General features: G+C 35.7%; 1 protein-coding gene across 2 annotated transcripts; it reads left to right on the top strand.

Moving 5' to 3' along the window:
- The first annotated feature begins 28,846 nt into the window (after positions 1–28,846).
- LOC141393951 (cytochrome P450 CYP12A2-like) lies at positions 28,847–71,514 on the top strand. Of its 2 annotated transcripts, none has more exons than XM_073967601.1 (6): positions 28,847–28,931; positions 68,326–68,530; positions 68,613–69,007; positions 69,071–69,187; positions 70,361–70,811; positions 70,869–71,514. In XM_073967601.1, exons 2-6 carry the CDS (start codon positions 68,477–68,479, stop codon positions 71,451–71,453), a joined length of 1,602 nt encoding a protein of 533 aa, XP_073823702.1. In that variant the 5' UTR covers positions 28,847–28,931; positions 68,326–68,476; the 3' UTR covers positions 71,454–71,514. The 2 variants fall into 2 exon arrangements, with proteins under 2 accessions (XP_073823702.1, XP_073823703.1); XM_073967602.1 differs by lacking the exon at positions 28,847–28,931 and adding an exon at positions 55,170–55,255 and having other exon boundaries at positions 68,466–68,530.
- The last annotated feature ends 575 nt before the right edge of the window (positions 71,515–72,089 follow it).

Raw genomic sequence — 72,089 nt, 5'->3', positions numbered from 1 at the left:
GCACTTTGCTAGTATATATATATATATATATATATATATATATATATAATAGTTTTCACGTAGCCAAGGTTTCCACTATAAAAATACGCGAACTATTGTGGCTTGCCAGTAACTGTGACTATTACTGGATCAAATTAAGTGTTTTTCTGTGTTTCCTAATTTCCGCGAAAATTTACAACTTTTTCACTAAAGTTATGGGACCTCAATAAACATATAGTATGTAGGAAGCCATAAATTAACAATGTTTCTCGATATAATCAATAGCGTTTTTATAAAATTTTTTCTAATAATACCTAACTTTTGCGCGCCATAAATTAGTATCTCGAACAGATTTAAAAATGAGAATTTTTTCTCAATCCATGTACCAAAAAAATTGTTCATGTAACGTCAAAAAAATCTTAATTTTTTTCAAATGGTATATTAAAAAAATCTTACTTTTCCTCATATACATTGTATAATACACTACATTGTTTAACTATACTGCAATTATTATAGTATAATACAATGTATACACAATGTATGTATATTACTCACAATAAGTTTATTTTATCTCGATCTACACTTTCTGAAAACTTTTTTTTTTTTTCAATAGTATGTTGTGAATATAAATTGACGAAGATTCAAAAGCATTTTCATCGACATGATTCATAAATGCAATATGGAAATTACGGATAAAAAGGGAAATTCCCTATTCAATTCCCATTTCAGCAATACGAGCATATGTAGATGACATTAAAGATCATTCTATATGAGAGGGAATAGAACAAAAAAGATAGAGACACTCAAACAATTGTTGTTGTTCAAGCAAAAGCCAAGCAAACTAAAACAAAATAAGAGGTATGAATCAGTAATGGGTATCTCACATTTAGCCATGAGACTATAGCTGAGTACACATTGCCAGTTTTGAATGACAGCTTTGCTGTTGCTTGCTAGTGTGGCCGTTAAGTACAGTACACATTGTCAGTTTTGAATGACGATTTTTTGCAATTATCGATAACCGTCCAGCAACCACAAAATATTTTGTGGTTGCATGATGAATGACAAAAATGAACGGCCACACTAGCAAGCAACAACAAAGCTGTCATTCAAAACTGACAATGTGTACCCAGCTTTAATTTTTGTCATTCATCATGCAACCGCAAAATGTTTTGTGGTTGCTGGACGGTTGGACAGTTATCGATAACAGCGAAATATCGACATTCAAAACTGACAATGTGTACTGCTTGTTAGATGCATCGGTATAAGCGGTTGGTGGAAAAATATTTGCCAAGAGAAGTGAATCATCGAAACCTTGAGTAATTTTGTGTGAAGAGGATGACGATAAGTAGTTAATTGTTGCAAAAAAAAAAATATAAAAAAAACCCAAAAACTTCAGAAGTGATCTTAATTTTGATACGATGTTGGGTGAAAGTTAATTTAATGGTTAGCTACATTCAAATAACTCTTGCTGGCGTAAAATTGTTTGGGAAACCAATCAAATTAGTCACTCAACCTTTCCCGTTGTTTCGAACAAAAATACTTCAAATCTGAAAATATCTGAGCTGAGCCAAAGAAGGATAGAAATTCAAAAAATCTCAATGGTTGTCAAAAAACAATAAGGCAGAGGTGTGCAAAACTCTTCGATAATCTTTAATTTTAGTTTGTAAAAAAACAGAGGTAACGGAGATGTGATGCAGTGCTGCTGGTAAAAATCATTCTCGGTTCAATTTAAAAGGAATGCACTACAACGGCACTGGTTCTGGCGATTATTAGCATTTTTGATGCAAACATTCTACCTCGCCTTAAAATGAATGATAATTTTATTGCATTTCTTCCACAACCATCATCAGCACAAAAAGCTTACTTATGTTTGTTGTGTGTGTGTACTGTGCAAAATCAATCAGTAATTAGTAACCAATTACTTTGGCGACTAATAAGCGTGCAGCAACAAAGTTGCAGTGGTGATGTCCGTAGCTGATTGAAATGAGTTGTTAGGTTATTAAATTTTCTCTATGAAACCGGTTCACAGCGGGAAAAAAATTTTAGATCTAGCATGCAGAAAATAAAGGTAGATGTTTTATTGTATGTTTATCCATGGTTATGATAAGAATAGCTTTAGGTTGAAAATTTTACTTCAAAAATCTGGTGGTACCTTCCTATGAGGGCTATATCAAAAAGTGGACATACATCGACAATTCTCTGTCGGAATATTTTATACAACAAAGACTAAATACAAATTTCAGCCATTTCAGTTGTAATATCAAAAAAAAAAAAAAAAATATATATATATATATATATATATATATATATATATATATATATATATATATATATATATATATATATATATATATATATATACCACCAAGGTACCACCCGATTGCTAATTTTGAGGATTTTAGCCGCATTATTTAACTGAAATGGCTGACATTTGACATTTAGTCTTTGTCTGTATTCCGACAGAGAATTGTCGGTACAGGTCCACTTTTTGATATAGCCCCCATAGAACAGTACCACCCGATTTTCGGTATTTTTGAAATTCCACCCACATCATCCAAACGAAATGGCTGAAATCTGAATTGAATATACATAATTTATGTTGGACGTTGTAACAAGAGTTCAAGACCACACCATTCTGCACATTTTGATAATAAAAACTTGTATTTAACAGTTTGTTTGGAGACGCATCACTGCATTAATTGAGCTACTTCCACCCGTATCGTTGGGACCGTAGGACGGACTTTTCCATTTTCTAATATCTTATCTGCTATGCCGTGATCAATTCCAAGTGATATTTGATCTTATTTATCAAAATGTTTCCCATAATCGTAGTTTTATTTGAACCAAACTTAAAAAAATCTTAGTTCCCGATTTGGCATATTTCCTAAAAATTGTTATAAAACCCAAAAGTCGCAGGAAGTCGCAGGAAAAATTTAAGATATTCTAGACAAGATACATAAAAAATTAAAAAATAATTAAAGCTAAACTCTACTAATTTCCATACTAAACCCCTATTTTCATTGAAGAATTTAGAAATAATGAGCCTTACATTTATTTACCCCGAAACATCTTAATTAAAAGAACTTATGTGTTACAAAACTATTTAATTTATTTAAATACTATTACGGTATATCAAAAATACAAAAGATTCCGCAATAATATATTCACAGAATTCTCACGTCTATCGCAATTTTAGAGCTAAACAAGTAAAAAGTCGTTAAGTTCGGCCGGGCCGAACTTTTTATACCCTCAACCATAAAATAGTCTTAATTAAAATGGAATAATTAGGGTCCTTTCACAATTTTAGGTGTAACAACTTTTCGACAATGGATAGAATCCTACTGCCTCCAACTATTGCTTAAATTACACTGTGAACACAAATATTGGGGCAGAGATAATTCCTTTTGGAGATGAAAGCCCTTGGTGTGTGTATAATAAAAACCCTGAAGGTCAGATGCGCCGTGAGTCGAACTTCCGCGTTATAGCGTGATGAAGTTTTTGCAAGAGACCCTGTAAGCCATCATGAATTAGCATTATATCTTTGTTTGTTGTTTTTGTAGAGCACTTAAGCCACAGTGAAGTTCGACTCACGGCGGATCTGTCCTTCGGGGTTCATAATATACTCACCAAGGCCTTTCATCCCCAAGAGGAATTTTCCGTGCCCCAGACTTTTACCTCCATTTTGTTGCACAGTGTTATCTAATCTAATCTAAAACAATGTGTTCAGCTAGGTGAAAGTTACCACCTACGGGACTATATCAAAGAGTCAACCTATCTTTAAATTTTTGGCGGAAAAGTTTTATAGCTGCAGGGAACTTCAAGAATCGAATTGAGGGTAGTTTCATCAAAACAATGTAGACCCTCAAAATGGACCCATGTTGACGAATTTTAGTGAAGAAATTTCGTGACCACTGAAAATTCCCGAAAATCGGGAGGTACAGTTATATGGGTGGATATACCAAAACATGGGCATATGTATATTGACGATTATTTTTGAATAGACAAAATTGTAGCTAAAATTCTCAAAATACCGATCATGACAGCTAGTTCGGTTCAAAATTGCAGAGATACCGTTATATGGGGGCTATACCAAAACATGGACCTATGTTGACGATGTTTGGTGGAGATGTTTCGTGACCACTGAGAACCTCAAATTACAAATTACAGCTCGTTCGGTTAAAAATTGTGGCTAAAATTCTCAAAATACCGAAAATCGGGAGGTACCGATATATGGGGGCTATACCAAAACATGGACCTATGTTAACGATGTTTCGTGGAGATGTTTCGTGACCACTGAGAACCTCAAATTGCAAATTACAGCTAGTTCGGTTAAAAATTGTAGCTAAAATTCTTAAAATACCGAAAATCGGGAGGTACCGTTATATGGGGGCTATTCCAAAACATGAACCTATGTTGACGATGTTTGGTGGAGATATTTCATGACCACTGAGAATCTCAAATGTCAAATTGCAGCTAGTTCGGTTAAAAATTGTGGCTAAAATTCTCAAAATACCGAAAATCGGGAGGTACCGTTATATGGGGACTATACCAAAACATTGACCTATGCCCATATCCTTTGGGATATAAGTTTGTTGATCACTAGGAACCCTAAGTGCCAAATTATAGCTAATTCGGTCTGCAAATGTGGCGAAGAACGTCAAAATACCTTAAATCCGGAGGTACCGTTATATGGGGGCTATACCAAAAAGTGGACCGATATAGCCCATCTTCGAACTTGACCTGCCTATGGAAAAAAGACCATCGGGTGCAAAATTTCAGCATCTCAATTCTTGCGGACGCTAGAGTGATTACAACAGACGGACAGACGGACATCTTTTATCCTGATCAAGAATATATATACTTATAGGGTCGCAAATGATTAGTTCGATGTGTTACAAACGGAATGACAAACTTAATATACCCTCCATACTATGGTGGAGGGTATAAAAATTGACCTCAATCTCAATACTCTTGATTTTATTAACATTCGAAAGGTCGAACTTCTTCTTTATTTGCGCATCCGCGATTCGGATATATACGATCATATAAAAATTACAGATTATTTATTGATTTACAATTTTTCTTATGTTTAACAAAAATGAATTTTTATAAATATAGATATCTGTTTTTGGTGGTATTCAATAAACTTCTTTCATTTTGATGTCCAGTCCATGTCAGAATATTTTTCAGCTAAGAAACTTCTTTCCTTCCTCTGCATGGTCTTCCATCAACTGATCCTTTGATAATTTTTTGCAGAAGAATATATTTACCATTTCTCATGATATGTCCCAGGTATGACACTTTTCTGGTTTTAACTGTTTTAAGGAGTTGGCGATCTTGATTCTTTTTTCTTAGTACCTCGTCATTTCTTATGCGATCTGTCCACGGTATTTTAAGTATTTTTCGGCATCAAATTTCAAATGATTCCAGTTTTCTTTCATCTATCGCCTTTATTGTCCATGTTTCTGATACATATAATAAAACAGACCAGATGTAGCATTTGTTGAATCTGCTTTTAGTTTGTATACCGATGTCATGACTTGTCAGTATGTATCTTGTTGTATCTGTAAAATGCATCCCTTGCCATTTCTATACGACAAGTTATTTCTTTCGAAACATCCCATTGTTCATTTATGGTAACTCCTAAATATTTATAGTTTTTTACTTTTTCTATTACGGTGTTTTCTATTTTTAACGTAATGTTGTTATACTTGTTTTTTCGGCTGATGGTCATGTATTTTGTTTTCTTTTTGTTGATTTTCAATCCATACGATTCACTTACATATGTTAGTTTGTCAATAAGTTTTTGTAGACCGGATATGGTGCTAGCGAATATTGTTGTATCGTCCGCGTATCTGATATTGTTGATAATCATCCCATGCATTTGTACTCCTATTCTTTGGTGCTCTATAGCCTCCATAAATAATCGTTGGGAGTATATATTAAATAACAACGGCGAAAGGATACATCCTTGTCGTACCCCCTTTGAAATCGTTACTTCTTCCGTCATTTCTCCGTTTATATCGATGTATGCCGCCTGTTTCCAATATAAATTTCGTATACATCGTATTTCCTTGTCGCTTATGTTAATCGTTTTCAAAATTTCTATTAGTTTATCGTGACGAACTGTGTCGGCATTTCTGAACTAGTACCTGTAAGCTAAGCAGTGCTTCTCGAGTCCCCATTCCTTGTTTAAATCCGAACTGTGATGTGCCCATATACTTTTCACATTGGGGATATATTCGGCTATGTATTACTCTTAGAAAAAGTTTTAATGCATGACTCATAATACTAATCAGTCTATATTCTTCTTATTTTTTTGCGTTGTTCTTCTTTGGTATCGGTATGAATTTTGAAATGAGCCAGTCTGGTGGATATTTCCCCGTGTCATATACGTGGTTAAAGTGTATTACAAGTAGTTCCACATTTTCATCCTCTATAAGTTTTAATACTTCAGCTGGAATATCGTCAGGTCCTGTTGCTTTCTACTTCGCTCTTTGTTATTGGGTTTCCAGTCAGATTGTCTTCTGTTTCTTCGTAAGGGGTTCTTTCGCCATCAGTGAATAATTTTGCTACATATTCTTTCCATATTCGTTTTTTCTCCGCTAATTCAAATATAGCTGTGTTATTTTCATCTAACAAAGTGGCTGGCGCTGTTTTTTTATATACTCCTGCTGCTTCCTTTAACTTCTTATGAAGATTGAAGTCATCGTGTAAGTAAATAATTTTTTGCTGCTCTTGTCAAGGTTCTGATTTCTTTATTTATCTCCCAGTATCTTTCGAAATTTCTATTTTTCTGTTGGCTTCTTAGGATTCGTAATTGTTTTATTTCTTCTTCTCTCGATGCAGGAGAGTTTTGTAGGCACATATTCGTGGTGGAGTTTATCTTTGTTTTGAGATTATGCCATATATTTTCCACATCCTCCTTGTTTACTCCTTCAAGTTTGGAGTTAATCTCTGATTTAATTTCGGATTTAACAGTTGGATCTTTCATCATGCGCAGATTTAGTCTGGGTGTCCTCTTCTTTTTTCGGGTAATTGCTAATTTGATCCTGATTTTAGAAAGTAGCAGGTTGCGGTCAGAACTAGAGATGGGCGCGTGCATAAAAAATTAGGCAAGGACATGCACGAACACGGACCAAAATTTTTATGCACATTCACGCACAAACACGGCGTTTTTCGAGAAGGCACGAACACGCACACTCACCCACGAAATTAAAAAAGGAGAAATCGATATACACTCCACGTCAGTAGAATAGAACCAATTTTTGTTAATGTTAGCTTATTTATCCCAAAACGAATGTATATATGGTAATATTCAAAAAAGTTTTACAATCGTTGAAGTTGAGGTTCACCATTTAATAAGTCGCGAACTGTTAATATATTTTATAAAATATGAATATATTTATATTAATTGAAGTGTTTTAGCCACGATCTCATAATATGGATCATAACAAATAACTTTCGTGGAAGCTGCGTTGGTGGTAATATAAAAAAATGGGAAAAATGTGTTGTAGTAAACAAGTTTTTTTGTGTTCTTTCTTGATTTCTGGCAAAAACACGCAAAATTCAAACTTGTGCTCAAAAAAAGAACTAAAGAATACCCCTTGGGCAACATGGTTCTAGTGTATGACTTTTCGATATATACACTGCATCCCCCTAAAATCGATGCTGACAATTTGAAGTTTTGAATTCAGTGTTTTTCGATTTTTTCTTATAATTAGAGGGTGCAACTAGATAATAATCCAAACTAGTTATAGGATGATAGAACTCGCGATTCCACGTCGTTCGATGTATATCTCATGAGTGTGCCCCGTACAGCTTCCTAGTAATAGGAGTCCAAAGGCGAAAATTTGGTGCGTAAATTTTCTGAAAAACCCTTTTTTCTTTACATTGTCGTACAGGTACCCCTGAACCCCGCGTGATTTTAGTTTTTTTACGTTTCGGATCTAATAAGCCCTTCCGCGTTCGAATCCATCCACTAAAACGCCGGATATAGATACTTTGAAAGTAGAAAAATCTGCAAAAATATATTTTGAAAATTCCGCGAATTGAACCGCGATTTCCTTTGATTATTTTTACATAAATGTAATCCTTTATACGCGATTATAATATTTGCCAAAAAGGTGTGTCACAAATTACAAGGATTCGGGAGTAATATCCCCATTTATCCCAAAATAGAATGTGGTGGCACATCCGCAGTTCTTGACGAATCTGTCTAAAATAATGTATATTGACGTATTTTTAATAGGCGGCCATTGAAATCGGATGCACCTTATAATCATATGCACATTGCGTAATTTTTGCCCACTTGGAGGTTTTTTGAATAGTAAGATGCAACCGATGGCACACTTTGCCCGCTGAATGAAACATGGGAAAATTCATGCATATTGATAGACATGGACTCCCTGTGTCCGAAAAGCACGTGCACCTCAACTGATTTAAACGGATTCGCGAATTATACGGTTTTTAACTTCTATGTTTTTCTTTGATTGCAATTTCAATATTACTATCTACTTCTTATTTCTATTGCCTATCACAGAGAGCAAATATATTTTCACGATGACTAATTACTTTTCTTGTAGAAGTTTAAGCAAAATACTTCAGGATTTGTATGGAAATGTAGCGAAATAATAGAAAAATTCCCAACATTTTTTTTTTCCAATTTTTCGTATTTAACCAAAAAATATATTTTTGAAATAATTTGCAACAATACGTTTCCGTTCTTTGTTGATGCTGTAATATGCAAGTTATAAACGCGATCTTTATAACTTTGGTCTCAATTTTTTCTACGCGTTGTCTAGAATCCGCACGTATTTTTAAATTATTTTTTCAGAGATTTTTATGGACTCTGAGTTAGAATAAATAAAAAAACTTCAATATTGTTTGATTTTCCGCGAAAATAAAAATAAATTTAGCAACTATTTTAGCATCTACGGATAGATACCAAATGCTGTTAACGATTCATATATACATGTTCGTATTACAACACAATAGGAATTTTTAAATATTTTTCCTTTATTAGAGAATTAAACCCCCATAACTTTTAGGTGCAGCATCCACTTTTGTGAACGCGAACAGATTTGAAACCACGATTTTTTTCGTAACCCATGTACCAAAAATGGCGGATGTGCACGCCAAAAAAATTTTTAATATTTTTTTCTATGGAATTGTAAAGGAAATTTGAAATTTACCATATGCTTTTAATCTTGAAGGTATTTAAAGTCTATGATGTTCCGTATTAAAGACAGAAAAAATTAAAGTCTATAATATAAACATGACCTAATCATTTTTCACCAAAGAAAACCTATAAATAATTCCTCGAACACCGAAATAACAGCGTAAAAGGGTTTCAAATGACAGATAATTGAAACATCTCGGAATATCAATAGGAGTCACGCAGTACGAGTAATGTCATATTTCTTCATAGTAAGATAGAATATGACATAGACAACCTCGACGGATACAATTGAGAGGTTCGGATGCCGATAACATTTTCATTATTATCAAAATAATTATGAAGAACGTCAAAATTTCTTATAAAAACCTAGATGTTTTGTTCAATAAAATGACTTTTCCGCGAACAAGTTAGCCGTTTAAAGGTTTGGAAATGTACTCCACATTTAGATAATCTGACATGAAAAAACCGCTGTTTAAATGCGCTGAGGGCAATTTTAGCACATTTTTCAAATTGAACACAACTTTTGGACTTTGTATTTTATTTGTGTTCTTATTTCGGTGTCCGCGACTGTTCTCAACAGTGTTATGTTATAATGTAAATGGACAAGGTTATGCTCTTCATACCGGATTTTACGATTACGTAGTTTTATTAACTGAGCTCGCATATGTAAAAGCACTGTATTCGCCGGAAAACACAGTCATGGAAATTGAGGTTTTAGGTTTCGTATGCTGCTTTTAAATAGTACTAAAATTTCCCTCAGTGTATTAAAATAGCGGCTGCTTTCAAATCAGATTATCTTCCTCTAAATGTGGAGTATATTTCCAAACCTTTAAACGGCAGACTTCATATTCATATGTACTTCTAATTTGTCTATTCTTATTTAAAAAACATTATTTTATCCAAGTTAGAACTCAAAAGTGTGGTACGTCTTTCTTTAAGAGTATTTCCAGATGTGGAAAAAAATCTTTCACTCGTTGCTGAGCAGACTGGTATAGCCAAACATTTCGAGGCTAACACTAAGTTTACATTTACGAAGTCCACTCGATTTCAACTGTCAATTGTTTTAATTGTTTTCAATATTTTAGATTAGACTGTTTCCAAAAGTTTAAAACATCAGTCTGGCTAGATGCGGCACTCGATAATATGTATCAATTTCTGTATCAATTGGAGACAATTGGAGAAATGAAAACATTTTTCGTCTTTTTGCCATCTTGAGCCAAAAACTCTGAAAAAGTTTTTTAGATAAAAAGGCAAAAATCTGCATAGTAGGTTACTTTTCCGAGTTTAATGTTTTGGAACACTCTTTGAATATTTTATGAATCCCAATAGAAGTTCTAGCAATAAAAAACTTTAAGTCAGATTTACGATCCAACTTATTCTAGCAAATGCTAGCAAAATACTCTTAATCTCATTCTGAACTTGGTATATCCTCTCAAGCATAATATATTGAATTCCAACGTGTTCTTATATCTTGTTTTAACATTTTGGAAAATTTTTTGTTTAGCTCCGAGTGTTTAAAATATCCTACAACGTTATTATATCAATCAGTTTTCCTAATTCGGTAAGAGGATGATTTTCAAAAACCTCATCCATAACAGATAATACAGTCAGATAAACATCTGATTTGCAAAGAGTGTATATTGCGTTAACCCTCTGAGTAGTTTTTGTATTTGCTTCTCTCATGAACAAAACAAATGGCAAACAAACATCATTTTTTTCACTCATACTCTGGCCTCTCCATAACAAACAGGCAATAAGTACAAGACTACAAAAACGAAGCAAATAATTTTTTTCGAGAAGGCACGAACACGCACTACTCACGGCACGACACGCGCCCACCTCTAGTCAGAACGGACGTCCGCACCGGGGCAAGTTTAGCTCTTCATCACACATGAAGAGTATCTTTTTTGATAATTATGTAATGAATTTGATTTCTTATGATGTTATCTGGGTTATCATGAGGAGATCTCCACGTATAAAGTCTTCTGTAATTGAAACATTGTATTTGTAACTTTCATTTTATGTTCTTGGCAGAATTGTACCAGTCTATACCCTCTATCATTGCATTGTCCTAGTCCAAATTTTCCAGTGACTCCATTTACTTCATCTCTTCCCACCTTTGCGTTAAAATCTCCTTGTATAATAGTAATTTCATGAGATTTGTTGTTTTTTTAGTAACTCTTCGATTTCTGCATAGAATTCCACGACTTCGTCATTACTTGAGTCCGATGTGGGAGCGTAAACTTGGATAATGTTCATATTAATAGGTTTTGTATTAATTTTTATCATCATTATTCTGTCAGAATGTGGGATGAAACCTGTTACATATTCTGCAATATAACTCTTTACTGTTATTGTCACACTCTTTCTGTACTTTCCTTCTTGATTTCCGGAGTGAAATACTCAAGTATTTTCCGATCTAAAATCTCCGCTTTCAGTCCACCATATTTCACTTATTCCGAGAATGTCTATATTTAGTCTGATCATTTCACTTATAGTATTGTTGAGCTTTCCCGCTTCGTATAAACTTCTAACATTCCACGTTCCTATTTTTAATACCTTTTTTGTTTTACCTCCGGGGATTCTTAGCACCCTCTTATTGCCGGAGACTGAGGGCCATGTTTCTTCTAGTGTTTCCATATTAATTATTATATGATTTGCAAGGGATTTTACTTCAGTGGTTTCCCGTTTCCTTCTGAAGGGTTTGTAGTTTTCCATCTATGATTGCAGCCGCTCCACGGGAGTTTAGACGCTGTTCACAGCCCCCCAATATGGGAACAGACGCTGTGGTAGTATTCATTCGCTGTTCGGAAGCCGTTTTAAACTTTGGTTACGCATACCGATTTCCAGTGGTGGCCATTCTAGCTGGTTCAGCTTCCGCCCACCAAAGGTACTAAGGGACCAGCTGCCGCACCTTAGGCTAGTTTTTGGTCACCCCCGAGTATTTTATTTCCTCGGTACCCCACTTGTCATAAAGACAAGTTGGACTTCCCCAATTCGCCAATGGGAGGGTCCCGATAGAGCATCTAGCATACCCCCATGGGAAAAAAGGTCGAACAAAACATAAAAATACGACAGTAAAATAGTTTTTGTACAATAGACATTTCCTAATTTGTAGGAAGAGACCAGTTCAAATAATATCAACGGACGACACTGCGGTGGAACAGAAATTATATTATAACAAGTAAAAAGTCGTTAAGTTCGGCCGGGTCGAACTTTTTATACCCTCCACCATAAAATAGTCTTAATTAAAATGGAATAATTAGGGTCCTTTTACAATTTTAGGCGGAACAACTTTTCGACAATGGTTAGACTCCTACTGCCTCCCACTATTGCTTAAATTACTTTGTGAACATAAATGTTGAGACAGAGATAATTTCTTTTGGAGATGAAAGCCCTTGGTGTGTGTATATTAAAAACCCCGAAGGACAGATGCGCCGTGAATCGAACTTCCGCGTTATGGCGTGAGGAAATTTTTGCAAGAGACCCTGTAAGCCATCATGAATTAGCATTATATCTTTGTTTGTTGTTTTTGTAGAGCACTTAAGCAACAGTGAACAAAGATATAACGCTAATTCCTGATGGCCCACAGGGTCTCTAACAAAAATTTCATCACGTCATAACGCGGAAGTTCGACTCACGGCGGATCTGTCCTTCGGGGTTCATAATATACTCACCAAGGCCTTTCTTCCCCAAGAGGAATTTTCCGTGCCCCAGACTTTCACCTCCATTTTGTTGCACAGTGTTATCTGATCTAATCTAAAAAAATGTGTTCAGCTAGGTGAAAGGTACCACCTACGGGGCTATATCAAAGAGTCAACCTATCTTTAAATTTTTTGGCGGAAAAGTTTTATAGCTGCAGGGAACTTCAAGAGTCAAATTGATGGTAGTTTCATCAAAACAATGTAGACCCTCAAAAATGGACCCATGTTGACGAATTTTAGTGAAGAAATTTCGTGACCACTGAAAATTCCCGAAAATCGGGAGGTACAGTTATATGGGGGGATATACCAAAACATGGACCTATATTGACGATTATTTTTGAATAGACAAAATTGTAGCTAAAATTCTCAAAATACCGATCATTACAGCTAGTTCGGCTAAAAATTGCAGCTAAAATTCTCAAAATACCGAAAATTGGGAGATACCGTTATATGGGGGCTATACCAAAACATGGACCTATGTTGACGATGTTTCTTTGGAGATGTTTTATTACCACTGAGAACTTCAAATGTCAAATTACAGCTATTTCGGTTAAAAACTGTAGCTAAAATTCTCAAAATACGGAAATTGGGAGGTACCGTTATATGGGGGCTATACCAAAACATGGACCTATGTTGACGATGTTTGGTGGAGATGTTTCATGACCACTGAGAACCTCAAATGTCAAATTGCAGATATTTCGGTTACAAATTGTGGCTAAAATTCTCAAAATACCGAAAATCGGGAGGTACCGTTATATGGGGGCTATACCAAAACATGGACCTATGTTGACGATGTTTTGTGGAGATATTTCATGACCACTGAGAACCTCAAATGTCAAATTGCAGATAGTTTGGTTAAAAATTGTGGCTAAAATTCTCAAAATACCGAAAATCGGGAGGTACCGTTATATGGGGACTATACCAAAACATTGACCTATGCCCATATCCTTTGGGATATAAGTTTGTTGATCACTAGGAACCCTAAGTGCCAAATTATAGCTAATTCGGTCTGCAAATGTGGCGAAGAACGTCAAAATACCTTAAATCCGGAGGTACCGTTATATGGGGGCTATACCAAAAAGTGGACCGATATAGCCCATCTTCGAACTTGACCTGCCTATGGAAAAAAGACCATCGGGTGCAAAATTTCAGCACTCTATCTCAATTATTGCGGACGCTAGAGTGATTACAACAGACGGACAGACGGACAGACAGACGGACATGGCTAGATCGTCTTAGAATTTTATCCTGATCAAGAATATATATACTTTATAGGGTCGCAAATGATTAGTTCGATGTGTTACAAACAGAATGACAAACTTAATATACCCTCCATACTATGGTGGAGGGTATAAAAATGGTTGATGTAGTTCTTTTGCAAATTTCAAACATAATAAAGAATTTGTAATTGTTATGATGTTCAAAATAGTTCATTACAAAAACGTGTTAGAGACTATATACGAAAATTTTAAACCACAAAGATTAAGCAACAATTTTATCTTTTATTGTTGAATTGCTCTAATAAACAATTTCAAAAACAAAAGATCGCAAGAATTTATTTTCTAGATGTTGTTTATAAGGCAAATTATTGGACGTAATATGCTACTAACGTTCAATACATACAAATAAACGTCTTGTTCTGAAGTCAGTAACGCTTACAGTCAGCCTAAAATTACGATTAAACGCTTAAACAACACCCTAAAACTTAACAACAACTACGCAGAAAATTGCTCAAAATGTCTAACGTGTTCATTACCAATGCATTTAAATAATTCTCTGTAATACTTACTCCAAATACTTTACTCAAAAATCAAACAAATGTGTAAGATAAGCTAATTTCCTATGGAAACGAAAATAATTTCGGGGCCTGCGTCGGTGCCTCATATCAACCCCACTTATCACCTGTGACCCAGTTCTATCCCTTCATCTAATACCAAAATTATTCCTAATGTTGTACCATTTAGCATTTTTCTTACACTTATAGTATGCATTTACACAATTTCAGGAAGATTCCAGGAAGACCCAATACCAAATTGTGTACAATGTATTAATTTCGTCCCTTTATGGTACAAATTTTCATAACCACCTCCATATCTCAACCCCAACGTTGTATTGGGTGTACTATTTAGTACATTTCGTAATAATATAGTACATATTTTAAAAACTTTCTCTGCAACCAATACAAAATATAGTACCATTTAGTACCTTTCATACACATACAGCTGTGTTCAAAATAATAGGAGTGCTCATTCACACCAAGGGAATGGTCGAATAAACATGGTTAAACTTACCCATTTTGGTTTATTTTGAATTTGTTTAACATTGTTGACATCCCAACAGTTAATTCATCAGCAGAAATGTGGCAATCTGTTTTAAATTATTTACTGTTTACACCAACATTATAAATCGCCTTAAAATTTTTTGTTCAAAAAAATAGGAGTGCTGAAGAAAAAGGACAATAAAAATATTTTTAGTTGAGTTTAAGATCAAAGTTGTCTATATTTTAGTTGACAGTAGTGAATCCAATAGATTTTATGAGATTTGATGGCTGTTTGAAAACAAAAGTTCTTTTGGAGTAGCCTGAAAACAGGTGATTGTCCTTGCAGCGATTTTTTCCATAAATTGAGCACTTATTGGGTAACTCAATGGATTTTGTAGACAGAACTTTAGTGATTATAGTTTTTTGATGTTCTGGCTGTTATCTCGAACAATATATAATGATCGGTGTTCCAGAAATTTGTGTATTTTGATCCTTGATCCAAGTTAAAGCCGGTTTCCATTACCTCGTTACGTAAGGATCGGTTAAAAAAGCTTATCTATAAGGCATTAATTTCTCGATCAAGTGATGTTTTGAGGTCCTTAGCATCTTAACTGCACGCAGAATTCGTTATATGGTTCATTTTTGAATAATTGGATGATTGGCACATATGAGACATTTTTCAAAACGCTTTGTTGAGAAGGAAACTTTGAAGACAAACTTTTGAAGTTGGCCTAAGATTATTTTTATTAGGTTTTGCATCGTATAATAAACAGTTTTCTAATGAAACTAACCTAAATGAAGTATTTTTGAGTGAAAAACGTAAGTTTATATTGAAAAATATATTACGGCGTATACCAACCATAGTGCAATCCCAGCCTGCCTATCACTAAATGGGTCAAAGTACATTTCAACCGTTCACGTTTTAAACATTTTTTGAATAGAAGCGAAACTAATTGCATACACAAGGTTAGCATCCTAAGAACTTTTAAATATTATTTGGTTTGGGGAATAAATTCCTTATAGATACGCTTTTTTGGCCGATCCCTCCCTTAAGGGCTAATGTAAACTGTCTTAAGCTTGGCTCAAGGATCAAAATACACAAATTTATGGGATACCAATCATTATATATTGTTAGAGATAACATCCATAGCATCAAACAAATCTAATCGTTAAAGTTTTTGTCTACAAAATCCATTGAGTTGCCCAATAAGGGCTCAATTTATGGGAAAAATGTCTGCAAGGACAATTGCCTGTTTTTTGGCTACCTCCAAAGGACTTTTGTTTTCAACAGCAATCAAATCTCATAAAATCTATTGGATTTACTACTGTTAACTAAAATATTGACAATTTTGATCCTAAACTCAACTAAAACTATTTTTATCGTCCTTTTTCTTCCACACTCCTATTTTTTTGAACAAAAACTCTAAACACGATTTATAATGTTGGTGTAAACAGTAAATAATTTAAAACAGATTGCCACATTTCTGCTGATGAATTAACTGTTGGGATATCAACAATGTTAAACAAATTCAAAATAAACCAAAATGGGTAAGTTTAACCATATTTTTTGACAATTTTCTTTTTTTGTATGGGCGCTCCTATTATTTTGAACGCAACTGTAAGTACGAATTTCCAAATGACCAGCTCTATTCATTCACCCAAATTAGAATTGTTCCAAATTTAGTACCATTTTTTTCCAAAACTTCCTCCATATCCCAATCCTACACTCCAACAGTAATCTTAAATCCAAATTTCAGGATTCCAGCTTTATTCGTTCCTCCAACTCCAATTGTACCAAATTTAGTACCCATAAGTACGAATTTCCGTAACTACCCCTATATCTCGAACCTACACTCCAACAGAAATTCTAATTCCAAACTTCAGGATTAAAGTTCTATCCGTTAACGCAAATCTAATTTGTATAAAATTTAGTACCATTCAGTACTTGCCAATTTAGTACACCTAAGTACGAGTTTCGAAACCTACCTCCATATGTAAATTCTGTAGAGTAATCATAATGCCAAATTTTAGGATTCCAGCTTTATCCGTTGACCCAAATCCAATTTGTACCAAATTTAGTACCATTTAGTACTTTTCGTATACATAAGAACGGATTTCTAAAACTACATGCATACATCTATCCTACACTCCATCAGCAATCATAGTTCCAAATTTTAGGTTTCCAGCTCTATCCGTTCAACCAAATCCAATTTGTACCAAATTTAGTACCATTTAGTACTTTTCATACACATAAGTACGAATTTCAAAAACTACCTCCATGCATCTATCCTACACTACAAAAGCAATCTTAATTCCAAATTTCAAGTTTCCAGCTCTAGCCGTTAATCCAAATGTAAATTGTATCAAATTTAGTACCACTTAGTACATAAGTAAAAAATTTCCGAAGCCATTTCCTTATATCATCGCCACTCCCCAACCTTGATTCTCATACCAAATTCCAAGATTCTAGCTATATACGTTCAATATATACAATTAGTACTAAATTTAGTAACTTTTAGTACTTTTCGTACACTCATAGGTCGAACTTTCAAAAACCCTTTGGTAAATCTTTCTAACTCTTCATCAGTGATCCTCATTCCAAATATCACAATTTTAGCTCTTCCCGTTTACCTAATACAAAGGGTACCATATTTAGTACCTTTTAGTACTATTGGTATACATAAGAATGAATTTCGAAAACTACCTCATTCCTAGACTCCATCAATAATCTTAGTTCGAAATTCCAGGATCCCATCTTTATCCGTTCAATTAGTACTTTTCGTACACATAAGTAGTACGAAAATTACTAATTGGCACTAAATTTGGTACAATTTGGATTTAAATTTCCAAAACAACCTGGATTCCACAATCCAACAATAACTTTGATTCGAAATTTCTGGATTCCATCTTTATCCTTCACCCAAATCCAAATTGTACTAAATTAAGTACCATTTTGTAGTTTTCGTACACCTAAGTACTAATTTCCAACCTACTTCCACAACCCAATCCTATACTCCAACAGTAATCTTTTTTCCAAATTTCAGGATTCCAGCTTTATCCGTTCACCAAAATCCAAATTGTACCAAATTTAGTACCATTTAGTACTTTTCGTATCCATATGTATGACTTTCCAAACATACCTCCATATCTCAAACCTACACTCCAACAGTAATCTTAATTCCAAAGTTTAGGATTCCAGCACTATCCGTTCATCCAAATCGAATTTGTACCAAATTTAGTACTTTTCGTACATGTTTTCAAAACCAGCCCTACTTCCCTTTCTTCCCTACTTTCTATCCGTTCTTCTTTTTCTTTATTTGCCGATCCGTATTCGGATTTGAATATTTTAGATGTATATTTAATATCTATTGTGTAAATTTATTCTGCAATGGAGAGTTCTCTATTCCTCGCAGCATTTATAATGTTGTTCTCATCTGGCGTATTTGTCCAATCTAGAATATTTTTTATCCATGACATTTCTCTTCTTCCTCTTGGCCTTTTTCCCTCAATTTGGCATTTTATTATGTTCTGGATGATTGAGTATTTTTCGTTTCTCATTATGTGTCCGAATTAAGATGTTTTCCTGTTTTATGGTGGCAAGCAGCTGTCGTTCTGTGTGCATTCTTCGTAGCACTTCTTCATTTGGTACACGCTCTGTCCATGGAATTTTTAGAGTTCTGCGATAAATCCATATTTCAAACGCGTTCAATTTATTTTCGTCCGTTGATTTTAATGTCCATGTTTCGGCAGCATAAAGTAAAGTGGACCATATGTAGCATTTAATAAATCGCATCTTCGTTGCAATGTTGATGTCATGACTTGTTAATGTTTTATAATATTTGAAAAAAGATTGTCTGGCTACTTCAATTCGGCACATTATTTCCTTTGACGCATCCCATTGGTCATTTATGAGGACCCCGAGGTACTTAAAGTTCCTTACCCGTTCTATTTCATCATTTTTATACCCCACACCACTATGTGGTAAGGGGTATTATGTGTTAGTGCATCTGTATGTAACATACAAAAGGAAGCGAGATAGACCCATAGTTCCTTCTAGGGATATACATAGAATCACTTTCTGAGTCGATTTATGCATGTCCGTCCGACCGTTCGCAACATACAGGTCGCATTTGTTGACCGATTTAGCTGAAAATTGGGGAATACCATTTTTTTTAGCCGTCGGAAGATCAAGTTCGAAGATGGGATATATCGGTCCACGTTTTGGTATAGCCCCCATATAACGGTACCCCCCGATTTACGGTATTTTGACGTTTTCAGCTACATTTTCAAACCGATTAGGCTATAATTTGACATTTAGGGTTCTCAAGTGTCAATAAACATATATAACAAAACTTGTGGACATAGGTCCACGTTTTGGTATAGCCCCCATATAACGGTACCCCCCGATTTGCGGTATTTTGACGTTTTTAGCTACATTTTCAGACCGATTTAGCTATAACTTGACATTTAGGGTTCTTAAGTATCAATAAACCTATATAACTAAAGTTGTGCACATAGGTCCACGTTTTGGTATAGCCCCCATATAACGGTACACCCCAATTTACGGTATTTTGACGTTTTTAGCTACATTTTCAGACCGATGTAGCTATAATTTAACATTTAGGGTTCTTAAGTGTCAATAAACTTATATAACAAAAGTTGTGGACATAGGTCGCCGTTTTGGTATAGCCCCCATATAACGGTGCCCCCCGATTTACGGTGTTTTGATGTTTTTAGCAACATTTTCAGACCGATATAGCTATAATTTGACATTTAGGGTTCTTAAGTGTCAATAAACTTATATAACAAAAGTTGTGGACATAGGTCCACGTTTCGGTATAGCCCCAATATAACGGTACCCCCGATTTACGGTATTTTGACAGTTTTAGCTACATTTTCAGACCGATGTAGCTATAATTTGACATTTAAAGTTCTTAAATGTCAATAAACTTATATGACAAAACTTGTGGACATAGGTCCACGTTTTGGTATAGCCCCCATATAACGGTTCATTTAAGTTCATATTTTGAAGTTCCCACGTTATGTACCGATTTTCGATATTTTGAAGATTCTAGCTAAATTTTTTAACCGAATTAGGAGTTATTTGACATTAAAGGCTCCCATCAAAAACTGTCAACATAGGCCCATGTTTTATTATAACCCCTATATAACAGTACCTCCCAACTTCTAGCCCACCAAAAATTGTCAACATACATAGTTAGATATAGGCACCATAAAAAAGGGTCTCCCGAATGAAGCATAAATGTACATAAACATTATCTGACATTTTAACGTACCCACTTAAAGTTGGGGACAGGAATGAAAAGTAAATATTCCATTTTAGTTCAGAATATTTTATGGTGGAGGGTATGAAAAGTTCGGCCCGGCCGAACTTAATGTTTTTTTACTTGTTTATTATGAGCGATGTGCTGTTTTGGTTATTTCTCCTACATATTACCATATATTTCGTCTTCTTAATATTTATTTTTAGACCGTAAAATTCGCTTTTTTCATTGAGTAAGGTAACTAGTCTCTGTAGGCCATGTAGACTACTGGCAATTAATGTTGTGTCGTCAGCGTATCGTATATTATTTATTACTTCAGAGTAGTTTAGCCTTACACCAATTTGTTCGTTTTCTACTGCTTCTTGAAATATTTTATTGGAATATATGTTGAATAATAATGGTGAAAGGATGCATCCTTGTCTAACGCCTTTGGATATTAATACAGTGTCACTAAGTTCTCCATCGACTTGAATATTTGCAGTTTGTGCCAATAAAGGTTTTTTATGCATCTTATTTCCTTTTCTGCTATACCGGTATCAATCAAAATTTCCATCAATTTTTCATGCCTGACCGTCGTAGTCGACGAAACATAAGAAAATATCTTTTTGGACATCTCTGCATTTTTGGATAAGGACTTGAATACTTAACAGTGCTTCTCGCGTTCCCATGCCTTCTTTAAAGCCGAATTGTGTCTTCCCCATATATGCCTCACACTTGGGGTATATCCTTTTGTGTAGTATTTTAATGAATATTTTTAGGACATGGCACATTAGACTAATGAGTCTGTAATCACCGCATGTTCGGGCATTTACTTTTTTTGGTATAGCTATAAACGTGGACTTTAGCCAGTCATTTGGGTATTGTCCTGTGTCATAAATATGATTGCAGAGTTTCAACAGTAGCTGAATGTTGTTATCTTCTATTAATTTCAGAATTTCAGCGGGTACTTCATCAGGGCCTGCGGCTTTTTTATCTTTCATTGATTGGATTGCCGATTTAATTTCGTCTTCGGTGATCGGGTTTCCTGTCATGTCCGATTCGGTGATACTGTTATTTTCTGGTCTTTCATCATCAGTAAATGTCGTTTTAATATATTTGTACCAAACACACTTTCTTTCTTCTGTCTCGAAAATAGCTTTTTTGTTTTCATCTATGAGTAGAGCGGGATGAGTTTTCTGGTATATTCCGGATGCTTCTTTTAATTTTTTGTGTAAGTTGAAGTCGTCATGTAATCTCTGTAACTTTTCAATTTCTTCGCATTGTTTGTTTAACTGGGCGTTCTTTGCAGCTCGTGTGGCGTTTTTAATTTCTTGGTTTATTTCCCAATAAGTTTCGTAGTTGCTGTTTTTGTATATTTTTCGTTTTTCGCGAAGTTCTAGAATCTCTGCTGTGATCCAGGATTCTTCCTTATGGTTTGCTTTTGTTCCTAGGATATTTGTGGTTGTTTTAAAAATTGTTTTCATTTTGTCCCACAAATTTTCAGTGTATTCTCTGTTGACACTATTAAGTTCGGTGTTCATATATTCTTTTACCCTTTGTTTTATTGATGGATCCTTCAGTTTTTCTACATCAGGTTTGCTTTTTTGGTTCTTTTTTCTCGGCATTCCCAACTTTATGCGAATTTTACATAATAGGAGGTTACGGTCGGAGGGGACGTCAGCTCCGGGATATGTGGAACATTTCAAAACACAAGAACAGTATCGTCGATTTATTATTATATAGTCGATTTGATTTCTAACAGGATTTTCTCTACTGTCTTGTGGCGATCTCCATGTATACAGTCGTCTTTGGTGATGGCAAAATAGAGTATTGGCTATTTTCATTTTGTGCTCTTGGCAAAATTGTATAAGCCTGTCCCCTCTTTCATTTCTGGTGCCTATTCCGAATTTTCCCGTAACATCGGTTGTTTCTATTTGTCCCACTTTGGCGTTGAAATCTCCTTGGATAATCGTGATCTCATGTGGCATTGTCATTTTCATAAGTTGTTCAACATCGTTGTAAAATGTTTCTATTTCATCGTTATTTGCATCACACGTAGGTGCATAGACCTGGATAATATTTATATTAAGTGGTTTGGCACATATTTTTATCATCATCACTCTTTCCGATAATGGGATGTATCCATTTACACAATCGGCTATTTTATTCTCTACAATGATTGCAACACCTCTCCTGTGAACACCCTCGTTGTTTCCCGAATGATATACTTTCGTATTCTGTGATCTAAATTCGCCACTTTCGGTCCACCATGTTTCACTGATTCCTAGTATATCTATCTTCATTCTTTTCATTTCGTGTATGGTATTGTTTAGTTTTCCTGGTTCGTAAAGACTTCTTACATTCCAAGTTCCGATATTTATGTTTGTTTTATTTTTACCTCCGGGGATTCTTAGCACCCTCGATTGGCCGGAGACTGAGGGCCGTGTGTTATTTCTTATATCCATTGCATTTGTATGATTTTCTAGGGATGTTACTTTAGTGGTTTCCCGTTGCCTTCTAAAGGGTTTGTAGTTTTCCTTCTTCAATTCAGCCGCTCCTCCTGGAATTCAGACGCTGTTTGCTGCCACCAACTGTTGATCAGACGCTGCCTTTGTTTTCCTTTTTTTTTTTTTGGTTCGCCCCGCATATTTTATTTTTGCGGTACCCGCCATATCTGATGAGCGTTCCCCTATCCACCACCTGGGGAGGCGTCCGATGGGAGAAAAAAATTAACAAAAAATAACTCCACACGGATCTATCCGTTCACATAATAGAAAATAGTACCAAGTTTAGTACATTTTAGTACTTTTCGTACACTTCTATTTCGAATTTCTAAAAACCCTGTGATACATTTATTCTACACTCTATTAGTGACTCTCGTTTCAAATTTCAGAATTCTAGCTCTTCCCGTTTGCCTAATACAAAGGGTACCATATTTAGTACCTTTTAGTACTTTTCGTACCGTTCTAGTTCGAATTTCCAAAAACCCAGCCTTATCTGACACCTTCGACCAAGACTGACCCTCACACAAAATTTCAAGATTCTTGCTTCAGCCGTTTGGTCTGGGCGTTGATGAATCATTAAGTCAGTCAGTCAGTCAATCCCTTTACTCTTTTATTACGAGTAATATTAGATAACGTGAATATAAATTTTACTGTTTATAAAAGGGGACACCTTGGGATATGCACCTAACAACAACATTAGTGGAATCAGCAACAATCTTGATTGTTTTTGTAGTGGCAAACAAATTGTTCACGGTGGTGCTGTTATTGTTTTCGCAACTGTATATATAGCAAAATCCATTTAAAGGAACTTTCGTCTATAGAAGACTCTTTTTAAGGGGCTTTTATCTATATAAGACCTCTTTAAATGGGCTTCTTATATAGAAGATTCCTTTGAAAGGACTCTTATCTACAGAATATCCTTTTGAAGGGGGCTTATATCTAAAGAAGACACCCTATAAGAGCCCATTTATCTATAAAAGACCTATTGAGGGTTGTTTTGTCTAAAGAAACTTCCATTGAACTTCTATCTTAGAATACAATTTTCGGAGGGCTTCTTCGCTATGGTTAGATACAACAAAATTATTATTTTATATTTAATTGAAACACAACCGATTTCATAGAGAACATTTTATAACCTAACAACTAGACAGCGGAATCCTATGCATTTGCATAGGTTAGGATGGTCGTATATAAAATCAGATTAGACAGAAATTCGTTTTATTACAAAATAAAACGAATGAGGCTCAGAAATTTTTGCATATTTTGCATATTCTGCATATCGTGCATATTTTGACATATTTTTACATATCTGCCTAAAATGAGCGTATGCAAAACCATATGCAAAATAATATTGAAGGATTTGTGGTCTAAATATCCCACCGAAATGGCTGAAATTTGGTATTATGTCTTCGTTAGGGGTACGAACTTTACAACTGAAATCTGTCCGCATAAGTCCACGTCTTCATATAGCCCCCATAGAATGCGACCTCCCGATTTTCGGTATTTTGAAGGTTGTGGCCTCAATATCCCACCGAAATGACTGAAATTTGGAATTTAGTCTTCGTTACGGGTACAAAACATTCCACCTGAAATTTGTTGGCATAGGTACACGTCTTCATATAGCCCCCATAGAATGCGACCTCCCGATTTTCGGTATTTTGAAGGTTGTGGCCTCAATATCCCACCGAAATGACTGAAATTTGGAATTTAGTCTTCGTTACGGGTACAAAACATTCCACCTGAAATTTGTCGGCATAGGTACAACTGTCCACCTGAAATTTATCGGTATAGGCCCACGTCTTCATATAGTCCCCATAGAAAGATACTACCCGATTTTCGGTATTTTTAAGGTTGTGGCCTCAATATCCCACCGAAATGACTGTAATTTGGCATTTTGTCTTCAATGTGGATATAAAAATTTCCACCTGAAATTTGTCGGTTAGGTCCAGGTCTTCATATAGCCCCCATAGAACGGTACCTCCCGATTTTCGGTATTTTGAAGGTTGTGGCCTCAAATCCCTCCGAAATGGCTGAAATTTGGTATTAAGTCTTCCTAGGGGGTAAGAAACTTTCCACCTAAAATTTGTCGGTTGAGGTTCAGGCCTTCATATAGCCCCCATAGAGCGATATCTGCCGATTTTCGGTATTTTGAATGTTGTGGCTGTGGTTATACATTTCTCTATTTTATTGACTTGTCTGAAGAGAGTTTTAAACAGAACAATTATACACACAAACATTTTTGTACCTATTTTTGAAATATTTGTTGCATAATTTAGCATATGTCATATGTTTCGATTGCAATGTAATCAGAAGCCAAAAATATGCCCAGTCTCAAAATTTGACATGAATCGGACCCAAAATAGGGGTTGCATAAAATTCCGCTGTCTACTAACAACTCATTTCATTCAGCTTTGATTTTGCACAATACACACACACAACTAAGAAGAAACTTAATAAAATTAGAATTCACATGTAACAGGTTGCATCAAAAATGCTGACAATCGCCAGAGCCAGCGTCGTTATTCTGCATTCCTTTTAAAATGAACCGAGAATAATTGTTACAACTAGTACAACATTAAATCTTCGTTATATAAAAACATTTTTTTAAATTTTACTAAATTTAGAAAAAAATTCTCAGGAAATATTTACATTTATAAAGAAAATTTCGCAAAACTTGTAGGTTATTTGGTTTAAGTGGTGGCTACATACCTCTTTATAGCCTCAGTTAGTATGATCAACCGTTAGGACCTATGAGCTTTTATATCCAGTGGGCTGAATTGAGAAGGTTCGGTGAAAATATGGACGTTTACCAGATTTTGCAGGTCTTCCTGATGGATCTATACCTCCTAGAATCAAAAACCCTTGCACAGAGCAGGGAAAACATATCAGTTGTTTTTTTTTTATTTAAAAAAAGTATCCATCTATTCAAAACTTATAAAGAAAATATAATGCAATGTTATATTTGAAACATTGTTTTTATATGGTATACCATTAATAAATTAATATTTATAAGTTTATAAATAAATATGGTTTCCTTATTGCAAAATTCTATTAATCCTTAGATGTTTGTATCGAAAATGGACTATATCGTGTGGCCCCCCTAGAACATAATCAGCTTTACGATGTATTAGAAACATTGGAATTCGGTCTAGGAGTGGCAGAGGAATTCAAGGTCAATATTAAAATAAAATATTTAAGTTTTCTGACTATTTAGAAAAGGTCAAGCACCAATAAACAAACCATAAAAATAAAAAAAATTGGTGCTTTTGAAGCAAATTTAAATGGAAGGTGCTTGCACCTGGGAAGTTTTTGCGGATTCTGAAACTACAGTGTTCATAGATGAGAAAAAAAAACAAAAAAATTGGAGGAGCGCTTTTTAAATAAATCGCGATTTAAGCTGGCAGTTTTAAGGGTTTTTTAGGTTTTCAAGATTTTGCTTAGAAATCACAAGTACTATCAAAATGGGACTAAAGAAAATGTTTTAGCTATGCAAATTCTCTACAAGATTGACCTTTATGGTGTTCTCGTCGGTTTTTCCGTTTTTGAGATATAGAAGTTCAAATTGTGACAATTCAAATTCAATTCAATTCTGTATCGTCTCTTTATAAAACAATGTCATTACTGCAATTTCCCAACTTAAAATTATACATCTAAAAAATGGTACAACCTAGGATAAGTTACTTAAGCCAGTATTGTAGGGAATTTTCACAGCTTTAAGATTTTCTCAGGTCCCATATCGATAAGACTTGTCCTATTCAAGCAAAATTGCGAAACCATAACAAAAAAACATAAAAATCTAAACTGAGCTGCTTTATCTCAAAAATAGAACAGCCTCGGAATAAATCATAAACGTCAATCCTCTAGAGAATTTTTACAGCTACAACATTTTCTTTAGCTCAATTTCGATTGGACTAGCACCTAAAAATGTGAATATTGACCGCGATTAATTTAAAAATCCCTACAGCGATTTTTTTCTTGTTTTTTTTGGATTTTCCTCATCTATGAACATTGCTGTTTCAGAATTCACAAAAACTTCCCCTGTGTAACCGGTTTTCATTAAAAGTTAGTTAAGGCACACCCTTCATTACATGGTTTTATAAGGGGGCGATACAGTCAGTGCATTGTCCCAATTTGAACTTCAATATCTCAAAAATGGAAAACCCTATGAAAATACCGTAAAGGTCAATCTTGTAGTGAATTTTCATAGCTACAAACTTTTTCCTCAGTCTCAGTTTGATAGTACTTGCGGTTTCTAAGCAAAATCGCAAAAACCTAAACAACCCCTAAAAATGTCAACTTGAATCGCGATTTATTTAAAACGCGCTCGGGCGATTTTATTTTTTGATTTTTCTCCTCTATGAACATTGTAGTTTCAGAATCCGCAAAACTTCTCTGGTGCAAGCACCTTCCATTTAAATTTGCTTCAAGAGAACCGTGAACAATTGGAAAAATATAAAAAAAAGTTCAAAAATTTTAATTTTTTGTCAACAATAAAAAGGCTATAATTTATATAGAAGACGATAAATAATCTAGTTCATTAAAATTTAGTACCTGTGCAAAAATAAAATAATCTCTGTTGGTTTATCTCTGTTAGTTTAGTTTGGCTTTTAGGTCAGAAAATAAAACAAATTTTTGGTTTTATTTTATTTTTATTCTTCCAATATTTCGAACATCGTCGGTGTTCATCATCAGGGATTTTCTTTCGAAAAAACAAATAACATTTTGTTATAAAAATATATAAACGACATATGTGAAAAATAATTACATTTTTGGTTTTTCTTTATCGACTATCGGTACATCTCTTCTTGCTCACAACTAATTTCCCACTAACTAAAGTTTTTTTGTGTTTTTTCTACAATATTTCTATAGATTCTGGCACAGTGTTCTGTGTCTACCTTATAATTCATACGCTTTTCCGCTGGTACATTAATTATGTGCAGCATTTCTAGCATGTATCTGCGTCTACTATTGCTCTCTTGCGTTAAAACATCCACATCCTTGAAGTTTGGTGTGTGTCCAGATTGTGTACAATGTGCTGCAAGAGCAGTTTTTTGCTCCAATGGCTTGTTTTTTATTCTCTGATCCGATTTATGTCCACGCAATCTTGTCTTCAACTTATTCTTTGTTGTGCCAACATATACTTTGTCGCACGAGTTTGACGAGTCACCATTGCATTTTATTCTGTAGACAACATTGGATTTTTCTTCTGTGGGGGTTTTTGATTTTGTCTGACTGAAGAAGTTTTTGTTTGTGTTGTTATTCTTTAGTGCCAATTGGTATCGTTTTTTGTCATATAAATTTGAATGGGAAAATCTTAAATATCTTAAATCAAATAATAAAATAATGTTATAGTTTCCGAGAAATAACTGTTTCATTCTCCAGAAATTTGCGAAAATGGCGTATTTCTCAAATTTGCGAAAAAAATTGTAGTATTTAGGAGCACGCTATCATGCCCTCACCTTCCAATAAGGAAAGAAAAGCTCCAGATCTTCCATTCTGCAAGACCCCTCTGGGTCTTCCGTAAGAAGCTTTCAATGTTCTATAAGAAGACTTCCTGCTCTTCCTTCCTATAAAAATACCCCCTGCTCTTCTATGAGAACCTCTCCTGGTTTTCTATAAAAAGATACCCTGTTTTTCTATAAGAAGACCTCCTGCTGAATAAGTCGAACATATTTAGTTTTGAAAGAACATTGAGATAACCGAATATTCTCATATCAAAGACATTTCTACAAATCCCTATTCTTCTTTGGATCAATTTATTTTAGCGGACTGATATTCTCTAATTTGAAGAATCTTTGTTCGAAACAGCGAAATAGATTTAGTGTCTAAATTTATTGGTTTATTCGAATGTTGTCTACAAAAAACGAACTTTCACACAACATCGTATCAAAATTAATATCACTTCTGAAGTTGTTGCATCAATTAACAATTTATTACATCGTCTTCATACAAAATTACTTGAGGTTTCGATGATTCACTTCTCTTGGCAAATACATTTCCGTCAACCGCTTATGCCTAAGCATAGTCTCATGGCTCAAAGTGAGATATCCATTACTGATTGATAGCTATTATTTTGATTTTAGTTCGCTTTGCTTTTGCTTCAACAACAACAAAATTGTTTAAGTGCCTCTCATGGTTGTTGTATTCCAGGAGGAGGCATTGTGACTCACAAGAGAGCCCATGTGCTCTAAGTGAGCGTAAATTTGTTATCGCTCACAGCCTGTGTAGATGCTAACACGTTGTGAACAACAACAAATTTACGCTCATTGAGAGCACAAGAGAGACCCAAAAATGTTCTCTGCCTCACTCTGGTTTAATTGAACGAAATTGCCCAACTCTACAATATACCGATGTTCAGTAAAAAGTTTTCAGAGAGAAAGAGAGAGAGCGAGATGAATGAAGCAAACTTATTGTGTGTAATATGCATACATTGTCTACTTACATATATCATTGATGAACAAAACAGTAATCTAGCGTCGTACTCGTCGCAGCCATAATTGACACAAGTACAATCAAAAATACACACATTGTTTTATAAATATTTTTAAACAATATGCAACTTTTACTATTTTAGAATAAAATTAAAGTTTTAAAACAGGTATCGGCACCAATACAAATGCATTGTTTGCGGCCTCACGCATACGACTCTCTCTCGCTCTCTCCACAAACAGAGTGTGCCTTAATGCATTGCTAAAATTAAAAATCATTGAAACAACCGACAACAGAACCTTCTTCTTTGACTTCTGAACGAAGACTGAGAGGTGGTTGTTCTGTTGTTATTCTCATCAAGGGCACGTGTGCCCCTTTTTGCCGAACATTGGCTAAAACAAAGAAGATGATCGGTGGTGAGAGTAACGTTCAAACTCACCACAATTGAGATTGTGTGTGTTCACACAGACACGGCTCGCGAGCCCAGTGGTGATTAACATTGCTCTAGATCAGTGTTCACCAACAACTAGAAATACAACCGCTCCGTTTGTGTTGGGCACACACACGCGATTATCTATCCCTCTCTAGATCAGTGTTCACCAGCAACAACAAATTCAACCGCTGCGTTTGTGTTAGGCACACACACGAGATTATCTATCCCTCTCTAGATAAACATCGTGTGCGTTAATTCATTGCTAAAACAAAGAAGATGATCGGTGGTGAGAGTAACGTTCAAACTCACCACAATTGAGATTGTGTGTGTTCACACAGACACGGCTCGCGAGCCCAGTGGTGATTAACATTGCTCTAAAGCAATGTTCGGCAAAAAGGGGCACACGTGCCCTTGATGAGAATAACAACAGAACAACCACCTCTCAGTCTTCGTTCAGAAGTCAAAGAAGAAGGTTCTGTTGTCGGTTGTTTCAATGATTTTTAATTTTAGCAATGCATTAAGGCACACGCTGTTTGTGGAGAGAGCGAGAGAGAGTCGTATGCGTGAGGCCGCAAACAATGCATTTGTATTGGTGCCGATACCTGCTCTAAAGCAACGAAGCGAACAACATCGCTCACGCGTGTGTTTTCATTTTCTTAGTTTATTTTCCTTTGGTTTCTTGGGTGCATTTGTGATGAGACTAGGAGTCGCCTCATCATTTGGTGACCCCGACGTGATTGTTTCGTGTTTAAAAAAAAGACACGTAATAGTTCGCGTAGATAGATAATAGCGGGATAAGCGCGTAGAAAAAAGTTACTGCGTTGTATTTATCCGCTAGGATAGGCTAGGATCATAGTGAAATGTGATAGTGTATCCGTTTATTTAGGATAGTGTTAGTGACACGTAGTGAAACGAAAAAAAAGTGACTACGTTAGGTTGGTAACATGTTTATTTAAAGAAACATTAAAAAAAAAATTGAATTTGTTTTCTTAAAGGCGCACAATATTTTTTCGTCAAAATGAATTTTGGAGAATTCATTCAGCATCAAAAGATGTTGGGCGAAGATATTGTGTCGCTATACTTAAAAATGAGCAAAATTGCTCAAACAAGTGTAGCAAGAGAAACTAGGGAAAAGTGTGAAGTCATTGTTAGTTCTTTCACGGAAGCCAGAAAGGATTTTTTAGACAATGATAGGGAGCTCCGGCATATGGGAAAATTTCCATATGAAATGCATAGCATATTCGCCTCAGGTGTGCGATATGCAATAAAAAAGTTCTACTATTTAGATCGTCAGATTAGAATAGATTTGGGCTTAGAATCAAATAGTGATTCGTCGGAGTTGCGAACTCCTTCTAGATTTAAATATATAGCTGAGATGGACAGCTTAAGTCCATTGGAACAGTATGAAAATAGACACATACTGCGCCATTCTAAAACATTAAAAGGTGGTTTAATTAGAAAGTTTGAATATATGTTGAATGACTTGGAAACTGAAATCAGGACTGAATTTCCAAGTGTGGAATATATGACAGAAAGATACGATATTGCATCGTCAGTATTGATGGAATATTTGAGGGAATTTCCAAAAGAGGATGATCTCGTTGAGAATTTCAACTTTTTAACAATTTGTTACCGCATGTTGAAATATGGGAACATTTCCAGAGTATCACCTAAGAAGATGATAATAAAAAATAGAGTACAGTTTTTAGGTAGTCTAGGGATTCAGCAGGAAGTTGTTGAGATCTTGAAACATACGGAAAATGAAAATGTTCGCGGTGATGTTTCGCGAAAATTAAAAATCGAAAATAAACATATACGTGAGAAAAATGAGCAATTGAAGTCCAGATTACATCGACAAACCAAGGCTGGCTCAATTGCCGAGGAAAATGCTCAAACGGCTATTGATGATCTAAATGATTTACAAAAGGAATTGGAGTTCCTACGCAAGCTATTGAATGAAGCAACCAAGAACTGCCTAATTGCTGAAGAAAAGGCTCAGAAGTATGAGTCACAGTTGGCTGACATTAACGCTAAATATTATGCTGCCAATGCTGATTGTGGAAAAGCCGTCGATGGCCTTAATAACTTGCAAAAGGAGTTGGAGTTTCTACGAAAACAATTGGACGAGACTCATAAACGTTTGCAAGATGAAACACAGACACGAATTGATTTGGAAAGCAACATTCAGAGTCTACTTAAAGAAAGTGCCGTCAAGAAACAAGAGTATGATGCCGAATTGGAACAGTCGTTGCAAGATTTGCGTGAACAACACGAAGGACAAAGGTGCAAACTTGAAATGATGTATAAACAAAAGGTTAAGGATCTTCAAGCAGAAGCCAATCGTGAGTCCGTTGCAGCTTCAAGTGCTATCGAAGAATTAACTGCCGCTCGGATAACTATTAATAGCTTGAGTTATCAAATTGATGAATTGGAATCTACAAACGCTGCAGTAAATTCTCGCTATGGCGATTTGGAGAAATTGTTCCAAAATTAACGTACACGTAACGCTTCTGAGGTAGCACATATGGAAGCTGAATTGCAACGTGTACGTGACGAAATGATACAGCAGCAAGAGTATCATGAATTAAGGAATAGTAAGAATTCATTAGAGGTTGAAGTTCCTGTCTACGACAAACTACTGTGTGGCGAAGCATGTAGTAGCCAAACGGAATATTTTATAACCAGCAGTGATGACATCGAAGTTTCTAAATATGAGCCGATGGTAACGGTACAAAACAAAGGTACCAATGAGATGGAAAATGATGATTGGCGAATTGAACGTAAGGACAATCCGTTCTATTGCCCTCGCAACGTTACGAACGCAGTTCATAAATCATCAACCAAAATTGTTATGAAGTCCCTACAAGAGCAGAGTGGCGAAAGGGAAACGAGGTCGCCGTGTAATGCCGTTGACGTAGAAGTTACCGGTGCAGATAGTATGAAGCGTACAGTTGTACGTTGTTCATCATGCCATGGTGCTACCGGAACTGGTGCCAGAAGTTGTCTCCAAAACATGTCCAGTTATGAAGAAAGATTTATTGGAATGCAGTATCCTACAAAAAGAAATGGGATATTCAAAATGTTTCATCGGTGGAAGCAAGATCCACCACATCATAGCTGGTTGCTGAAGGTGTTGGGTGCTGTCACCTAGACATAAGATATTATAATTCTTTATATTTTTATTATTAACTAGCTGACCCGGTCCGTGTTGCTGGCCAGTTGTTTGGGTTCTCTGTGTAAACTTTAGTTATCTGTCCAGTATTGATGTCAATGTTTTGACATAAATTTCATGTAATGGTATCTCCCAAATTTAAGATATAAAATCTCTTTTATTATACCCTTCACCATAAATGGACAGTTTAAAGCGCTTTGTGACCCACATATAATGGTCGGTGCAGGTCAATTAACATTGCTATATATTGATTTGTTGGTCTCGGTTGGGGTCATAAATATTACTGCAGAGAATTGTCAGTATAGGTCCACGTTTTGATATACATAGCTCCCATAGAACGGTACCGGCTTATTTTCACTATTTTTTTAGGATTTAACATCATTATCACACCAAAATGGCTGTAACCTGGTTTTAATATAATTTAAAGATGAGAGCATAAATATTCGGATCGACCGAAAGACACGCCTTTTTCTTTGCGCTCGGTATGCAACAGCTATAGGTTCACGTTTTGATATATCTCCCAAAAAACAGTACCTCCCGATTTTCGATAGTTCGGAGATATAGCCACTGTTGGGGGTCGTACACAGTCTTGCAGAAAATTTTCAGTATACATCCTCGTTTTGATATACATAGGTCCCATAGAACGGTGGCGACTAATTTTCTCTATTTTTGGTGGATTTAACCTCATTCAGCCCGATCGAACGTAACGTCTTTTTTCTACGCGCTCTATTTTACCACTATTGCATTGTAAAATACCCCTCAGCGAAATGTATGTTCCTTCGGTATATGTATGGCACCATTTATATAATTCATAAAAAATTACTACTATAAACTATAAACTGAAATCAATGCTCATGAAGTTCCACTTCCCACATTTTGAGATTTTATCCGTAATTGTAATATTTTCAGAAATCGGACACTATCGCGGTATTCTGATTCTAATGATGATATTGTATTGTATATCAATAACTTTGTCTGATGTCCAATCATTTTTCTGGAATTTCGGTCTAGTGAAATCTCAAGTTATCGGGATTTCACTGTATTCCAAAATGTGGAGTTGATCGAGCTATCCCACTTATTGTTAAGTGTTCAGGGTTTGTAGCGTTTTTTATGCACACTTACAAAATTATGTATATTATCTGAAATAATAAATGTTTGAACAAATTGTGATGACCATGATATTTCACTTCCGCGAAGACCATTCAGGGTCAAGACAGTATTACAATAGTATTGCAAACAATCTGTAAACAATACGTTCAAAACTATCATGGACTTCAGATTTTTTTTTAAATTTTGAAGGAGAACCTCCGGTCGCTACCTCCGGCCACTACCACTTGTTGAAGCTAGTGTTTATATCATTTTTGTGTCACGCTTACTAAAATTATGTATATTAATTGAAATAATACATTTTTGAAAACTTTGTGATGACCGCGATTTCAGATTTTATTAAAAACATTGTAGGGGAGGACCACCGGTCACTACTCTCAGTCGTATAAAAACAGCTTACGAACGTTCTAATTAATTGAAATAATACATTTTTGAAAATTTTGGGATGACCGCGATATTTCACTTCCGCGACGACCATTCAGGGTCAAGACAGTAATTACCATAGCATTGCAAACAATTTGTAAACAATATATTAAAAAGTATCTTGAATTTCGCGGTTTTCTTAAAAAATTGTGGGGAGGACCACCGGTCACTACACTTGGCGGGTTAAATAAATAGATTACGACCTATTCTCAGACCTAAAAACTTCACATACAAAATTTTATAAGATTTCCCAATCGATTTTTCGGAATTGCTTTATCGTGACATCTCAAGTTATCGGGATTTTACTGTATTCCAAAATATGGCGTTGACCTCGTTATCCCACACATAGAAGCCAGTGTTATAGCGGTTTTATAGTCGCGCTTACTAAAATTTGCTATACTATCTGAAATAGTACATTTTTGAATAATTTAGGATGACCGCGATATTTCACTTCCGCGACGACCATTTAAGAAAATATATAGCCTATTTTCACCACCGGTGTTCCCAGTACATTATCGGAAATTTTCCAAAAAATCTATTCAGCCGTTTTCGAATCTTTTCGTTTTTGAATAATTTGGAATGACCGCGATATTTCACTTCCGCGACGACCATTCAAGAAAATATATAGCCTATTTTCACCACCGGTGTTCCCTGTACATTATCTGAAATTTTCAAGAAAATCTGTTCAGCCGTTTTTGAGTCTATTCGGAACATACAAACATAGTAACATACACACATTGTCTTTTATATATTAGATTTAGAACCTACGTAATGCCTTCAGCAATTTGAAAATGAAAAATATTATATTATGTTAATGATAATATCCCTATATTGTAAAAAGTAACATACAAACATATATGTAATTGTTAAAAGATTAGGATCTTTTCACGGTGGGGAGTATGGACAATTTTGTAGAATTGTTCTCTCTATTATGGGGTCAGGTAGATTAGAATCTGTATTTAAAGACAACAGCTGTCGGTCATAAATAATTAACGAGTGGCGTCCAAAACACTTGAGTTAAGATAAAAAGGGACGATCGTAAAATATGTAATCTTATCACCGCTACGCATTGTCTGCGTGGGGTGTATTTTTATACCCTCAGCCTTTAGGCTAATGAGGGTATTTACACTTTGATACGACCAAAAATGTGCCTCATCGAAATAATGGTTTTAGACCCCAAGTATGTTTGTACGATATCCGTTTCAGACAATTTTGAGTAGATCTAGCAATGTCCGTCCGTCTGTCTGTCTGTCGGTCTGGCTGGTGCGCACGATAACTCTCGAACGAATCAATCGATTCGGTTCAAATTTTGGGTATCGAAATATTTTGTCCAGATTCGATTTAAGTTCGAAGATGGGCCATATAGGTCCACTCCTTCAGGTACCTCCCCCACAAATGTTCAAAAATTGTCGCAAAACTTGTGCGCCCGATAACTCTTGTAGGGAATAACCGATTTGGTCCATACTTTGCACATCGTGTAATTTCTACCAAACTTAGATTAGGTTCCAATATGGACTCAATCGGTCCACTCCTTCGGGTACCTCCCACACAAAATTTCGGAAAAGTTCAGTTTAGGACCTGGTCTCGAATCGCTTTGATTTTTGTTTACGCAAGGTTTATTCGCTGTCCTCTATACGACGCTGTAAGTTTCATTAGGGGCAAGTCCATACTTCCTGAGAAAATAGCCTGAAAGTTACAAAAAACCCTATGACACGGTGTGTAGTGGTTGGAGCGCAAGATAACTCTCGAACGGATCTGCCGATTCGGTCCAAAATTTGGCTTTCGTAATATTTTGTCCAAACTTAGTTCAAGCTCAAAGATGGATTATATCGGTCCACTCCTTCCGGTACCTCCCCCACAGAAGTTCGAAAATGTTCGGAAAATTTGTGCGTACGATAACTCTTGAAGCAAGTAACCGATTTGGTCCATACTTTGCACATTATGAAATTTCTATCAGACTTAGATGAGGTTCCAATATGGACTCAATCGGTAAACTTCTTCGAGTACCTCCCACACAACATTTCGGAAAAGTTCAGTTTAGGACCTGCTCTCGAATCGCCTTGGTTGTTGTTGTACCATCTTGTATTCACTGTCCCCTATAGGAAGGTACAGGTTTCCTCAGGGGCAAGTCCATACTTCCTGAAAAAATAGCCTTAAAGTTGAAAAACAAACCCTATGACACCATGTTTATGGGTGGAGCCACAAGATAATTCTCGAACGGCCGATTCCGGCCAAAATTTGGCCTTCGTAATATTGTTTCCAAACTTACTTTAAGTTCGTAGATAAGCCATATCGGTCCACTCCTTCAGGTACCTACCCCACAAAAGTTAAAAAATATTCGGAAAAAATGTGCGCACGATAACTCTTGATGGGAGTGACCGATTTGGTCCATACTTTACACATTCTCATAATATCTACCAGATATAGATCAGGTTTGAATATGGACTATATTTGTCCACTCCATCCCGTACCTCCCACACAAAATTTTGGATAAGTTCACTTTAAGAACTGCTATTGAATCACTTTGATTTTTGTTGAAGCAACTTACATTCGCTGCCTCAATTACGATGGTAAAAGTTGTTTCAGGGGCAAGTCCATACTTCTTGAGAAAACAGCCCAAAGGGTGTAAAAACCCCATATAGCACCCCCTTGGTCTATGTCGGGCCATTCGTTTAAGTACCTTTTCCGCAAAAATTTGAACTTTAATCCTAATCAACATTTTTGTCGGTTCATACGAACAAAATTTTGAAAGCCACTAAATACATAAGTTTTTTGTGAAAAAAGTGTTTCAATTTGCACAGGCTGAGGGTATATCTCTGTCGGCAAAGCCGACTAATACTTTTTTACTTGTTAATGTGCATTTATGTCAGGGTCGCGCTGTCTTTGCAAAGAAGTATAGTGAGGGCGCCCACTGAGTTGTTTTTGCATTTGCTTCTCTCTCTCACGTACAGTGTACGTGTAAATAAACAAACGATGAATATCATGTGGTTGTTGTTTTTTTCACCCATGAATACACATATGCTGTAGTATTGATGGAAATATTATGGGCGACGCTGATTTATGTACACAGCGTACATTACTACAATGTTCGGCAAAAAGGGGCACACGTGCCCTTGATGAGAATAACAACAGAACAACCACCTCTCAGTCTTCGTTCAGAAGTCAAAGAAGAAGGTTCTGTTGTCGGTTGTTTCAATGATTTTTAATTTTAGCAATGCATTAACGCACACGCTGTTTGTGGAGAGAGCGAGAGAGAGTCGTATGCGTGAGGCCGCAAACAATGCATTTGTATTGGTGCCGATACCTGCATTACTAAATGTATTGTATGTGTGTGTTAGTTTTAAGATCTGTAAATAATTTAGTGAATAAAGTTGAGTCTCTCTAAAGCAGTGTTCACCAGCGAGCCCTTACTGAGAGGAAATGAGCATACATTACTGCAGAGTGAGGCAGAGAAAATTTTTGGGTCTCTCTTGTGCTCTCAATGAGCGTAAATTTGTTGTTGTTCACAACGTGTTAGCATCTACACCAATGGTGCACAAGAAGAGAATGCAATTTTGGGGTTTTGTATGGGAAAGTGAGTTGTAGTTAACTTTTTCGTAAAGACGCGTGCATGGCTGATCTACACAGGCTGTGAGCGATAACAAATTTACGCTCACTTAGAGCAATTCAGCTTCCATATGTGCTACCTCAGAAGCGTTACGTGTACGTTAATTTTGGAACAATTTCTCCAAATCGCCATAGCGAGAATTTACTGCAGCGTTTGTAGATTCCAATTCATCAATTTGATAACTCAAGCTATTAATAGTTATCCGAGCGGCAGTTAATTCTTCGATAGCACTTGAAGCTGCAACGGACTCACGATTGGCTTCTGCTTGAAGATCCTTAACCTTTTGTTTATACATCATTTCAAGTTTGCACCTTTGTCCTTCGTGTTGTTCACGCAAATCTTGCAACGACTGTTCCAATTCGGCATCATACTCTTGTTTCTTGACGGCACTTTCTTTAAGTAGACTCTGAATGTTGCTTTCCAAATCAATTCGTGTCTGTGTTTCATCTTGCAAACGTTTATGAGTCTCGTCCAATTGTTTTCGTAGAAACTCCAACTCCTTTTGCAAGTTATTAAGGCCATCGACGGCTTTTCCACAATCAGCATTGGCAGCATAATATTTAGCGTTAATGTCAGCCAACTGTGACTCATACTTCTGAGCCTTTTCTTCAGCAATTAGGCAGTTCTTGGTTGCTTCATTCAATAGCTTGCGTAGGAACTCCAATTCCTTTTGTAAATCATTTAGATCATCAATAGCCGTTTGAGCATTTTCCTCGGCAATTGAGCAAGCCTTGGTTTGTCGATGTAATCTGGACTTCAATTGCTCATTTTTCTCACGTATTTGTTTATTTTAGATTTTTAATTTTCGCGAAACATCACCGCGAACATTTTCATTTTCCGTATGTTTCAAGATCTCAACAACTTCCTGCTGAATCCCTAGACTACCTAAAAACTGTACTCTATTTTTTATTATCATCTTCTTAGGTGATACTCTGGAAATGTTCCCATATTTCAACATGCGGTAACAAATTGTTAAAAAGTTGAAATTCTCAACGAGATCATCCTCTTTTGGAAATTCCCTCAAATATTCCATCAATACTGACGATGCAATATCGTATCTTTCTGTCATATATTCCACACTTGGAAATTCAGTCCTGATTTCAGTTTCCAAGTCATTCAACATATATTCAAACTTTCTAATTAAACCACCTTTTAATGTTTTAGAATGGCGCAGTATGTGTCTATTTTCATACTGTTCCAATGGACTTAAGCTGTCCATCTCAGCTATATATTTAAATCTAGAAGGAGTTCGCAACTCCGACGAATCACTATTTGATTCTAAGCCCAAATCTATTCTAATCTGACGATCTAAATAGTAGAACTTTTTTATTGCATATCGCACACCTGAGGCGAATATGCTATGCATTTCATATGGAAATTTTCCCATATGCCGGAGCTCCCTATCATTGTCTAAAAAATCCTTTCTGGCTTCCGTGAAAGAACTAACAATGACTTCACACTTTTCCCTAGTTTCTCTTGCTACACTTGTTTGAGCAATTTTGCTCATTTTTAAGTATAGCGACACAATATCTTCGCCCAACATCTTTTGATGCTGAATGAATTCTCCAAAATTCATTTTGACGAAAAAATATTGTGCGCCTTTAAGAAAACAAATTCAATTTTTTTTTTTAATGTTTCTTTAAATAAACATGTTACCAACCTAACGTAGTCACTTTTTTTTCGTTTCACTACGTGTCACTAACACTATCCTAAATAAACGGATACACTATCACATTTCACTATGATCCTAGCCTATCCTAGCGGATAAATACAACGCAGTAACTTTTTTCTACGCGCTTATCCCGCTATTATCTATCTACGCGAACTATTACGTGTCTTTTTTTTAAACACGAAACAATCACGTCGGGGTCACCAAATGATGAGGCGACTCCTAGTCTCATCACAAATGCACCCAAGAAACCAAAGGAAAATAAACTAAGAAAATGAAAACACACGCGTGAGCGATGTTGTTCGCTTCGTTGCTTTAGAGCAGGTATCGGCACCAATACAAATGCATTGTTTGCGGCCTCACGCATACGACTCTCTCTCGCTCTCTCCACAAACAGCGTGTGCCTTAATGCATTGCTAAAATTAAAAATCATTGAAACAACCGACAACAGAACCTTCTTCTTTGACTTCTGAACGAAGACTGAGAGGTGGTTGTTCTGTTGTTATTCTCATCAAGGGCACGTGTGCCCCTTTTTGCCGAACATTGCTTTAGAGCAATGTTAATCACCACTGGGCTCGCGAGCCGTGTCTGTGTGAACACACACAATCTCAATTGTGGTGAGTTTGAACGTTACTCTCACCACCGATCATCTTCTTTGTTTTAGCAATGAATTAACGCACACGATGTTTATCTAGAGAGGGATAGATAATCTCGTGTGTGTGCCTAACACAAACGCAGCGGTTGAATTTGTTGTTGCTGGTGAACACTGATCTAGAGAGGGATAGATAATCGCGTGTGTGTGCCCAACACAAACGGAGCGGTTGTATTTCTAGTTGTTGGTGAACACTGATCTAGAGCAATGTTAATCACCACTGGGCTCGCGAGCCGTGTCTGTGTGAACACACACAATCTCAATTGTGGTGAGTTTGAACGTTACTCTCACCACCGATCATCTTCTTTGTTTTAGCCAATGTTCGGCAAAAAGGGGCACACGTGCCCTTGATGAGAATAACAACAGAACAACCACCTCTCAGTCTTCGTTCAGAAGTCAAAGAAGAAGGTTCTGTTGTCGGTTGTTTCAATGATTTTTAATTTTAGCAATGCATTAAGGCACACGCTGTTTGTGGAGAGAGCGAGAGAGAGTCGTATGCGTGAGGCCGCAAACAATGCATTTGTATTGGTGCCGATACCTGGTTTTAGCAATGAATTAACGCACACGATGTTTATCTAGAGAGGGATAGATAATCTCGTGTGTGTGCCTAACACAAACGCAGCGGTTGAATTTGTTGTTGCTGGTGAACACTGATCTAGAGAGGGATAGATAATCTCGTGTGTGTGCCCAACACAAACGCAGCGGTTGAATTTGTTGTTGCTGGTGAACACTGAGTTATAAGCTAATAATTGAGTGAGAGATAACATAAAATTAATAACTAATTTACTACAATACTAATACACGGGTCACATATTTTAGCTCCATTGTTATAATCTAATCCATAGATAAATGAAGATATAGACGAAATAGGTATTACTCAATTTAAGTGCGGTCAAATCACACAACCCCGAAAATTCAAAAAAGTTCGAAGACGATTTTTGGGGTGGATGACAATATTTATACCCAACACCACTATGTGGAAAGGGATTTATAAGATTGTTTTGGTACAAATTCATCGGAGGTAAAATATTCGTCGGAGGCCCCCAATGTGGTAAACCAATCTTAATATCTCGATGAGATAAAGCGATTTTGAGATGTGTGTCCGTCCGTCCGTCTGTCCATTATAAATTGTAATCAAACTCCGGGCCGCAATTATGGACCGATCGTCACGAAATTTTGTATGAAGGTCGGGTTCAGACCAGAATAGATCCCAATTTTTATTTAAATATTTAGCGTGTGAAATGGACCAAAAACATAATATTTATTGAATTTTGTAGCGGCTCTGTAGGTCGCAATAATAGTCCGATCAACACAAAATTTGAAATTAGGTAAGAGTATATGACAAAGAAGAAGCTTGCAATTTGAGATGACGATCAGGTAATATTTAGAGGGTTAAATGGACCACGACTTTTGTGTGAAAATTGTGTAAACTTTAATATACAGCTTATATTTTTATTCCTAGAAGAGACATTCCGGGCAAGTAAGCTATACTTGGAGAAGGAACGCTTGACCTTTCTATTGATGTCAATTGCGTTGGTGTACAGGATAAGATAACAGAGTTGTAGTCTAATATACCCAGTTATTTGTTTGTAGTGTAATCATAAACACACTTGAGGCCGCAATTATAGCTCAATAAGCACGAAATTTTGCATGAGGTAAGAGTTTAGGTAGAAGACTTTGGATGAAGATCTGATATTATTTAGCCGGTGAAATGGACTATTACTTTTGTATGAAAAAAAAAAATATTTTTGGTCTATTTTTTATTTTCTGGAGGTCATATACCGGCTAACTTTCCCTCTGATGCAAATTGCAATAATGTGTCTACTAGGTAACAGTCATACTACCTGTTATATAATGGGTTTTGTGTAGAGAACCACGTTTTCCCATTCCCAGTTTTTGCATTATTGCAAATTACTAGGTGCCCTAGCGTATTAATTGACCAATTGGATATTTATACAGACATTGCAACATGGGTCGCTTTGCCACCTTTTTGAAAAAGATTCCCCAGCCATGCGACATCAAACTTTCAACGGTGGCAAAATACCCTTCAGTAATGTTGGCGACATTTCCTGAGAATTTCAGCCATGTAAACTTCTCTACAAGTGTTGTCGTAGGACACGCTGTTAAGACTCGGAGATAATCTGTGGTCCCATATCATTGAGCGAATATGAATTGGGGTACACTCATTCATTGATATGGGAGAAGTCTCCTTGTTCCTTCTGTGATGTTTGTGAAAAAATATTATATTATTATTTACGCTTGGTATTTGTTCCGTAAAGAAATTTTGATTTGTGAAAAGCTAATTCCCAGGGGTAGTGGTGTAGGGTATCACATGGTCGGCCCAGTACGACTGTAGCCTTGGCTTACTTGTTTTTTGGATATTTTTATCTGAGGATATAGTTACCATCAAAATCTAACCCCATATACCCCCATTATTACAAGTCTTTTTTTATTATATTTTGGATTTACCGAACAGATTTAGAGCGTTCCGCTTAACTTAAAGTCAAAAGTGATGATTGAATTTCAAGGAGGAGCTTCTTGGCATTAACTTTCAATGTAAAAATTATATTTTTAATGCATCCAAATTGGTTTATTTTGCGTTTTCAAATCCATCAGACAGTAAAAGAACACACATAATAATGGCCCATAGACTTTTGTCAAAACAAAATATTTAAAAAGTTGTATTTTTATATTGAGTTGCATTTATATTGAGTTGCTTGGTCATCACACTCAATTCGAATATACTCGGTGAGAATATACCGGTGTCTATATTTTCTTTTGTCTATGTCTAATCAAACATTTTCAAGAAAAAGTATAACTTTTTTAGGATAATTTTCGTTTGAAATATTTATTTGAAAAATTTCTTAATTGAAGGTGCGGTTTTTACAAAGAAAATTTCGACAAAGAAACTTGGACCTCGTATCAAGTAATGTTTCAAAAGGGAATGTACCATTAAATATGTTCATACTTCTTTTAAATGTCAATTTCATTTTTAATTCTGCGTCATTGTGTTAGCAATTGCGATAACAATTATTTAGACAACAAACATACCCGTGTAAACAAATTACTATAAACAAAAAGTGTGCGACCACTATGGAAGAAATATTTAACCTGTACAATATTATTTGTAAAGTGCTTGGTCATTTATTGTATTTATTAATGTTTAAATACATACTCTTCTGTTGCAGTTGGGGTTTGGTAATAATAATTGAAGTGAGTAACTACAAAGCTATTTGATAATCTTATCTTTTTATACCCTCCACCATATGGAGGGTATAATTAAATTTGTCATTCCGTTTGTAACACATCGAAATATTCGTCGGAGACCCTATAAAGTATATATATTATTGATCAGCATAAAATTCTATGTCCATTTGACCATGTCCGTCTGTCCGTCCGTCCGTCTGTCTGTCTGCTGAAATCAAGATACAGCTCGCAATTTTAAAGATGGAGACTCAAAATTTGGTACAGAAGTTTTTATTACTTGCAGGATGGTTGGTATTGAAAATGGGATACATCGGTTTTGATATAGCCCCCATAGAACGGTACCTCCCGATTTTCGGTATTTTTAAGGTTTAAGCTTCAGTATCCTACCAAAATGGCTAAAATTTGGTACGCAGTCTTTTTTTAGGGGTGTAAAACTTTCCTTATCCTACCAAAATGGCTGAAATTTGGTACTCAGTCTTCTTTAGGGGTATAAAACTTTCCCCCAGAATTTTGTTGGTATCGGTCCATACCTTCATATAGCCCCCATAGAACGGTACCCCCGCTTTTCGGTATTTTTAAGTTTTTAGCTTCATTATCCAACCAAAATGGCTGAAATTTGGTACGTAGTCTTCTTTAGGGGTATAAAACTTTCCCCCAGAATTTTGTTGGTATCGGTCCACACCTTCATATAGCCCCCATAGAACGGTACCTCCCGATTTTCAGTATTTTGAAGGTTTTAGCTTCATTATCCTACCAAAATGGCTGAAATTTGGTACGCAGTCTTCTTTAGGGGTATAAAACTTTTCCCCAGAATTTTGTTGGTATAGGTCAACGCCTTCATATAGCCCCCATAGAACGGTACCTCCCGATTTTCGGTATTTTGAAGGTTTTAGCTTCATTATCCTACTAAAATGGCTGAAATTTGGTACGTAGTCTTCTTTACGGTATAAAACTTTCCACCACAATTTTGTCGGTATCGGTCCACACTTTCATATAGCCCCCATAGAACGGTACCTCTCGATTTTCGGTATTTTGAAGGTTTTAGCTTCATTATCACACCGAAATGGCTGAAATTTGGTACGTAGTCTTCTTTACGGTATAAAACTTTCCCCCACAATTTTGTCGGTATCGGTCCACACTTTCATATAGCCCCCATAGAACGGTACCTCCCGATTTTCGGTATTTTGAAGGTTTTAGCTTCATTATCCTACCAAAATGGCTGAAATTTGGTACGCAGTCTTCTTTAGGGGTATAAAACTTTCCTCCAGAATTTTGTTGGTATCGGTCCACACCTTCATATAGCCCCCATAGAACGGTACCTCCCGATTTTCGGTATTTTTAAGTTTTTAGCTTCATTATCCAACCAAAATGGCTGAAATTTGGTACGTAGTCTTCTTTAGGGGTATAAAACTTTCCCCCAGAATTTTGTTGGTATCGGTCCACACCTTCATATAGCCCCCATAGAACGGTACCTCCCGATTTTCGGTATTTTTAAGGTTTTAGCTTCGTTATCCTACCAAAATGGCTGACATTTGGTACGCAGTCTTCTTTAGGGGTATAAAACTTTCCCCCAGAATTTTGTTGGTATCGGTCCACACCTTCATATAGCCCCCATAGAACGGTACATCTCGATTTTCGGTATTTTGAAGGTTTTAGCTTCATTATCACACCGAAATGGCTGAAATTTGGTACTTGGTCTACGTTGGTGGTATAAAACTTTCCCCCCGAACTTTGTCGGTATCGGTCCATGCCTTCATATAGCCCCCATAGAACGGTACCTCCCGATTTTTCGTATTTTGAAAGTTGTGTCTTCAATATTCCACCAAAATGGCTGAAATTTGGTATTTAGTCTTCAATGTGATATAAAACTGTTCACCAGAAATATGTCTGTACAGGTCCACGCTTTCGTATTGTCCCATTTCTGACTAAAATTCGTCGGTATAGGTCCACGTTTCGATATAGCCCCCATAAAAAGGTACCTTCCGATTTTCGTAATACTGAAGATTGTGACGTCAATATCCAACCAAAATGGCTGAAATTCGTTATTTCGTCTTCCAAGAGTTATAAAATATTCCAGAAGAGTATTATCAGTATAGGTCCACGTCTTCCTAGAAGCATACTTCTTGATTTTCGGTATTTTTTAAGTTTTAGTCACATTCTCTTACCGAAATATAGGAAATTTGGTATTTAGTCTTCTTTGAGCCTAAAAACTTTCCGTAAGAAATTTGTCGGTATAGATCGACGTTTTGAAATAGCCCCCATAGAATGGTGCCTCACATTGTTTTACCGAAATTGATAAAATTTAGTATTAAGTCTTCTTCATACACGAAAGGAAACTAATTATTCCGTTTTACTTCAATACAATTTGTGGTGGAGGGTATTACAAGTTCGGCCCGGTCGAACTTAACGCCGTTCTTATTTGTTTGTAGAAAATAATGTCAAAATTACATGGTTTGAATTGGGTGCATCAAAAAGTCAGCTATCTTATCAATACACCATAATGGATACGACGAAATTGCAATATACATTAAAACGCAATAAAAATTAACGTTATATTGATAAGCTAGGCGGAAAAAAATTCTAACTTCTTCCCTAAAATTTATAACAGTTATTTGATCAATAGAAAATAACGGAAAATTACGAAAAACAACAAAAAAAACTTTGAAACTAAGAAAAAATCGTTGGGAGTTATATGCGTGAAGATAAGCGGAAATAACTACAAAAAAGTGGACATAACTCCCAACTATTTTTTTCTAAGTTTCAAACATTTTTTTTTGCTTTCCGTAACTTTCCGTTATTTTCTATTGATGAAATAACTGTTATAAATTTTAGCGAAGAAGTTAGAATATAAGCGGAATTGCACATTTGAGAAGGCTTAAGTGCAAACAATACCGAAGTCACCACAAAATTTTCCAGATTTCATAAAATTATTTAAAAATGAAATTATATCTGCATTTATCAGCAGCTCGGAGAAATTTTACCACACTATGGTGTAACGACAAATCCCCTCTCTATAGCTTAAGTAGCTTGCGGGGGACCAGAGTCTGTCACAGAAATTTAACTTATAGTGACTGAGAGAGTAACAACACACGATTATTTTCTGACAGGGATCGGAACTTATATGGTTACTCGATGTCGGACACGCTCCTTGGGCTAACGGCGTTGTTCCAATTGGGTGACCCGGCTGGTGTGCCTCCTTCAAGATTTGATGTTGGATCCCTACTGAAATTCGAGGGAGGCCTGGCTAAGGACTCCCTATTGTCCGGTTGTTGGCAGGGGGCTGGGGTAGTGCTCCTACCGAAGCTCGGAGGGGATCTGGCTAGTACTCCTCATTGTCCTGCTGCTCGTGGAGGCCTGGATAAGTACTCCAAGCGACGTTCGGGGATGGCTTGGCTAAGTTCTCCTCGTCGTCCATTTGCTCACGGAGACCTGGATAAGTACTCCTTGTGACGTCCGGAGGAGACCTGGTTCAGTGCTCCTTACCGTCAGTTGTTAGCGGAGACCTGGATAAGTACTCCTCTGGGTTGTACGTATGGTGGTAGTGGTCAGGTACCAGGGGTAATGGAAAAGGTCGAACCTAAGGGACTTAACGTGGGCAACTTCTAAGAGGGGTTAAACGTGTAGGGCTGCGAACATCTCATAGGGTTAGGCGCGGGGGCCGAGGGTTACGAACACCACAGAGGGTTAAACACTAACCGCAATATTAAACCGAGGGCCCAAGGGTTACGGACACCTCAGAGGGTTATACGATAGTCACAATTCTATACCGAGGATCCAAGGGTTAGGGACACCTCAGAGGGTTAGGCGCGAGACGCAATTCTGAGCCGAGGACCCAAGGGTTACGGACACCTCAGACGGTTAGCCACGGGACGTGATTCTAAGCCGAGGATCCAGGGGTTACGGACACCTTAGAGGGTTACATGGGACGCGATTCCAAGCCGAGGACCCAAGGTTACGGACACCTCTGAGGGTTAGACGACGGACGCGATTCTTAGTCGAGGACCCAGGGGTTACGGACACGTCAGAGGGTTACACGGGACGCTATTCCAAGCCGAGGACTCAAGGGTTACGAACACCTCAGAGGGTTAGACGACGGGACGCGATTCTAAGTCGAGGACCTATGGGTTACGGACACCACAGAGGTTTAGGTGCGAGGGCAGAGTTCTAGGTGGGGGACCCAAGGGCTACGGACGCCACAGAGGTTTAGGCGCGAGGGCGGAGTTCTACGTGGGAGACCCAAGGGCTACGGACGCCACAGGCGCGAGGGCAGAGTTCTAGGTGGGAACCCTAGGGCTACGGACGCCACAGAGGGTTAGACGCGAGGGCAGACTTCTAGGTGGGGAACCCAAGGGCTATGGACGCCACAGAGGGTAAGGCACGAGGTGGACGCCACAGAGGGTAAGGCGCGAGGGTAGAGTTCTAGTTGGGGAACCCTAGGGCTACGGACGCCACAGAGGGTAAGACGCGAGGGCAGAGTTCTAGTTGGGAAACCCTAGGGCTATGGACGCCACAGAGGCTATGGACGCCACGGGGGATACTAAAGTCTGAGAGAAAACACCACTCTAACTCACCTGGGTACTTTGTTCGCGCACTTGTTTCCGTCACTGGTTCACTTCACGACTCACCCCTCTTCAAATTCCTGCCGTCCTTTTATAGGAAAATCTGGTGATACCTATTACTCCTTAAATACTTTAATTAAATTTGTGTTCTGGTTCTTAGGGAACCTATTACCTTCTTGTGATAGGTACCATCTATTACTCTCCCGTGACCTTGGTTTTTTTTCGGCCAGTGACCCTAACGTACGACAGGGGTAGACAATTACATCATGTAATCCATGTTTATTTAAGAAATTATATCATTCGATATCTATTATATATTTGAGCTTGGTGATAAGTGACTGACTGACTGACTAACTGACTGACTCATAATCAACGCCCAGCCAAAACGGCTAAAGCTAGGAGCTTGAAATTTTACCAGTGCGTCACTGTTGATGCAAATGTGCGAGATAAGGCCGGGTTTTAGAAAATTCGTCCTGGAACCACAACAAAATAACAACAAGAAAAATCCTTATTTTTCATTATTATTACGTACTTATTCACTTAGTTGGCCCTCTGCAAGACATGTGTCAAATTAACAATGCTATAACTTCTTGATACCGTAAACGATCACACATAATTTCAAATTTTGTAGTTTACTTCTAGGCGCACTTATTTTTATCGTAAACCACTAAATAATAGAAGGACAAGTCAGTTTATCTTCCATTGCAACAGATGTCGCAGTTGGTGATAATGGTATAAACATCAATTACGCAAAAAATACAAACCGATCCTGATTTTGTTTTCACATAACAGGTGTCGCACAAAAGATTTTCATTCGTTAAAATCCAGTTAGAAAAAATTATTACAAACGATGCATTTGTAAAAATTTAAAATAAAAACAAAAATTCTTTCAATAAATAATGTTGGGTTTGTTAAACAAATGAGTTGCTGTTGGAGACAACATTAGGGGAATAAATTCAGAAATCGGCCAGAAATAACAACAACTAAAAACTGTATGGACCTGACTTTTTGGTAATAACTAAATGTTTGCAAATCAATGAAAGTGCAATAAAATTGTACATATTACCACGATTTATTTGCAATTAAGAATTTTATCGTATATGGAGATGGAGATGTACAGTCATAACTAGTCAATTTTCAATTTCAAAATCTGTAATTTGAAGAAATCGCTAAATAATTAATGAAATCAATAATAGGCCCCAAACCAGAGACAAAAGATTGGTTCTGTAATTGAAAACGATTTTGGAGTATGTGTGTTACGTGAAAAAGGCCGAAAGTATTACATAACAAGTATTCATCACGAAGGGTTAGGAAAAAGTTCTCTCCCCGCAACATATAAAGCAACGAATCAGATTTGCAACTAAGAAGATTTCAAGCCCGTTAAAGTACTTTGATGACGTTATATTTTCTGATGAGATGAAAATTATGTTGCACTATTACGACGGAACCCAAAAAATATGGCGCAACCCACTCACAGCCCTGGAAAATAAAAATGCAATACATACTGTAAAGTTCGGAGAACTGTAAGTTATGGTATGGGCATAGACAAATGAAGTGTATAGACACAGGATTACTCATGTTGAGTGCTGTCAACAGACTCAAACCAAAATACTTAACATTTTTCGAAGTCGATTTTTGAGAAAAATTGCAAGATTTTCTTTTACATCTGAGGATGTAGATTTCGTCAAAAACTAACCCCATACAGTTTTTGTTAGAACAAAATGTTTTTAAAATTGTGTTTTTAATTGAGTTGTTCTGAAAACGAAATCGATGTTAACAAATGAATCGTATATATTACTCATTCGATTTGTTCCTAGGTTTTACCATTTTTGAGATATAGAAGTTCAGTAGCCCTATTCTGTAACTTTTTAACAACTTTACTCATTGTTTATTTTACAACAATTTCATTTGTTTGTTTTGTAGTTGTTACAAAAACAAAAGAAATTTTAACAGCTTTTGAATCGATAAAAGTTACAGAATTCCTATACAGGTCACAGTTTTAGGTTTTTTGTTAGGTTTTCGCGAGTTTGCTTGAAAACGGCAAGTATTGTCAAAATGGGACTAAAAAATGTGAAAAGCTGTGAAAATTTCGTATTTTTTTCCTGGGTTGTACCATTTTTGCGATATATAAGTTAAAGTAGGGAAATTGCAGTCATGACATTGTTTCATATGGAGACGATACAGTCAGTGAATTGTCCTAATCTGAACATCTATATCTTAAAAATGGTAAAACCTACTAAAATATCATAAAGGACAATTTTGTAGAGAATTTTCGATGCTACAACATTGTCTTTATTCCATTTTGATAGGGCGTGAAAACCTAAAAACCCCCAAAAAATGTGAACTTTGACCGTGATTTATTTAAAAAGCGCTCAGGCGATTTTTTTATTACCAGGAACTTACCTTTCAATTAATGTTGGTTGAAGAGAACCGCATCATGTTATATGCTGTTAACCGACCCAAACAAAAATACTCAAAATACTCAACGTTTTTCGAAGGCGATTTAAAAAACGCAAGATTTTCATTTATACATTTATCTGAGGATGTAGATTTCGTCAAAACTAACCCCATACAGTTTTTTTTTTTTTTTTTTTTTGAACAAAATATTATTACAATTGTATTTTTAATTCAGTTGTTCTGTCAACAAACTCAATGTTAATAAAATTGGTGAGAGCCGTCCTTTGTCTATACAATCCGTTTTTCTGTGACATGGGGTTGTGTATAAAGCAAGGGCTTTGGTAAAATTCGGATTTCGGAGGAAACATTGAAAAATTATTTAATCGACAACGTCAAAATTGGGTTTTGGACACTGAAAATTATAACATAAACTCTACCAAGACAGACGTAAATCTTATTTACGTAGGAGTTGGTTGTTATACAACTACAACGAAAACATCGACACTAAAGTCCAAAGTCCAAATATTAACCCCATTGAAATTTTATGGGTTCATCTGAAGATAGAAGTCGGGAATAAGACAGCCCACTTATATGAGAGACTTAATAAAGATCAATGGCACAAATACCAATAAAATAAGACATTTCGAATTGTATTTTTTTTTTCAATCCCAGGAGTTTACAAGCTGTAATTGATGCCCAAAGTAGGTATACGTTATATTAAGACCAACTTTTCCTGATACGATAAATGTTATACAAATAAAATTTTTTTAACATTTAGATAACTAAAACAGTCAAATGTATACATTTTTCGCAGAATACTATCTTCGGACATCCTCAATGTTTATGTGAAAAAGAATGACAAAAATCGACCAACCCTAAATATGTACATACAAAATGTATATGCAAAGTTTCAACGCATATGTAAAAACATATCGTGTAAAGTATCCATTACATATGTATATAACACATATTAAAAATTACAGCTAAAATAAATACATTTTTGCTCTGCAGAAAAATTGCAATTTTCAATACATTTACTATTCAGTTAAAAAAATCTGCGTTTTTTGAATAATGGTTATTGAATGATTATAGTATAGTAGATTTCTATTAACGCTGAATATTTTAAGACAAAATAATTAATTAATGGCCTGTTTCTCTAAGATGATTCGAAATCAAATCCGTTCGAATTACTACCAACCAAACTCCTGTTGTTGTAGAAAATATTTGTTTGACTGAAAACAAACATGATTCATAAATTTTTATATATTTTTCAAAAAAAAAAAAAAAAGTTTGGTAGTAGTTTGAACGAATTTGTATATGTATCGTATTAATGAAACTGGCCATAAATCTTCTTATGATAAAGTTTGTCGATTTTAGAATTTTTTGTTATACCCTACACCACACTGTGTTAAGGGGTATTATCAATTTGTGCATTTGTATGTAACATGCAAAAGGAAACGAAATAGGTCAATGGTTCCTTTCACATTCTGAGTTCATTTATACGTGCCCGTCCGTCCGTTAATGCACTTTTGTCGCATTTATTATCCTATCCGGTTTAAAATTTATGATGGTCGCAATTTTGACCAAAGGACTATAGCTATTGCTTTTGAGGAGAATCGGTTGAGATTTGGATATAGCTCACATATATTTTACCGATTCCGTATATTCTATCCACCAAACAACTATTTTATAACAAATGTGTAATGAAATCGGTTCAGTAGTGCGATTCAGTAACTAATTTTGTGAGTTACCGACAAGTGTCGGTAAAATTAAAATGCTTATAATTTCGGTAATTACCGATGTTTTTCGGTAAATAAGCGATGAATAAAAAGCAGTCGTAAAGTTATACCGATAGCAACAGTGTTGTCAACTTTTATTTGAACTTTTCATTTATAATTTTGCGTTTTAATTTTACCGATTTTTGTCGGTAACTCAAAAAATGTGTTAGAGAATCGGACTACAGATTTGGATATAGCTCCATACATTTGAATTCCTAATTACTGCTTGATATGTTTAAGACATTGTCATTGTTAGCACTTATTTTTAATGCCAATAATACTGTAAGTAAGCAGATAATCGAGCCATGTTTAATGAAATACTGTGTGTAGTAGTGTAGTACAATTCAACTGTTTTGCCCCTCCGAGCAACATTGAAGTGACGGTTGACGTAGTACTTTCATTACTAAAGGGATTTAGTTATGCCATATTCGAAGTTTTAACAATAGTCGTTGAGAATATAGTTTAAAAAATACTACGGCAAACATTCTTCGAAAACAGATTTTTGCCATTGATAGCCTTTAGCTATTTCTGCGCGGCATCAATAAAGCAAAATAAACACAAATCGATTAATCGATTTATGTAGTTCTATTTGAAAACCACAGGTATGATTTTTAGAAAGAATATGTGGTGAAACCTTAAACTGTCGTACTTTACTGGATAAAGAATTTGTAAATAGGAACGGGTGAAACTATACTCTGCATTTTAATTAATTTATTTAATATCCTCCTTTATATTTGTGTGAATTCTCCGCTAACGAAATAGCGGGCACTTGCTAGTATATAATAGATATGCAAACATGCAAAATAAATACAAAATATGACCTGCCATTGAATTTAGATTTCTTTGAAACGAATTTTGGTCCAATCAGAATCTACGTATCTTTAATATTAAAAAATATGCAAATATTTCTTCTTTTATTAAAGTCTGTTTTGTCTCTCTTTGGAATTTTTTATGTACCTATGTGTCTGTTGCGATTTTGCTTTTTTTTCTATGCCATTCAATAAAACACCACCATTTACAAATGTGAGTATATGTTAGAGGTAGCCAGTAAGCGCTTGCTGAGAGCAAGTGAGCATACATTTCAATGTGTTTCACATTGACATTTACGCTCCCTTGCTCTCAGAAAGCGTCCACTGGTGCATGTGTTTGTTTTTATTTTGTGTTGCTTTTGGATTTGTATTTGTTTGCACCCAAACAAATTATTTGTTTGCAGGACCCAGAAATATGTTATGTTTGGGACTGCATGCAAACAAATATATGTTTGCTGCAAAATATGTTTGTGGCATATGTTAGAGAGGCCATTTTTTCTGTGTGTAGAAAACTCGGATACACATGAACTATATCTGTTCCTGGCGGACAGATCTGGTTATTTGAATGTCTACATCTAAAGCCCTCATTGAGTATTTAATGAATCTTGGAAGAAAGATTCGCCGTTTGTCAGACTTCTGAGTTATTATAAAGGACAATGAAAACGTGACTATATCGATTTCTTGGATATGGGAAACCTACCAATAATTTTCGGTGGAACATTTTTCATTTTGTTTTACTTTTTGAGTTCAAGAACAAAAAGGACATGGAAAGAACTGAGATAGACGGACAGCATATTCGACAGAAAGGTTCCTCATTCTATTTAACTGAAAACATGTCATCTAAAAATGATAAAACAATATCTCCAAACAGAGATATACAGCTATTTTCTCAATGACTGATGGGGGTCAATCAAAAAATTCATTATCTCATAACTCTGAATTTTCATCTATGGAATCCTCTGGGGTTCTCAATTGGGGATTTCATTCACAAAAAGGAATTTTTCCTCTCCCAGATCTTAACTTCGATTTTGTGTCGCAGGTTATTCAGTAATATTTCCCATAGAGACCACAACCCAGCAAAATTTGAAGGAAGGTGTTCCATGCGATGACGTGATTTCATGGCATTGGTTTTAACGATGTCGCAAAGCAATGCAAAGGAAGTCGTGAAAGATCAGATCTTTTCATTAGCATTTAAACCCATGCAAAGGAAGTCATGAAAGATCCGATCTTTTCATCAGCATTTGAACCCATTCCATCGAACCAATAGAGATGAATTTTGTGTTTTTATTTATACACATTTTTCTAAATTAATTATTATTAATTATTTTTGATTAAGATTAATTATTTTAATTATTTTTGGGCTGAAAACGGTCGAGTTTTTGCAAATTCGGTTCAAAGGGGTACAAATAGTATTGTTACGAATGTAACTGATAGGTTTAGATTAATTTAGTTTAATTTCCGTTAATTTAAAAATTTCAATTGTAACGTAAAGTTTTAATACGCAGTTACTTTATTTAAGCAACAACAACAACTACAATGTAGAAATCTCTTCATCATTCTAGTTCTTTACCTTTCATTAATGTGCTTTTGTTTTGTTTTGCCATAATCATGTAATTATCGTTTAGTTTGCTACTTCTTTATTTCTTGCATTTGTTTGTTGTTGTAATTACGTCATTAGTGTGTTTGTCCACTTGTATTGGTCTTCCCCTATGTATGTGAGTCTGGTTGTTCGCTTAGTGCGAATGTGCGTCTGTGTGTTCGTTGCACTGATTCGAGGTGTTGCCAGACGTGTTCTAGAGGACTCTCGAACAGGGAGATTTTGGGGTATAAACACAGGGGGAACTAGCAATGACGAGTTAGTTGTGTTTTAAGCGTTGAACTGAACAGATCGGTTAAAGAATAGCTGCGTGCTAATTAAAGTCGGTTCCGAATAAGTGTAATAAAGTAAATAAAGCATTGTAGAAACGTAATCTAAAACGAACCCTGTTTTATTTGGTACAAATCGTATCGGGGAATAAAACAACGTCTATACGGAGATTAGTTAAACCTAATTCCGTAGCAGTATTTAAATGAAATTAAATATCAATTAACAAGAAAATTTTTATACTTCGGTTTAAAGGGGTACAAATAGTATTTAAATGAAATTATATATCAATTAACAAGAAAATGTTCACATTTCTATATCATTTTATTTTATTTCATTTCCGCATACGAAGTAGCGGGTACTATGTTAGTTCATTTTATATTTAAGTACTTAATCTAAAAGCAAAATTGCATTTCTACTCATAAAAAACACACACACCGTTTCGGCTAGCTTATCAATATAACTTTCATATTTATTGCATTTTAATGTATATTGCAATTTCCTCGTATTAATTATGGCGTATTGATAGGATAGTTGACTTTTTGGTAAACCCCATTCAAACCGTCTGATTTTGACGTTATTTTCTGCAAAAAAAGATAAGATTGTCAAATAGCTTTGTAGTTACCCACCTCAATTTTTATTAAACAAATTGGCCTTAGTGCCTTCATACCTGAGAGGTTCTTACAAAAATATTACATTGTTAAATCTGTGCCTGTTGAATTCACCGGCAAAATGATTGTAGATCAAATTAACAACAGTGACAATGAGTTTCAGGCTGTATATGTTTACCGATACAACTACACCGTCTCAAACAATTACGCTCCGTCTCAAACAATTAAAGTTGGAATCATAGCTGACCGTTTAGTTAGTGAGATTAAAATTTTCAACTCTTTAGTCGATGCTGAGTTATATATACCTCCTGTGCGTTTATGCAAAAATTGTGGCCGCTTAGGGCACATTGCCAACAGATGCAGATTCCAAAAAAGATGCCTTCTCTGTGGAGAAAACATCGAATGCTCAATAAACTGCAAAGAAGAAAAATGCGATGCGTGCTTATCTACTATAAAATGTACTTCACCTTGCAATCTCCCGAAATGCATTTTATGCAACCGTCTTGATCATAATGCCATGGATGAAAAGAAATGCTCGAAATACGCCGATGAAAGAAACATTAGAGAATCAATGGTGATCTCAAACCTATCTAGAAAAGAATGTATTAGTAAAGCCTCAAACAATTATTATGCCATACTTGGCGATCCACAATATGAAAATGAATTTCCAACAACCTCTAAAGATTCAAAACGACCTCATAAAACTTTAAATGAAGAATTCAACCGTAGATTAACAGCATCCAAATACAGTAAGGTTGCTGCACCATTTCAAAAAATGAATCTTCCTACAGCTAAGCCTGTGTCAATTGTACCCACTAAACCTATTTTTTAATATGAAAAATTTTCTAAAGTCTCCCAATATGAGAAGTTATTATCTTCTTTCGCAAAACAAATGGCCGAAGTTTTATCCAAAACCAACTGCTCAGAAGGTTTAGAAATCCTAAACAGCTTTTCAAACTCAATAAAGTCATCAACACAAGAAGAAACAGCAAATACTCTAGATTATAATCATGATAATCCTCCAACACAACATCCAGAGTCTGAACAAAAACAAGAATTACCTTGAAATATACCTAAATAAATATGCAGTAGATATCTGCATACTAAGTGACATTTTTAATTTTAATGAAAACACATCTCACTCCTTTGTGAGAAACTACAATAATAAACAATAATCTCAAAAAAAAAGATGTGACAATTACGGTGGTGTTGCTATTTTGCACAAAAACACTATCAACATGAAAAAAATCCCTTTCAATACTGAACTTGACATTCTAGTTTGTGAAACCACAAACCTATCTCAGAACTTTACAATAGTGTCAGCATATTTTCCGCACTCGGTCAAATCTAACTTTTTGAAAAATGAACTCATTAAACTTTTAACATTCTTGGAACAAAGACCGAATGTTATCATAGCTGGCGATTTCAACGCTACATGCAAAGCCTATGGCGATTCCCATGATACCGTACGAGGTTCCATGGTTAAAACACTTATGGAGCTCTTGTTTCCGCTGCATTAATGATGGCACAGCCACTTTCAAAAAAAATCTTTTTGATAATTCACCTGGTTCTGTCCTGGATCTCGCCTTTACAAATGCTTTTTTGCCAATTGTATGGAAAGTCCAAAATATATCAATTGGAGGCAGTCACCACAAACCTATATTAATAGATATTGATAATATAAATCCTAAAACTCAAACCTTTCTCGCCAAAAAACACCTCTTCAAGCACCTCTCTATGCTTAACTTGGATACTGATATGAATGGCCTGCAAAACAATCTAAATCTCTTAATCAAAAGATCTACCTTTGTCATAGAACCAAAGACCAAACTCAATTCCAATACCTTAATAAATACCGACGTTTAAAGGAGGCTGCGGAGAAAAAATTTGAAAATTATAAAAGCACAGAAAATGCCTTGAGTGCTATTGAGGCGAATAAAATTTAAAAAAAAAACAGTTGAAAAGGCCAAAATGGAGGCAAAAGCTGTTAAACGCGCACAGCTAAACAATATTTCGGATCCAAAATCCCTATTTCGGTATGTAAAAGGGTGTAGGTAATTTTTCGAAGATAATTCCAACTCAAGGTTGTGTCCTGACAATAACGAACTCTTCCTTCAGAACCTAAAAGACCAAATTCCAAATAATAGCCAAAGTCTTAACACCGTGGTATACAATCAGCAATCCTATGATTTTTCAATAGAGGAACTCTCTTACGTCCTCGAACAAAAAAAGAAACCATCAGCAGCGGGCCTGGATGGGATAACCTACGAAATGGTAATCAAATTTCCCCCAGAGGGTAAACAAAATCTTTTAATTGCTTATAACAATTTATGGAAAGAATGCAAGTTTTTCGAAGAATGGAGAAATATCAAAATAGTCCCAGTACCCAAAAAAGGGAAGGATCTAGAGATTGCCACAAATTTCAGGCCAATTGCTCTGATATCAGTGTTTGCAAAAATTATTAACCTGATGGTCAAACAACGCATCAACCAGTACGTAGAAAACAACAACTTACTCCCGACAAGGACATATGCATATAAAAAGCATGTATCAACCTCCACATGCATCAATGATCTACTACATACCATAAACCTACACAAAGAGAATAACTCTAAAGTTCTAATTCTATCAATGGATGTTTCCAAAGCTTACGAATGCGTTGATATTAACTTGCTTAACACTATCTTAATAGAACTAAACATACCAAACCAAACTAGAGTTTGGATCAATAATTTTCTGTGCAAAAGAGTTCTAAACGTGGGGAGTTCCAGTCTCGAGATTTACAACGGTATCCCTCAACGCAGTTGCCTAAGCCCCACGCTCTTCAACATATATACCTTAGGACTTCATGGTGTATCGGATGACAATGTAGAACTTTTCCAATATGCAGATGATTTTATTTTGGTAGCTCACAGCTTCGACTTTGAAAACACAAACACAATTTTACAGCAAAAAGCCTCTATCTTTGTCTCACTGCTCCACAAACTGAACCTCAGTGTAAATGTAGATAAAACTTCGGTCATGTATGTCGCAAAAGGAGGTCGCAAAATCTCCCATATTCTTCTTAATCAGTCCCCCGTAAAAGTGGTAACATCTTTAAAGTTTCTGGGTAGACATATCAAAAATAGTCTGTCACTCAAGGAGCACAATGAAGAGGTAATGGCATCGTGCAAAAACACCATAAATGCGCTGAAAATGGTCACTGGACCTAAACAGGGGATAAGTCCCACTAAAGCTGTGGTTCTTTCAAAATCACTAGTCTTTTCTAAAACTGAGTATGCCATTTCATCAATGGCTCACAGGCCCGCCTACATTAACAAGAAACTAACTAGTTTCCAAAACCAAATGCTGAGAAGAAACTTAGGTCTTGTTCCATCTACACCTAATCATGTTGTATGTGCTCTAGCTGGCATACTCCCAACACATCTAAGAGCACAACATTTAGCTGCGAAAGAACTAATACGGCTGAAAACATATAATAGGTGTGTACGATAACCCAATAATTTGTACAAATTCGTACAAATTTTTGCTGAATGCTGTTCGATAACAAAATTATCCAGCAAAAGAGAGCGACTTTGGAGAGATTTTTAGAGAGTTTTGTGACTGAGAACTTGCAAATTTTTGCTGGGAAAATTTGTCCCGCAAAAATTTGCAAGCCTGATCAGCTGACTTTTAATCACCTGTTCAATGTAAACAACTCGAAATGTTAACATTTTTGACCAAGAAAATTTCACAATTGCACATTTTTTTTAGATTCTAAAGCGTTGAGGATATGATTAAAGCATTAAATAAGTAAACTGCAAATTTAAAATTTATGTTTTTGTTCCGTTTGGTTTAAAATATCGAATGAAATAAAAACAAATTTCATACATTTTCGGAAACAGCTGACTTTCTTGCAAGTTTTTTGCAAAATGCTGTTCGATAACTTTCTGCAATTTTTCTTGCTTGAGAGAGTAAAATTCACTGAGAGAGGTTGCTGGAATTGACTGAGTAATTTTTGCTGGGAAAGTTATCGTACACACCTAATGAACCTCTATACCAATACTTTATCAAAAATCCATCGCAAAAAACGAGCATTGGCTATGTCTACAAGAAATTTCAAAATGTTTTTGACAACTTAAAAATCGGACAGAATGTCATGTCATCAAACAAAATCAAAATACTTCTCAATATTTTCAACGCTTCTAAAAAAGACGTTTCTGCTGAATACATCAAAGTCCACTACCTACAACTAATCAATGACTTACTCTCGGAAGGTGTATCTATATGGGCCACCGATGCCTCCGTCACCACCAATAACACCGGTTGTTCGGTATGTAGTATATCGTCAAATCAAAAATTCCTTTTCAGAATTCCAGAAAAGCTTTCTTCACTAACTGGAGAACTTCACGCCATTGAAAAAGCTGTGGATATAATTGTGGAAGATGGTATTAGTACTGCTGCTATTTTCACTGACAGCAAGAATGCATGTCTTATCATCATCTCTGACAAAGGGAGCACATTTTTACAACTTTTTTCCCGAACCGACAGTTCAGCCGTGGTACAAAACATCTCGAATGTCGCCTGAAAACATAAAAACAATCAACAGGTTATTCACTGGTCACACCTACACCAAAAAATATTTTCACATGATTGGCCTTGCTGACACAAATCTATGTACAATTTGCCATGCCGTTGAAGACGAAAAGCATCAGATTTTTCACTGCAAAAATTCGATGCACAAAGGAGTCGATACAAAATTTTCAACATTTTCTCCAGCCTATCGGATGTCCTGATGTCCAAAAATGCTCAACATTTTAATGAACTTCTTCCCCAGCAAACCAAATGTCTGATGTCCGACACGTCTGATCAATTTCGTAAGCAAAGTCGTTCAGATTTCGTTCCGATTTCTAAACTAGAGATAGGCAAGTCGGCTTTCGATTAATCGATTAATCGACTTTTTGGTTTGAAAAGTCTAAAAATCGAAGTCGACCTTTGGTTATAGAGAAATCGAAAAGTCGACCTTTCATGGTCGACTTTCGATTTTCTTACCCAACACTTTTTAAATGACAAATATTGTAATAACACCCTCTGTTGACAGCGAGATGTATCAAAAAAAGCTCTAAAATCGATCAAAAATCGATTTTAGTCGACTTTGATCATAATCGAAAGATCGAAAAATCGACGTTTTTGTTGAAGGTGAAAATCGAATGATCGAAAAGTCGACTTTTCCATTGAAGGTAAAAATCGAAAGATCGAATAGTCGATTTTTGACTTCGATTACGTATCCCTATTCTAAACGATTTTTCGGAGAGGAAATTGTTCAGATTTTGTACCGATTTCGTTCCGATTTCGGAATGAATGTCGGAAAGAAATTTCCTTTACGAATTTCCCAAGAATTTTGTTCCGATTTCGTTACGATGTCGGTACGATTGGTTTGCTGGGTCGTTTCATTAGTTTTTGTAACATTGAAGTATAACTGTATGTTTCGATTTTGTTTTCTTTTCATAACATACATATCGTCGGTGTCATGCTTAAGTGTTCCATACGCCATTTTTGACTTTTTGAGATACAAGTGGTTTCTAGGGTTTTCCGGTATGCTTTTTCTGAATTTCTAGTCGGCTTTCTCCTATCTGCTCTAGTTTCCGAGATATACACACCTCGACGGGAAAGCATAAACTTTTTTCAGTTATGAAATTAATATTTTAAAAACTTACAAGTTTAAAAACACATTTCAAAAATCAGAAATTTGATTTTCGATTTAGATGTATTTAATTTATTGAGGCAAAGATGGAAATTTTTTTTGTCACTTTGTTCCATGTGATTTACAATATTTCACATTTGTGTCATAAGTGCGGATATGGAACAAATCGACAAAAATTCTTTTTTTAAAGAAATCACTATAACTTTTATATTCCAATAGATATTCCTCTAAATTTTTGCAAATATGTTCTATATACTATTATTAATATTTCAAGTCAAAAATATAAATATTTGCTTCAGCCAGCTCCACACAGTTGTGTAGCAAAACATTAAAATGCAATTATCTCAAAACTGGCAAATGGCGTATGGAACACTTAAGCATGACACCGACGATATGTATGTTATGGTTAACTTTTATCATCATTCGTTGTTTTCATTATACAATTGTAAACATCACATTTATAAATGTCAAGAAAGATAATGCAAATAAATGAGTACTCCATATGGTTCAAGTACCCAATAACCAGCCCTGGTGAATGAACGCTTTTAAATCAAACCCGTTCGTTGGTATTGATATGGTTACGAAGATTTTCGGCAAATCACACACACGCGACCCGAACGCAAAGTAAGAGAGCGAATGTTTTGATTTTTTTACTTCAGTTTTGTACTGAATGTCATGCAAGCAGGTTGATGCCGCTTTATTTTTTTTTTTTTTTTTTGGGTACACTGAAAAGATTTTGCAGTTGTACAGCAAATATGTGGAGGGAAGTATTTGAAAATGATTTTTTGTTTTGTATTAATATTTTTAATAACGCAGAATGCCTCGTCTGCAATGCAACAATAAAAAATGTATATCCATCTTACCTTAGGCGTCATTATGTGTGTTCGTTTACTCAAAATTTGTACAAATTGTTACTGGATGTTGTTCGTTTACTCTACAGTACAATGCAAAAGACCTTAGTCGTTTACAAGAAGTTACTGGACTTGTACAAATTTGTACAAATTATCGAGTAAACGAACACACCTATTATAATATGCATACAAAATATCATTTAATGACGGGAAATGTGCGAAAAAAATAATATGAGTGGATAATTTTCACTGTGAGGTAGAAATCGATGTTATTTAACAATTTTTATTTTTTTATCTAAATTTACCCGAATTTCGTTAATTTTATTTTATTATATTTAAGTTAAGACCCTAATTTAAAAATACAAAAAAGAACGAAATCGCTATCATTAATTAACTCTTAGCAATCGCAGTTTTAATAAAAGAAACTGAAGTGGATACTTTTGACTGTGATTCACTGTATATTATTCTTAATTTTAGTCATACAAAGCGAACGCGCCAACAATATATTTTTTCTATTTGAAAATTTTGCCTTTTAGGCGAAGATCATTTTTAGTATTATTTTTTTTTTTTTAAATTATTAATCGAGCTTTTTTATGATCTATAATGCAAATGAAAAAGGAAAGCCGACGATTCGCACCCACCACTATGTTTGGCTCTGAACGCTAACACGCCGTGACAACTTTTTTCCTGTGTTTTTCATTTCATACTCAATATGAAAATCATCACCCTGTTCTGTTCTGTCAGTGTAATTTTACCCACACATAAACAATTTAAGCGCTCGCTCTTCTTGGTCGGCTATGTTTTAAATGCGGTCCACCAACCCACTTGACGTGTATGAAGTACAAAAAAAAAAAAAGATCTGTGGTGAGAGCAACGTTCAAACTCACCACAATTGAGATTGTGTGTGTTCACACAGACACGGCTCGCGAGCCCAGTGGTGATTAACATTGCTCTAGATCAGTGTTCACCAGCAACAACAAATTCAACCGCTGCGTTTGTGTTGGGCACACACACGAGATTATCTATCCCTCTCTAGATAAACATCGTGTGCGTTAATTCATTGCTAAAACAAAGAAGATGATCTGTGGTGAGAGCAACGTTCAAACTCACCACAATTGAGGTTGTGTGTGTTCACACAGACACGGCTCGCGAGCCCAGTGGTGATTAACACTGCTCTAGATCAGTGTTAATCACCACTGGGCTCGCGAGCCGTGTCTGTGTGAACACACACAACCTCAATTGTGGTGAGTTTGAACGTTGCTCTCACCACAGATCATCTTCTTTGTTTTAGCAATGAATTAACGCACACGATGTTTATCTAGAGAGGGATAGATAATCTCGTGTGTGTGCCCAACACAAACGCAGCGGTTGAATTTGTTGTTGCTGGTGAACACTGCTCTAGATAAACATCGTGTGCGTTAATTCATTGCTAAAACAAAGAAGATGATCTGTGGTGAGAGCAACGTTTAAACTCACCACAATTGAGGTTGTGTGTGTTCACAAAGACACGGCTCGCGAGCCCAGTGGTGAATAACTCTGCTCAAAGGTTATCTTTCACTCAATTATGCTGTTTACTCTCGTACTCATTCATGACATAGGTAATGTTGACTGACTAATAACGAGAACATATGACTCGCAATAGTTAAATAATAGTTACTGACACAACATCGGTCGTACATGTGTACGCGCATTGAGATAATAAATTTTATGAAGAAATAAAAGAACAAGCGAAAAGAAACTACTGCTTAGTTTTATTTAAACAACTGATTGATTTGTGTCTGCTAGAGTATGGAGGGTATATTAAGTTTGTTTTTCCGTTTGTAATGCATTGAAATTATCATTTATAAAGTATATATTAGGGTGGGGCGATTTGAACATCATGCTGGGCCCTTCGCGTTTCTGATTCTTGGGACTACACTGAGCAAAAAAAAATCCACTAGACTATTTACGTTTACGGTGAAATCGATTTTGACATGCAGTTTTTTTTTTTTTTTTTTTTGTTTTGAAAATTTGCAAATTTTCTTGGCTTATTTGCAAAAGTAAAGTTGTTTGTTTTCATGGTCAAAAAGGCGAAAATTCACTATTTTTTTCAAGTTTTTGTTTTGTTTTTGTTTCTATTTTTTTGCTTCAAAATCGTGGACCTTTTATTAAGAAAATTTCTGAAGCAAACGCGAACATTTTATTGAGAAAACTTCTCATGGAAACGTGGACCCTTAATTAAGAAAATTTCTTAAGAAAACGTTGACCATTAATTAAGAAAAATACTCAAGGAAACGTGGATCCTTAATTAAGAAAATTTCTCAAGAAAACGTTGATATTTTATTAAGAAAATTTCTCAAGGAAACGTGGACCTTTTATTAAGAAAATTTATCAAGGAAATGTGGACCATTTATTATGAAAATTTCTCAAGAAACGTTGACCTTTTATTAAGAAAATTTCTCAAAAAACAGTGGACCTTTCATTAAGAAAATGTCTCAAGAAAACGTGGACCCTTTATTAAGAATATTGCTCAAAGAATCGTAGACCTTTTATTGAGACAATTGCACATAAATAGAATTCCATCTCTCTCCAAAAATGTTTAACTAAACATCGATAAATTTAAATTTCAGCGGTATGTTGGGAATACTAATTGACAAAGATTTAATTACGGATCAAACGGGCAATACCCATTTGCATATTTGTGTACGAATGGAGCTGGAACCCTAATATTTGGAATAATAACCACAGTTGGGGTATTGGATGGAGGTAGTTTAGGAAATTCATACTTATATGTACGAAAAGTATTAAATGGTACTAAATGTTGTACAATTTGGACTTGGGTGAACGGAGAGAGCTGGAAACTTGAAACTTGGAATTAAGATTACTTTTGGAGTGTAGAATTGGGATATTCTAGTAGTGTTGGATATCCGTACATACATATGTGTACTAAATGGTACTAAATGTGGTACAATTTGAATTTGCATAAACTGATAGAGATGAAATCCTAAAATCTAGAATTAAGATTACTATTGGAGTATAGGATTGAGGTAGCTTAGGTAATTCGTATCGTGTGTATGAAAAATCCTAAAGGTACTAAATTTGGTACAAACGTTGATTTTTAAAGAATTTTTAAGATCCACCAAAGACGGCACAAAACTGGGATTTTAAAGAACTTTTTGGAGCCACCAAAGACCGCACAAAACGTGGATTTTTAATGATATTTGGAACCACCAATGACCAGAAAAAACGTGGATTTTTTTCCCACAAACCAAAGACCCCACAAAACGTGGATTTTTAGGAGCCACCAAAGCTCCCACATAACGTAAGTTTTTAAAGAATTTCAATAGCCACCAAAGACCCCACAAAACGTTGATTTTTCAAGAATTTTTTGAAAATTGAATTTTTAAAAAATTTTTGGGAGTCACAACAGAACTCACAAAACTTGAATTTAAAAATTTTAGTTGTCAGCGAAAACCCCACAGCAGGTCGATTCTTAAAGAAGTTTTGGGAGCCCTCAAATACCCCACAAAACGTGAATTTTTAAAGAATTTTTGGGAGACCTACAAAACGTGGATTTTTAAAGAATTTTTGGGAGTCACCTAAGACCCAACAAGACGTGGATTTTTGAAGAATTTTTGAAGCAAACCAAGTCTTGATTCTTTTTCAACCTTCCACCATAATATGGAGGGTATAATTAAATTTGTCATTCCGTTTATAACACATCGAAATATTCATCGGAGACCCTATAAATTATATATAATTATATATAAACGTGTCCGTCTGTCCGTCCCTCTGTTGAAATCAATATACAGCTCGCAATTTTTAAGATAGAGCTTTGTAATTTGGTGTAGAAGTTTCTATCCTACTCCTAGGATGTTTGGTATTGCAAATGGGCTATATCGGTCCACGTTTTGAAATAGCCCCCATATAACGGCATCACCCGATTTTAGGTATTTTCAATGTTTTAGCTTCATTATTACACCGAAATGGCTGAAATTTGGTACTTAGCCTGTGTTGGGGGTACAGAACTTTTTCCCAGAATTTCGTCGGCGTAGCTCCACGCCTTCATATAACCCCCATAGAGCGGTCCTTCCCATTTTCGGCATTTTGAAGGTTGTGGCCACAATATTCCCCCGATATGGCTAAAATTAGGTATTTAGTATTCGTTGGGGGTATTTAAATTTCCCCTAGAAATTTGTCGGTAGAGGTCCACGCCCTAATATAGCCCCCATAGAACGGTACCTCCCGATTTTCGGCATTTTGAAGGTTGTTACCTCAATATTCCAGCGAATTGGCTGAAACTTGGTATTTAGTCTGTGTTTGTGGGTACAAAACTTTCCCCTAGAAATTAGTCGGTACAGGTCCACGTCCTAATATAGCCCCCATAGAACGGTACCTCCCGATTTTCGGCATTTTGAAGGTTGTGGCCACAATATTCCCCCGAAATGGCTAAAATTAGGTATTTAGTCTTCGTTGGGGGTATTCAACTTTCCCCCCTAATTTTTTCGGTATAGGTCCACCCCTTTTTATAGCCCCCAAAGAACGGTACCTCCCGATTTTCGGCATTTTGAAGGTTGTGGCCACAATATTCCCCTGAAATGGCTGAAATTTGGTATTTAGCCTTCGTTGGGGGTAATCAACTTTCCCCTAGAAATTTTTCGGTACAGTTCCACGCCCTAATATAGCCCCAATGGAGCGGTACCTCCCGATTTTCGGTATTTTGAAGGTTGTGGCCTCAATATTCCGCTGAAATGGCTGAAATTAGGTATTTAGTCTTCATTTAAGGTATCAAACTTTCCCCCAGAAATTTGTCGGTACAGGTCCACGCCTTAATATAGCCCCTATAGAAAGGTGCCTCCCTATTCCCGGTATTTTGATGGTTGTGGCCTCTATACTCCATCGAAACGGCTCAAATTTGTTATTTAGTCTTCATTTGTGGTATAAAACGTTCCCCAGGAATTTTTTTGGTAAAGGTCCATGCCTTAATATAGCCCCCATAGAACGAAATTTGGAGGTTGGAGGTAAAAACCTTTCCGACTGAAATTCGTCGGTTTAGTTCCACTTTATGATAGAGCCCCCATAAACGGCACCTCCCGATTTTCGTAATTCTGAAGGTTGTGACGTCAATATCCCTCCGAAAGACTGAAATTTGTTATTTAGTCTTTCATGGGGTAATAAAATATTCCAGAAGAGAATTATCAGTATAGTATATCAGGTTTTAGTAACATTATCTAACCGAAATATATCGGAAATATGGTAGTTAGTCTTCATTAAGTCTAAAAACTTTAAGTATAGATCGTCGTTTTGATGGAGCCCTCATGGAACTGTACATTGTTTTACCGAAATTGCTGAAATTTGGTATTTAGTCTTCTTCATAAACCATTTACTTCACTACAACTCGTGGTGCAGGGTATAACAAGTTCGGCCTGGCCGAACTTAACGCCGTTTTTACTTGTTTACTTATTTAAAAATAACTTTTTGGCTCAAAAAACTTATATTTTTTAACGAAATTCATATACATATTTTGTTTCAGATAATCCACTTACTAGCAATAATGACCACCGCGAACCGTCTTTTACAGTATTTCCTAACCTATTGTGCTGTTCATCTTAGGGGGGGGGGTCAATGTTTTTGCACAATATTTCGATATGTATATTGCAAACATCTGGAGAATGTTGTCTTCTTACTTTATTCTTTCGTTTCTGTACTGTTCTGTAGAACTGTTTTTCTGTGTAAATGGAGTCAGTAGTGCGATTCTCTAAATCATTTTTTGAGTTACCGACAATTGTCGGTAAAATTAGAATGCTTATAATTTCGGTAATTAATGTTAATTAATGTTTTTCGGTAAGTTAGCGACGAATAAAAAACAGTTCTACCGATAGCAAGAGTGTTGTCAACTTTTATTTGAACTTTTCATTTATAATTTTGCGTTTTAATTTTACCGATTTTTTTTTTCGGTAACTCAAAAAATGAGTTAAAGAATCCCACTACAGGTAGATTTGTAATCAGCAACGCATGAGGTCATTGTGTGATTAGGGTCTATATTTAAAGACAAAAGGACTGTCGGCCATAAATTGTGTGTTTTTATTATTTGAGATTAGGAGTCGGTCTCATCAGATTCACTGAGAAAAAAATGAAAAAAAGAAACGTTAGAATTTAAAATAATTTTAAAAATGTTATTCGCTAACGCTTATACTGAACAGTCTTAGCTTGACTACCATGTACAGCGAACGAATTATAGGACAAATAAAATTAAAAATAAAAAAATAAAGTTAAACTCAAAATCAATTGAAAACCAAACAAAGCAACAGGTTGATCAAAAAACACATTTAATTGGAAACAGCAACAACAATAATGTTTAAATGTCATCGACACGTGTTTACTTATCCCAAGGGAATTTCTAAGCAAGTAAGTACAATAACAACAACAATAAGAATATTTTTTATATATGTATATTTGTATTATTATTGATTTTTTATGAATTTTTTAGCTCCGTTTGTTATATTCTACGTCGTCTATCAAAACAGTCAATGAATACAATTCTTATGACCTTCAAATGGAATGGACCCAAGCAAAACCCTTTGAGTTACTGCCACACGAAAATCGTCTTTCAATGCTGATGAAATTTTTACCCGGTGGCAAATATGCCACTTTAGATGCCGCCAAGCTGTTTTTGGAAATGAAACAAGATTTTGGTGATATTCATTTGTTGTTGGGGCTGTTTGGTAAAAAATCTTTTGTGCTTACCCATAATCCAAAAGATTTTGAAATGGTCCTACGCAATGAAGGTATCTGGCCCAGAAGACCAGGATTAGAAATCCTGGGACATTATCGTAGTGTTGTGAGGAAGGATTTCTATCACAACACCAAAGGGCTTTTAGCAAGGTAAGTTGTGGGGAGGAGTTGGGAAGTTTTGTTGGTGAGTGACATGTTTTTCTGTGTTTTCAGTGCCGGTAAAAAATGGGGAGATTTACGTTCGGTGGTAAATCCAGTTCTAATGCAGCCCAAAAATGTTCGTCTGTATATGCACAAGATGTCAAACGTTAATAAGGATTTAATAGAAAGGTATGTACTATGTTTACTTTCGACTGGATTTAAAAAATCCAGGGCATTAAATGCCACGATTTTGAGGACTCCCAAAAATTCTTTAAAAAATCCACGTTTTGTGGGATCTTTGGTGGCTATTAAAATTCTTTAAAAAATCCACGTTTTGTGGGTGGCTATTAAAATTCTTTAAAAAATCCACGTTTTGTGGGTGGCTATTAAAATTCTTTAAAAAATCCACGTTTTGTGGGATCTTTGGTGGCTATTAAAATTCTTTAAAAAATCCACGTTTTGTGGGATCTTTGGTGGCTATTAAAATTCTTTAAAAAATCCACGTTTTGTGGGATCTTTGGTGGCTATTAAAATTCTTTAAAAAATCCACGTTTTGTGGGATCTTTGGTGGCTATTAAAATTCTTTAAAAAATCCACGTTTTGTGGGATCTTTGGTGGCTATTAAAATTCTTTAAAAAATCCACGTTTTGTGGGATCTTTGGTGGCTATTAAAATTCTTTAAAAAATCCACGTTTTGTGGGATCTTTGGTGGCTATTAAAATTCTTTAAAAAATCCACGTTTTGTGGGATCTTTGGTGGCTATTAAAATTCTTTAAAAAATCCACGTTTTGTGGGATCTTTGGTGGCTATTAAAATTCTTTAAAAAATCCACGTTTTGTGGGATCTTTGGTGGCTATTAAAATTCTTTAAAAAATCCACGTTTTGTGGGATCTTTGGTGGCTATTAAAATTCTTTAAAAAATCCACGTTTTGTGGGATCTTTGGTGGCTATTAAAATTCTTTAAAAAATCCACGTTTTGTGGGATCTTTGGTGGCTATTAAAATTCTTTAAAAAATCCACGTTTTGTGGGATCTTTGGTGGCTATTAAAATTCTTTAAAAAATCCACGTTTTGTGGGATCTTTGGTGGCTATTAAAATTCTTTAAAAAATCCACGTTTTGTGGGATCTTTGGTGGCTATTAAAATTCTTTAAAAAATCCACGTTTTGTGGGATCTTTGGTGGCTATTAAAATTCTTTAAAAAATCCACGTTTTGTGGGATCTTTGGTGGCTATTAAAATTCTTTAAAAAATCCACGTTTTGTGGGATCTTTGGTGGCTATTAAAATTCTTTAAAAAATCCACGTTTGGTGGATTGAAAAATCTTTAAAAACTCACATTTTGTGGGGCCTTTTTTATTTTCAGAATTCGCACCATACGTGATCCCCAAACCCTAGAAGTTCCGGCAACATTTGAAGAAGAACTAAATCGCTGGACCCTGGAATCTGTTTCCGTTGTGGCATTGGATAAACAATTGGGTTTATTGACGGAACAACTTAATGATCCCAAGGCAAATCAAATTTTCGACTCTTTAACACAGTTCTTTAAATTAATTTTTAAAATTGAATTTCAACCTTCGATTTGGAAATTTGTTAGGACACCAACATATAAAAAACTTATCAAAACCATGGATACAATACAGGATACAATTGAAATTTATATACAAGAGGCCATAGATTGCATGGAAGCAGAAAAGAAGGCGGGAGTACCCGAAAAACCGGAAAGTGAACAAAGTGTTTTGGAAAAACTTTTAAAGGTCGACAAGAAAATCGCCCAAGTTATGGCAATGGATATGCTAATGGCCGGGGTGGATACGGTAAGCAAAACCACATAGTTTACACTTTCTTTGCCTAATTCAATTCTCTTCTTTCAGACCACCACCACATTTGTCGGATTGCTACTGTGCCTAAGTAAAAATCCCGAGAAACAAGACACGTTGCGTAAAGAAATCCTAAAAATTTTACCTGAAAAAGATTCCGAATTTACGGAAGAAGCCTTCGCAAATATGTCTTATTTGAGAGCGTGTATTAAAGAATCCCAACGTATATATCCCCTAATGGTGGGGAATGTGAGAAAAACTCAAAAAGATATTGTCCTAAGTGGTTATCGTGTACCAGCTGGCCAGCAGGTGTATATGGTAGCAGCATCATTGAACAACGATGAACGTTACTATCCAAGAGCTAATGAATTTTTACCCGAACGTTGGCTAAGGCAAGAAAATGGTCCGACTGAGACTTCTCTAAAACCTAACAGCCCGTTTGTCTTCTTACCCTTTGGGTTTGGTCCACGCAGTTGTATTGGTCGTCGCATTGTTGAAATGGAAATTGAATTGGGTATTGCCCGTTTGATACGAAATTTCCATATTGAATTTAATTATCCCACCGAAAATGCGTTTAAGTCTTTGTCAGTTAGTATTCCCAACATACCATTGAATTTTAAATTTTCGGATGTTAAATAAAAATTTTCGGATCGATAAATAGTCCATGCTTCCTTAAGAATTTTCCTAACAAAAAGTCCACGTTTCCTTGAGCAATTTTTATTATAATTTTTAATTGAAATAAATATTTTTTAAAATAAAACAAAAATAAAAAATCAAATGTCATTCTTTGGTAATTGCATCAGATGAGAACGGCTGGATCGATTTGGATAATTTTTTTTTTTTTTTTTTTTTTTTGAAATGTTCGTCATAGTCCAGCATAGGTTTTTACGGAAGGAAAAATTGACTACGCCCACTTTTTTTGAAATTTGGTATTTAGTCTTCATTGGTATAGGTCCACGTCTTCATATAGCCCCCATAGAACGGTACCTCCCGATTTCCTTATAAAGGGTAAACGTTTAATTGAGAAATTGTCATAATAATAGGTCCATTTTTCCACTATTGTTTGTAATAAGAAGCCCAGGTTCCCTTGAGAAATTTTCTTAATAAAGGGTCCACCTTTCCTTCAGAAATTTTCCTATAAAGGGTCCACGTTTCCTTGATAAATTTCGTGTTTTTATAATTTAATTATTAAAAGAAACCACCTCTTCGCAATACCATCCAGTGCAAAATATCAAATTAATTGCCCAAACGACAATTTGTGGCCCTTTAATTAAA

Source organism: Musca autumnalis, unplaced genomic scaffold, assembly GCF_047663935.1.
Source record: "Musca autumnalis isolate F117 unplaced genomic scaffold, ASM4766393v1 scaffold_2, whole genome shotgun sequence".
Classification (NCBI taxonomy): Eukaryota; Metazoa; Arthropoda; class Insecta; order Diptera; family Muscidae; genus Musca; species Musca autumnalis.
This window is presented reverse-complemented; position numbering and strand designations above follow the sequence as displayed.

Excerpts from the sequence above, each read along its gene's own strand:
- LOC141393951 (XM_073967601.1), top strand. The coding sequence starts at position 68,477 with ATGTTTAAATGTCATCGACACGTGTTTACTTATCCCAAGGGAATTTCT. Across the intron at positions 68,531-68,612 it reads CCAAGGGAATTTCTAAGCAA|CTCCGTTTGTTATATTCTAC; the intron begins GTAAGTACAATA and ends TGAATTTTTTAG. Across the intron at positions 69,188-70,360 it reads AATAAGGATTTAATAGAAAG|AATTCGCACCATACGTGATC; the intron begins GTATGTACTATG and ends TTTTATTTTCAG.